At 47.7% G+C, this 72,089-nt stretch overlaps 1 non-coding gene and 4 pseudogenes across 1 annotated transcript; all 5 read left to right on the top strand.

Annotated features, from left to right (window-relative positions):
* The first annotated feature begins 21,021 nt into the window (after positions 1-21,021).
* On the top strand, positions 21,022-21,103 carry LOC143964609 (U2 spliceosomal RNA; annotated as a pseudogene).
* A 611-nt stretch (positions 21,104-21,714) lies between these two features.
* LOC143964589 (U2 spliceosomal RNA) lies at positions 21,715-21,822 on the top strand (annotated as a pseudogene).
* A 1,416-nt stretch (positions 21,823-23,238) lies between these two features.
* Positions 23,239-23,320, top strand: LOC143964613 (U2 spliceosomal RNA; annotated as a pseudogene).
* Positions 23,321-27,234: 3,914 nt separating this feature from the next.
* On the top strand, positions 27,235-27,453 carry LOC143964698 (small nucleolar RNA U3). Its single transcript, XR_013271178.1, has one exon. It is a non-coding gene; the product is annotated as a small nucleolar RNA U3 (small nucleolar RNA).
* Positions 27,454-27,680: 227 nt separating this feature from the next.
* On the top strand, positions 27,681-27,832 carry LOC143964690 (U2 spliceosomal RNA; annotated as a pseudogene).
* The last annotated feature ends 44,257 nt before the right edge of the window (positions 27,833-72,089 follow it).

The raw sequence follows: 72,089 nt of genomic DNA, 5'->3' as shown, positions 1-72,089 counted from the left end.
CAACGTCTCACCTGTCAAATAGGTTCTGGGGATCTTGGGTGGCACAGCGGAAGAGACGCAAGCAGCGGAAAAGGAGGAGTCAGCTGAGGAGGAGAGGGAGGAGGATGGAGTAGGAGGAGGAGAAGAAGAGGCAGGCCTGCAATGCAATCCGTGGCGGTAAAACCAAATCTACATGGGTGCCACGGGTTACATGCTTGATGGCCACCAGAAGGTTCACCCAGTGGGCAGTAAAAGTTATATACCTTCCCTGTCCTTGTTTGCTAAACCACGTGTCTGTGGTCAGATGTATTTTGGCACTGACACTGTGTGCCAGAGATACATTCACTTGCCGCTGAACATGGCCATATAGCTCTGGGATGCCCTTCTGTGAGAAATACTTCCTTCCTGGGACCTTCCATTGTGGTTTTCCAATGGCCACAAATTTTCAAAAGGCCTCTGAGTCCACCAGTTTATATGGCAGTAGTTGGCGGGCTATCAGTTTTGACAAGCCAGCCGTCAACCATTGGGCAAGACGGTTATCCGGCATCATCATTTTTTTACACTCAAACATTTGGCCCACGGAAGCCTGCCTTTTTCCAGAAAAACATGAGGACGGCATGATGGAATGTGGAGTGGAGGACAATTGTGAGGAGAGAGGAGAAGGAGAAGTAGAAGGCGAGGCTGGACAGTGAGAGCCTGGAGTGTGACTTTGTGGGTTGCATTGCTCCCACTGGGCTCGTGATGGCAGCTCACGTGCCTTCTTAAGGCGGTCGTCCCTAGGTGAGTGTTGGGCTTACCGCGACTTATGCGTTGACTGCAAAGATTGCAGATGGCAACACTATTGTCATCAGCGGACAGGCTAAAAAAAAACCCCACACTGCGGAGCCATGTTCCGGCATCCTGGGATCGCCAGATGTGACCTTACATGGTTGATGCCTTGCTCCTGATACATTTGCAGTCTGCTTTGTCCCTCCTGTGCAATCTAAGTTCCACCTGCTTCTCCTCCCTATCTGCTGGTCCGTATCTCCCTCTGAACTCCCCTCCTCTTCCTCTCTTGTGGGCAACAACGTGACATCACTAGACACATCATAGACACGCAACAGCGGGGACCAACCTCCTTGGGCTGATCTGGGTGATCTGGGTACTGTCGTCAGACTGCTGAGTGGCGGTTGTTGCTACCTCCACTTCCTAATCCAATGCCAAGAATGCCAGTTCATCGGAAATGTCTTGTGATGGATCGGAAAATAATTCCTGTGACTCAAGCGGAAGGGTATATGGTGGTGGTGGTGTTGGTGGTAGTGTCTTTGGGGGTGCACACAGCAGAGAGTGAAGAGGGTGCAGATCGAGAGGATGAGGAGGGTGCAGAAGAGTAAGGCTGAGTGAGCCACTCAACCAAGTCTGGTGCGTCCTTTGACGTAATCGCATGCACCTTCTACAATTTGCCACTTTGGCTTAAGTCTGTTGCTCCTGTCCTACCCCTACCATGCCTGTGGAAGGGCCTGCCTCTTCCTTTGCCTGTCATTTTTTAAATGACCCTGTGACAAAAGTCTCTAGAGAAGTGCAGTATGTATGTGGAAGACGGTATATAACAACTCGCTTCAATCTGTCGTTTTTGGGGGCCACTGGTCTATCACACCAGTTACAATACTTTTTTTTAATTGTGTTTGTCACTCTTTGTAGTATCGCTGCAGAACCGCTCAGCAGTCACAATGCTGCACAGTGGAAACGCTCTATACTATGCTTTCTATATTTGTAAGTATTTTATACGTGTATTACACCCCTATATACTGCACACCAAATAGTACACTTATACCAGTCCTTAAAAGGACCTTTGTGGACCTAATAGTAGCTAGCTAGTAACTAGTGAATTGCAGACTGTCCCTGCTCCAAACACCAAACTGTCCCTCCCTACACTGAGAATCGACAGCTGCAGAATCGGTCAGCAGAACAGCAGTCAGCAGTGCACCATAATATACTTTCTATATTTGAAAGAAAGTATATTATACGTGTACAACCCTATATACTGTACACCTATACCAGTCCTTAAAAGGACCTTTGTGGACCTAGTAGCTAGTGATTTGCAGACTGTCCCTGCTCCAAACACCAAACTGTCCCTCAGTCCCTACACTGATAAAAGACAGCTGCAGAATCGGTCAGCAGCACAGCAGTGTAGTGCACTATAATATGCTTTCTATATTTGAAAGAAAGTATATTATACGTGTATTACAACCCTATATACTGTACACCTATAAATGGACCTTTGTGGACCTAGTAGCTAGTGATTTGCAGACTGTCCCTGCTCCATACAACAAACTGTCCCTCAGTCCCTACACTGATAAAAGACAGCTGCAGAATCAGGCAGCAATCAGCTCAGCAGCCCAGAAGTCAAGTATAATGTGCTTTCTATATTTGAAAGAAAGTATATTATACGTGTACAACCATATATACTGTACACCTATACCAGTCCTTAAAAGGACCTTTGTGGACCTAGTAGCTAGTGATTTGCAGACTGTCCCTCAGTCCCTACACTGATAAAAGACAGCTGCAGAATCAGTCAGCACTCAGCTCAGCAGTCAAGTATAATATGCTTTCTATATTTGAAAGAAAGTATATTATATGTGTACAACCCTATATACTGTACACCTATACCAGTTCTTAAAAGGACCTTTGTGGACCTAGTAGCTAGTGATTTGCAGACTGTCCCTGCTCCAAACACTAAACTGTCCCTCCCTACACTGATAAAAGACAGCTGCAGAATCGGTCAGCAAGCACTCAGCAGCACAGCAGTCAGCAGCAATACACCATAATATACTTGAGAGAAAGTATATTCTAAGTGTATTACACAACCCTATATACTATACACCTATACCAATCCTTAAAAAGGACCTTTGTGGACCTAATAGTAATAGCTAGTGATTAAACTGACTGTCCCTGCTCCACACAGCGTCCTGTCCTTACACTGACAAAAGACAGCTGCAGAATCGGTCAGCAGTGCACTCAGCAATCAGCAGCACAGCAGTGCACCAGAATATACTTTGTAGCTTTGAAAGAAAGTATATTCTAAGTGTATTACAACCCTATATACTGTACACCTTTACCAGTCCTTAAAAGGACTTTTGTGTACCTAATAGTAATAGCTAGTGATTAGACTGACTGTCCCTGCTCCACACAGCGTCCTTTCCCTACACTGACAAAAGGCAGAATGTAAAATGGCCGCCAGATCAGGTATATTTATAAGTTAGGGGGAATGTCCAATTGTCCATGTACTGAAATGTCTCAATTGGCTGCCCTGTACCCCATGATGTATGTGTCATCATGGGTCAAAGTTCTTCCACAATGTAAACGCATATGTCCGCCGCGCGAACAGCGGCAGAAGTCCGCTGGTTTGGCAAATCGCGAACGAGCAAAGTTTGCCACGAACCGACCACCAGGCGAACCGCAAGGCCATCCCTACTACCAAATGAATTATGTTTTGCCATAGACGCCATGAAAGACTCTATTCACCAGCCTTGCGCTTGTGCTAGTGCACATGCATAGGATCCTAGGGTTAAAAAATTGGTCAGTTGAAGAACTTTGCAAAAGGCTTCTGACTAGTTTTCCTTTTCATGGGGATCGACTACTTGGGGATGATTTGGACAAATACATCAGAATGATTTCTAGGGGGAAGAGTACATTTTTGCCAGTCAAAAGAAAAGTATAAATGTCTTTCATTTAAGCGGACTCTTTCCCCTGGGCCAGGGGCATCTGCCTCTAGGCAGTGCCGATGGCCTCCACCGTCAGACTCTAGAGAAAAAGCCTCAAGGTCAGGCCCAGGCACAGAAAAAGACCTGGGGCTGGAAATCTGCAAAGCAGAATTCTAAAGCCTCATTATGAAGAGGCGCCCCCCCCCCCCCCTCGCCAGAGTGGGGGGAAGACTTCTGAAATACTCAGAAGTCTGGCAAGAGGAAATTCAGGACAGATGGGTCATCTTCACGGTGTCTCTAGGATACAAACTAGAATTTTGTTAGTTTCCACCGTCTTGTTTTCTGAGATCAAATGTTCCCAAAGATCAAGGGAAAAGGAAATCTCTGTTTCGGGCATTAGACCGATTACTGGCCCAGAGGATGATCATGCAGATCCCCACAGAAGAGCAAGGTTTGAGATTTTATTCAAAGCTCTTTACGGTACCAAAACCGAATGGAGACGTCAGACCCATTTTATATCTAAAGAATCAAAATCAATTCCTGAAGATCTGCTCCTTTCACATGGAGTCAATCAGGTTAGTAGTTTCTATCCTACAAAGTGGAGAACTTCTAGCGTCTATCGACATCAGGGATGCATATCTGCATGTCCTTATATTTCTCGCTCACCAAAGGTTTCTGCGGTTCGAAGCAGAACCCTGGGTGTTCACAAAAGTGATGGCCCCACCTCTAGCCAGGTTAAGGGCACAGGGCATAACAGTCTTGGCATACCTAGATGATCTATTGCTAATAGATCAGTCGGTGGCTCGTTAGGAGCAAAGCCTGCGCATTACAACCAGTTACCTGGAAAATCTGGGTTGGATTCTCAACCTAGAGAAGACTTCCTTAACCACTTAACAACCGCCCTATAGCCGAATGACGGCTACAGGGCGGTTTCTTAACTCTGGGAGGCCTTCATATGACGTCCTCCCAGAATTCCGCTCTCGCGCGCCCCCTGGGGCGCGCACTCGAGAGCATCCGTGACCGCCGGGTCCATAGGACCCGGCGCATCACGGATCACGGTAAACGGCCGCTCATAGCGGGCGTTTACCACATGATCGCTCCTTTAAATGACGGAGTGATCACTTGTAAACAAACCGGCGTCATGTTATGACGCCGGTTCCTCCCTCCCCCTCTCTGTACCGATCGGAACAGCGGAGGGGGAAGAGATCGGTGTCAGCAGCGATGTGGGCTGCATCTGCAGTGCCCACATCGCTGCTCACCGAAAATTAACCCCTCAATTCCTTGCCAATACTCTGCAATACCCTGCCATTACTCTGCATTACTCTGCAATACCCTGCAACACCCTGCATTACTCTGCAATACTCTGCATTACTCTGCAATACTCTGCAATACTCTGCAATACTCTGCATTACTCTGCAACACTCTGCAATACTCTGCAATACCCTGCAATACCCTGCAATACTCTGAAATACTCTGCAATACCCTGCAATACCCTGCAATACTCTGCAATACCCTGCAACACTCTGCAACACTCTGCAATACCCTGCAACGCTCTGCAACACCCGCCAATACCCTGCAACACTCTGCAATGCTCTACAACACTCTGCAATGCTCTGCAACACCCACCAATACCCTGCAACACACTGCAATGCTCTGCAACACCCGCCAATACCGTGCAACACTCTGCAATGCTCTGCAACACCCTCCAATATCCTGCAATGCTCTGCAACGCAATACTCTGCAATGCCATACTCTGAGATACCCAGCCATACTCTGAGATACCCAGCCATACCCAGCCATAGACACCCCCCCTCCCCCCCCCCCTCCGGTGCTTCTACCGACTCGCCAATACAATCAAATCCAGAATCTTTTTTTTTTTTTTTTTCAGGCTTCCCAGCTTAGAGGTGAGATGCGGGGTCTTATTGACTCCACATCTCACTGTACAGAGGACCTCTCATGCCATATTCCTATTACAAGGGATGTTTACATTCCTTGTAATAGGAATAAAAGTGATCAAAAAATTTATTTTTGGGGAAAAAAATGTCAAACTAAAATAAATAAAGTAAAATGAACAATAAACATTTTTTTTTTTTTAAAAGTGCCCCTGTCCCCATGTGCTCGCATGCAGAAGCGAATGCATACGTAAGTCCCGCTCACATATGAAAACGGTGTTCAAACCACACATGTGAGGTATCGCTGCGAACGTTAGAGCGAGAGCAATAATTCTAGCCCTAGACCTCCTCTGTAACTCAAAACATAACCAGTAAAAAAAAATGTAATCGTCGCCTATGGGGATTTTTAAGTAGCGACGTTTGGCGCCATTCCATGAGCCTGTGCAATTTTGAAGAGTGACATGTTAGGTATCTATTTACTCAGCATAACTTCATCTTTCACATTATGCAAAAATTGAGCTAACTTTACTGTGTTTTTTTTTTTTTTAAGCACAAAACTGTTTTTTTTTCCAAAAAAAAGCATTTGAAAAATTGCTGCGCAAATACCGTGCGAGAGCAACAACCACCATTGTATTCTCCAGGGTGTTTGCTAAAAAAACATATATAATGTTTTGGGATTCTATGTAATTTTCTAGCAAATAAATTATGATTTTTACATGTAGGAGAGAAATGTCAGAATTGGCCTGGGTGCTCCAGAACGCCTGATGGCGCTCCCTGAATGTTGGGCCTCTGTATGTGGACACACTTTGTAAAAGTCTCACACATGTGGTATCGCTGTACTCGGGAGTAATAGCAGAATGTGTTTTGGGGTGTAATTTGTGGGATGCATATGCTGTGTGTGAGAAATAACCTGATAATATGACAATTTTGTGGGAAAAAAAAAAGAAAAAAAGTAAAAAAAATCTTGATTTTGCAAAGAATTGTGGGAAAAAATAACAACTTCAAAAAACTCATCATGCCTCTTACTAAATACCTTGGAATGTCTTCTTTCCAAAAAGGGGTCATTTGGGGGGTATTTGTACTTTTCTGGCATGTTAGGGTCTCAAGAATTCAAATAGGCCGTCAGTACTTCATGTGTGATCAATTTTCAGATATTGGCACCATAGCTTGTGGACTCTATAACTTTCACAAAGACCAAATAATATCCACCAATTTGTACTTATTTTTACCAAAGATATATAGTAGTATAAATTTTGGCCAAAATGTATGAAGAAAAAATGACTAATCTGCTAAATTTTATAACAGAAACAAAGAAAAATTCATTTTTTTACAGAATTTTCTGTATTTTTTCTTTTATAGCACAAAAAATAAAAAACCCAGCGGTGATTAAATACCACCAAAAGAAAGCTCCATTTGTGTGAAAAAAAGGACAAAAATTTCATATAGGTCCAGTGTTGCATGACTGAGTAATTGTCATTCAAAATGTGAGAGCACTGAAAGCTGAAAATTGGTCTGGTTATTAAGGGTGTTTAAGTGCCCAGTGGTCAAGTGGTTAAAACCGCAAAAAAACCTGGAATATTTGGGCCTGATCATAGACACAGCCCAGAAAAAGGTGTTCTTGGCAAAAATCAACTCCATAAGAAAGCTGGTGCAGATGGTCAGGTCGAAAAGAGATCCCTCCATTCGCCTTTGTATGAGGTTGTTAGGAAAGATGGTGGCTTCATTCGAAGTGGTTCCCTATGCCCAGTTATATTAGAGAATGTTGCAAAATAGTATCCTGTCTGCTTGGAACAAAACGATTCAAGCTTTAGACTTGCCAATGCGGCTATCCCCAAAGATGTCCCAAAGCCTCAGTTGGTGGTTACTAACCCAGAGTCTGCTGAAAGGAAAATCCTTCAGACCAGTTATCTGGAAAGTGGTAACGAGAGATACCAGCCTTTCAGGCAACAGTGCTCAAGAACCGAAAGAGCCTTGTCCATCAACATCCTAGAGATTTGGGCAGTGCGTCTGGCTCTGAAGGCCTGGACTTTCAAGTTGCGGGGTTGTCCTGTCAGGATCCAATCTGACAATGCCACAGCTGTGGCCTATATCAATCACCAATGGGGCACAAAGAGTTCCGCAGCACAGACAGAGGTGAACTATATTCTAACTTGGACAGAAAGGAATGTTGTCAGTCTTCATTCCGGGAGTAGAGAATTGGCAGGCGGTCTACTTGAGTCGCCAGCAGTTATTCCTGGGGGAATGGTCCGTTTACCTTTACCTCAACATTTTTTGGGTTCTTTGCCAAAGATGGGGGACTCCAGACGTAGATCTTCTGGTGTCCAGATTCAACATGAACTTGGTCAACTTTGTGTCCAGGACAAGGGATCCACTCTCATGCATTGGTAACCCTGTGGGATCAGTTCTCACTGATTTATGCATTCCCCACTATTCAGTTGCTGCCACAACTTCTTTGCAGGATCAAGCTATTAAAGTTTGCTATTAAAGTTTGCTATTAAAACACTGGAGCATGAAGGCCCCCATTTGCACTAAACTGGAAGTGGTGTGGTGGCCTGGCTCCTGCTCATCATCCAGGATAATGTCGTCCTCTTCATTCTCCTCTCCCCATCCACGCACAACAGGGATCCCAGAAAGGTTTAAAGCATGCTCTTCTTGCTCCTCCTCATCCGCCCCGGCACCATCCTCCTCTGACTCCTCTTCAGACTCCTGTTGTTGACTTGTCTCAGATAGAGTAGCCCCCCTGGGAATTCATCCAGCATTGCAACTTCCTCATCTTCCCGCTCCTGCTCCTCCACAGCTTGATCAATGACACGACACAATGCACGTTCCATAAAGAAGGCATAAGGTACCATGTCACTGATGGCGCCATGGCTGCGACTGACCAGTTTGGTGATCTCCTCAAATGGGCGCAGAAGTCTGCATGCGTCGCGCATGAGCAGCCACTGGTGCGATGAAAAAAACCCCAGCTCCCAAGAAACTGTTCTGCCGCAGAGTTCATACAGGTAGACGTTAACTGCACGTTTCTGCTGGAGCAGCCTATCAAGCATATAGAAGGTTGAGTTCCATCGCGTCGGGCAATCGCAAATAAGACATCTGACCGGCAGATTGTGTCGCTGCTGAATGTCAGCAAGGCGAGCCATGGCCGTGTAGGATCTTCTGAAATGGGCCAAGATTTTCCTTGCCTGCCGCAAGCTGCCCTGGACCCCAGGGTATTTGACAACGAATCGCTGCACGACCAAGTTTAAGACGTGTGCCATGCATGGCACGTGCGTGATTTTGCCCTGTTTCAATGCGCTAAGCAGATTGGCACCGTTGTCACACACCACTTTACCAACTGTCAAATTGAGCGGTGTTAGTCACTGATCTGCCTGTGAACGCAAAGCTGAAAGGAGTGCCAGGCCAGTGTGGCTCTTGGCTTCCAGGCACAACAGACGCAGCACGGCACGGCAACGTCTCACCTGGCATGTTGAATAGGTTCTGGGGAGCTTGGGTGGTGCAGCGGAAGAGACGCTAGCAGCGGAAAAGGAGGAGTCAGCCGAGGAGGATGGAGTAGGAGGAGGAGAAGAAGGGCCAGGCCTGCATGCAATCCGTGGTGGTAAAACCAAATCTACACGGGTGCCACGGGTTACATGCTTGACGGCCGTCAGAAGGTTCACCCAGTGGGCAGTAAAAGTGATATACCTTCCCTGCCCGTGTTTGCTAGACCACGTGTCTGTGGTCAGATGTATCTTGGCAACGACACTGTTTGCCAGAGATACATTCACTTGCCGCTGAACATGGCCATATAGCTCTGGGATGCCCTTCTGTGAGAAATACTTCCTTCCTGGGACCTTCCATTGTGCTGTTCCAAAGGCCACAAATTTGCGAAAGGCCTCCAAGTCCACCAGTTTATATGGCAGTAGTTGGCGGGCTATGAGTTCTGACAAGCCAGCCATCAACCGTTGTGCAAGAGAATTATCCGGCGTCATCATTTTTTAACGCTCGAACATTAGCCTCACGGAAGCCTGCCTTTTTGCAGAAAAACGTGAGCTTGGCGTGATGGAAGGTGGAGTGGAGGACAATTGTGAGGAGAGAGGAGAAGGAGAAGTAGAAGACGAGGCTGAACGGTGAGAGCCTGGAGTGTGGCTTTGTGTGTTCCGTTGCTCCCACTGGGCTCGGTGATGGCTGCTCATGTGCCTTCTTAAGGCGGTCGTCCCTAGGTGAGTGTTGGGCTTACCGCGACTAATGCGTTGACTGCAAAGATTGCAGATGGCAACGCAATTGTCAGCAGCGGACACGTTAAAAAAAGCCCACACTGCGGAGCCATGTGCCGGTGTCCTGGGAGCGCCAGATGTGACCGTACATGGTCAATGACTCGCTCCTGATACATTTGCAGTCTGCTTTGTCCCTCCTGTGCAATGTAAGTTATTCCTGCTTCTCCTCCCTATCTGCTGGTCCATATCTCCCTCTGAACTCCCCTCCTCTTCCTCTCTTGTGGGCACCCACGTGACATCACTAGACACGTCATCATCAACGTCACCTTCCCCACCGCTATAAGTAGAGATCTCGGAGTAGGCAGCAACACCGGGGACCAACCTCCTCCTTGGGCTGATCTGGGTACTGTCGTCAGACTGCTGAGTAGCGGTTGTTGCTACCTCCTCTTCCTGATCCAATACCAAGAGGGGCTGCGCATCAGAAATGTCTTGATATGGATCGGAAAATAATTCCTGTGACTCAAGAGGAAGGTATGTGGTGGTGGTGGTGTTGTTGGTGGTAGTGTCTTTGGGGGTGCACATAGCAGAGAGTGAAGAAGAGGGTGCAGATTGAGAGGATGAGGAGGGTGCAGAAGAGTAAGGCTGAGTGAGCCACTCAACTAAGTCTGGTGCGTCCTTTAAATGAATTGAACGCACCTTCTGCAACTTCCCACTTTGGCTCAAGCCTGTTGCTCCTGCCCTACCCCTACCACCCCTGCGGAAGGGCCTGCCTCTTCCTCTGCCTGTCATTTTTTAAATGAACATGTGACAAAACTCTCAGTCCCTATACTGATGAAGGACTGCTGCAGTATAGGGCAGCGGTCAGCAGTAGTGCACCTCAACCCTATGTATTGTGGACCGATACCAGTCCTTACGGAATAGCAGACTGTACCTCACTCAACCCTATGTACTGTAGCACCCTAGACAGACCAAGTTACCAGTCCTTATAAAGACCTTTGTGGAACAAGTAGGTTGTGACTGATTAGCAGACTGCAGCAGAAGGGCAGCAGTCAAGTATAATATTCTTTCTATGTTTGGAAGAAAGAATATTATACGTGTAAAAGCCTATTACCATACCAGTCCTGAAAAGAACCTTTGTGGACCTAATATAGTAACAGCTACTGATTAAACTGACCCTCACTGCCTGTCCCTATATAAACTGACAAAACAGAGGCTGCTGGAACAATAACTTGAATAGCACTTTTGTGGACCTGATAGTAACAGCTAATGATTAAACTGACTGTCCCTGCAGCACACACCGTCCTGTCCCTTTCTCTAAACTCACAAAAGACACTCAGGCTGCTGCAGCAATCACTAGCACAGCACTGCCTCAAACCTATATCCTGAACTACACCTAACACCTATACCAGTCCTGAAAAGAACTTTTGTGTACCAAATAGCTGGCGATTTGGGTCACTGCAATCTCTCCCTGCTCCACACAGCAACCTCTCCCTATAGTGACAGAAGAAAGAATGTAAAATGTCCGCCGGATCGGGTCTATTTATAAGTTAGGGGGAATGTCCAAGTGTCCATGTGCTGTAATGTCTCAATTGGCTGTCCTGTACCCCATGATGGATGTGTCATCATATGTCAAAGTTCTTTTACACAGTAAACACGGAAGTCCGCCGGGAGAACGGCGGCAATAGTCCGCCGATTGGGCGGACCACGAACAGCCGAAATTCGCCGCGAAACGACCGCCGGGCGAACCGTTCGGCCATCACTACTTCTGACAAGGAAATTGGTGTTCTTGGTTGCTATATTCTTAGCAAGGAGGGTTTCGGAATTGGCTGCTCTTTCTTGTAAAGAACCATACTTGATTATTCATGAGGACAGAGTGGTGTTGCGCCTTTGTCCAGATTTTGTGCCAAAAGTGGTCTCAGGTTTTCACCTGAGCCAAGATATTGTCCTGCCATCGTTTTTTTCCAAAACCATGTTCCAGGGAAGAGAAGTCACTACATTGTCTTGATGTGGTGAGAGCGGTCAAAGTCTATTTAAAGACGACTGCTCAGATTCAGAAGACTGATGTCTTATTTGTACTGCCAGAGGGTCCTAAGAAAGGACAGGCAGCGTCAAAATCCACTGTCCCTAACTGGATTTGGCAAGTTATAATTCAGACTTATAATTTAAGGGGTAAGATTCCACCTTTTCAAAGCCAAAGCGCACTCTACCAGGATGGTTAGTGCTTCTTGGGCAGTGCATCACCAAGCCTCCATGGCTCAGGTCTGCTCAGGACCACAACTTGGTCTTCAGTACATACATTCACCAAGTTTTATCAGGTGGATGTAAGAAGGCATGAGGATATCACCTTTGGGCGCAGTGTGCTGCAGGTAGCAGTATAGATCCTCAAGTCTGAGGGTGCCCTATGGGTTGTCTCTCCCTCCCCTCAAATAACATTGCTATGGGACCTCCCAGATAGTAATTACTATGGTGCTCTGTGTCCCATGATGTACAATAAAGGAAATAGTATTTTTATAACAGCTTACCTGTAAAATCCTTTTCTTGGAGTACATCATGGGACACAGAGGTCCTTCCCCTCTTTCTGGGGTTTAAGTATATTGCTTTGCTACAAAAACTGAGGTACTCCTGTTAGTAGAAGGAGTTATATAGGGAGAACTTCCTGTATTGGGTATACCAGTGTCCATCACCTGAAGGTGCCTATATACCCACACTACATAGTAATTACTATGGTGCTCTGTGTCCCGTGATGTACTCCAAGAAAAGGATTTTAAGCTGTGTAATTTTTACTTTTTGTTATAAAACATTTCCAATAAAAAGATTTTAAAAATCAAATTTCTTCATCAATTTAGGCTAATATGTATTCTGCTACATGATTTTGGTAAAAAAAAAAAAAAAATCTCAATAAGTGCGAATTGATTAGTTTGCAGAAATGTTAAAGTGTCTACAAACTATGGGGTATATCGGGGTAGGCAACCCCCAGCAAATGTATCCTACGCATACATAGTACGTCACTTCAGCTGATATCCCGATCAGCTGGCGTGATGTATCGACTGGGCATGCTCAGTTTGTCGGATGCATTTTCCGATGAGAGGCAAGCCACGGAGAGAGAGAGAATCTAAATGTAAGATTCTGCCTCGCTCTCCACGCATATATTTAAATCCTCTATAGGTCCCATTTAATACAAACCTAAAGTGAATGTTGTGTGTGACTGAGCCGGCTGTGTAACTGTATGTTGTGTGATATGTTTGTGATGTAAATGAGAAATAGAAATGGAGAATTGCGATTTTTTACCTTTGTATGGGACCAAGACACACGTCCCCCATAAGTGTAAAAATATGTTTAAAGGGTTTGGTTTTAAGTTGAAATGCCTGTCGCATATCCAAGCGGCCACCATGCATTGTTGTCCCATTACAATAGGAGCTGTTTACACTCTGCGGGGGGTCTTGGTGGTTCTAGGAAGCCAGCATGGGGGGAGCTCTGTTGACTTTCTAACTCTCAGAGCCAAATATTGTGTTGTACTTGGGACAAAATTGTATGGTTAAGAAGTTTTATTTCATGTTTTATGTAACTTTGGCATTTATGGATATATTACATAGTTACAGTTGCAATAAAAAGTATGTGAACCCTTTTGGAATGATATGGATTTCTGCACAAATTGGTCACAAAATGTGATCTGAGTCACAACAATAGACAATCAGAGTCTGCTTAAACTAATAACACACAAAGAATTAAATGTTACCATGTTTTTATTGATCACACCATGTAAACATTCACAGTGCAGGTGGAAAAAGTATGTGAACCCTTGGATTCAATAACTGGTTGAACCTCCTTTGGCAGCAATAACTTCAACCAAACATTTCCTGTAGTTGCAGATCAGACGTGCACAACGGTCAGGAGTAATTCTCTTCTCTTTACAGAACTGTTTCAGCTCAGCAATATTCTTGGGATGTCTGGTGTGAATCGCTTTCTTGAGGCCATGCCACAGCATGGTCAGGACTCTGGCTGGGCCACTCCAGAAGGCGTATTTTCTTCTGTTTAAGCCATTCTGTTGTTGATTTACTTCTATGCTTTGGGTCGTTGTCCTGTTGCAACACCCATCTTCTGTTGAGCTTCAGCTGGTGGACAGATGGCCTTAAGTTCTCCTGCAAAATGTCTTGATAAACTTGGGAATTCATTTTTCCTTCGATGATAGCAATCCATCCAGGCCCTGACGCAGCAAAGCAGCCCCAAACCATGATGCCCCCACCACCATACTTCACAGTTGGGATGAGGTTTTGATGTTGGTGTGCTGTGCCTCTTTTTCTCCACACATAGTGTTGTGTGTTTCTTCCAAACAACTCAACTTTGGTTTCATCTGTCCACAGAATATTTTGCCAGTACTGCTGTAGAACATCCAGGTGCTCTTGTGCAAACTGTAAACGTGCAGCAATGTTTTTTTTTGGACAGCAGTGTCTTCCTCTGTGGTATCCTCCCATGAAATCCATTCTTGTTTAGTGTTTTACATATCGTAGATTTGCTAACAGGGATGTTAGCATATACCAGATACTTTGGTAAGTCTTTAGCTGACACTCTAGGATTCTTCTTCACCTCATTGAGCAGTCTGCGCTGTGCTCTTGCAGTCATCTTTACAGGACGCCCACTCCTAGGGAGAGGAGCAGCAGAGCTGAACTTTCTCCATTTATAGACAATTTGTCTTACCGTGGACTGATGAACAGCAAGGCTTTTGGAGATACTTTTATAACAGTTTCCAGCTTTATGCACGTCAACAGTTCTTAATTGTAGGTCTTCTGAGATCTCTTTTGTGCATGGCATCACTCATATCAGGCAATGCTTCTTGTGAAAAGCAAACCTAGAACTGGTGTGTGTTTGTTATAGGGCAGGGCAGCTGTAACCAACACCTCCAATCTCATTGATTGGACTCCAGTTGGCTGACACCTCACTCCAATTAGCTCTTGGAGATGTCATTAGTCTAGGGCATTGATTCTCAACCAGGATTCCTCCAGAGGTTGCTAGGGGTTCCTTCAGCATTGGGCCATTTCTGCCTCTTAGATAAGTTCCCACTGACACCATTGGTCTTTTTAGCTCTCTGTAAGGAGGTAATTATTCCCAATGACCACAAGTGTGAGGACCATTCTTCCCACCGACTGTCACACTAATGTATCATGAGTTGTAGATTTCTCATTTTTAGCAGGGGTTCCCTGAGACCGGAGAACTATTTCAAGGGTTCCTCTGTGTTGAAAAGGTTGAGAAAGGCTGGTCTATGGGTTCACATACTTTTTCCACCTGCACTGTGAATGTTTACATGGTGTGTTCAATAAAAACATGGTAACATTTAATTCTTTGTGTGTTATTAGTTTAAGCAGACTGTGATTGTCTATTATTGTGACTTAAATGAAGATCAGATCACATTTTATGACCAATTAGTACAGAAATCCATATCATGCCAAAGGGGTTCACATATTTTTATTGCAACTGTACATGGTTGGTGGGGTTAAGTGGAGACACCAGTTCACCTAGTTCGATCGGAGTGAGTGTGGGATGTTTGTCTGCGTTTGTCCCTATCCCTGTGCATTGTGTCTCATTAAGATGCTCATATTTGTTTAACCACTTGCCGCCCGCCCTATAGGCAATTGACGGCGGCAAAGTGGTTTCATAATCCTGATCGGATGTCATATGATGTGATCAGGACTATGAGCCGCTGCGCGCCCCCGGGGGCGCGCATCGCGGCGATCGTTGTTGCGGGGTGTCAGTCTGACACCCGGCAACTACGATCTCGGTAAAGAGTCTCCGACGGAGACTCTTTACCACGTGATCAGCCGTGTCCAATCACGGCTGATCACAGTGTAAATGGAAAGAGCCGGTGATCGGCTTTTCCTCACTCGCGTCTGTCAGACGCGAGTAGAGGAGAGCCTATCGGCTGCTCCTCTGACAGGGAGGGTCTGTGCTGATCGATTATCAGCACAGCCCCCCGAGGATGCCCACACTGGACCACCAGGGACGCCACCAGACCACCAGGGATGCCAGTCAGCACAATGGATGCCAATCAGTGCCCATAATGGATGCCAATCAGTGCCCACAATGAGCATCACTGATTGGCATGCATTATTGTTTGGCACTGATTGGCATCCATTAGTACAGTATAACACCAATGCCGCCTATGAGTGCCCACCTGTGCCGCCTATGAGTGCCCACCTGTGCCGCCTATCATTGCCCACCTGTGCCGCCTATCAGTGCCCACCTGTACCGCCTATCATTGCCCACCCATGTCTATCTGTGCCGCTTATCCATGCCCATCTGTGCCACCCATCCATGCCAATCCGTGCCAGCTATCAGTGCCAATTTGTGCCATCTATCAGTGTCCATCCGTGTCGCCCATCTGTGTCGCCCATCCGTGCCGCCTATCAGTGCCACATATCAGTGTCCATCAATGCCACCTCATCAGTGCCACTTCATTGGTGCCACATCATTGGTGCCCATCAGTGTAGCCCCATCAGTGCCCATCAGTGAAGGAGAAAACGTACTTATTTACAAAAGTTTTGAAACTGAAACAAAAAAAAAACATTTTTTTTTCAAAATTTTCGGTATTTTTTTATTTGTAGCGCAAAAAATAAAAACCGTAGAGGTGATCAAATACCACCAAAAGAAAGCTCTATTTGTGGGAAAAAAATAATAAAAATTTCATTTGGGTACAGTGTAGCATGACCGCGCAATTGTCATTCAAAGTGCGACAGCGCTGAAAGCTCAAAATTGGTCTGGGCAGGAAGGTGTTTAAGTGCCCTGTATTGAAGTGGTTAAGTTGCTCATATAGCGCCATTGGTTTGCGCAGGGCTCCACACATGCATCGCACGCTCACGTTTGGTCCCTGCCCTCAGGGAGCCCGCAGTCTGGGGTCCCCGGCTTGCATTCATATACTAGGGCCAATTTTGGATGGAGGCCAGTTGGCCTACCAGCATGTCTTTGGAGTGTGGGAGGAAACCGGAGTTGCCGGGGGAGACCCACGCAGGCAAAGTGAGAGCATGCAGGTGGTGTCGTGCTTGGGATTCGAACCAACCACCCTTTCTTACTGCTAGACGAGAGTTTTGGCGGGAAAATGCGCCAATTTGTAGACATTTGCGCCGTCAAAAATTCATTTAGTTTCGTTCCGTATTAAAAAAAACTGTATTTCGTAATTCGTGTCCGAAATTGAATTCGGATTCGTACGAAAGCTGAATTTTCGTTAGATTTGTAAAATTTTCGTAAAAATAACGAATGTTTGTTATGATGAATTTATCATTATGAGGGGTTTCCACCATCCCTGAGCTGAGTTCCCAGGTCAGTACACCCGCTGTGCCTATTATGAGGGGTTTCCACCATCCCTGTGCTGAGTTCCCAGGTCAGTACACCCGCTGTGCCCATTATGAGGGGTTTCCACCATCCCTGTGCTGAGTTCCCGGGTCTATACACCCGCTGTGCCCATTATGAGGGGTCCCACCATCCCTGTGCTGAGTTCCCAGGTCAGTACACCCGCTGTGCCCATTATGAGGGGTTTCCACCATCCCTGTGCTGAGTGCTGAGTTCCCGGGTCTATACACCTGCTGTGCTCATTATGAGGGGTTCCCACCATCCCTGTGCTGAGTTCCTGGGTCTGAGTGTACACCCGCTGTGCCCATTATGAGGGGTTCCCACCATCCCTGTGCTGAGTTCCCGGGTCTGTACACCCGCTGTGCCCATTTTGAGGGGTTCCACCATTCCTGTGCTGAGTTCCCGGGTCTGTACACCCGCTGTGCCCATTATGAGGGGTTCCCACCATCCCTGTGCTGAGTTCCCGGGTCTTTGCACCCACTGTGCCCATTATGAGGGGTTCCCACCATCCCCCGTGCTGAGTTCCCGGGTCTGTGCACCCACTGTGCCCATTATGAGGGGTTCCCACCATCCCTGTGCTGAGTTCCCGGGTCTGAGTGTACACCCGCTGTGCCTATTATGAGGGGTTTCCACCATCCCTGTGCTGAGTTCCCAGGTCTGTACACCCGCTGTACCCATTTTGAGGGGTTCCCACCATCCCTGTGCTGAGTTCCCGGGTCTGTACACCCGCTGTGCCCATTATGAGGGGTTCCCACCATCCCTGTGCTGAGTTCCCGGGTCTGTATACCCGCTGTGCCCATTTTGAAGGGTTCCCACCATCCCTGTGCTGAGTTCCCGGGTCTGAGTGTACACCCGCTGTGCCCATTATGAGGGGTTCCCACCATCCTTGTGCTGAGTTCCCAGGCCTGTACACCTGCTGTGCCCATTATGAGGGGTTCCCACCATCCCTGTGCTGAGTTCCCATGTCTGTACACCCGCTGTGCCCATTATGAGGGGTTCCCACCATCCCTGTGCTGAGTTCCCAGGTCTGTACACCCGCTGTGCCCATTATGAGGGGTTCCCACCATCCCTGTGCTGAGTTCCCATGTCTGTACACCCGCTGTGCCCATTATGAGGGGTTCCCACCATCCCTGTGCTGAGTTCCCAGGTCTGTACACCCGCTGTGCCCATTATGAGGGGCTCCACCATCCCTGTGCTGTGCTGACTTCCTGGGGTTTTTAGCTTCATCATAACGAATAATCGTAGTTAACAAACATTCTGTCCGATTCTGTTGTAACGGAATTTGGATCCAAAGCTCGTATACGAAATTCCATATTTCGTCCAAAATTTGTATGCATAACAATTCATATGTCGGATTCGTACGAATGTACAAATTTCCGGAAATTGATACGAATTTTCGATTTTTATGAAACGAATCGCACAAAATCGCACATTTTCCGGCTGCCATTTTGTATCTGCTGTGTTTGGGTGGAATTGCTATTTTGGTTTATAGAGACGCAGTTTAACCACTTACCGACCAGCGCACGACGATGTACGTCCTATTTTTGAAGAGGGATATCTCGGTAACGGCAGCAGCTGCTGCCACAACCGAGATGACCATCTCTTCAGGCGCCGGTCGTCTGTACGATAACGGTGGTGTCCGCGGCGGATTCGCCGCGAGATCACCGCTATTGGCGGTGGGAGAGGTGCCACCCCCCCTCGCACCGCCCTCCCGCACCTTCCGCTGCTTACCGGAGCCGTCGGTAGCGGCGGAGGTGATCGGGTCCTTTTCCTAGCTGGGTATGGAGACGAGTGAGGCTAAGATGGCCCCCCCACACATCTCTATACCATAGGAGGGCGGAAGCGACGTCAAAACGTCACTTCCGCCCATACCTCTTAAAGGTATATTTTTTTTAAATGTCATTTTTTTATTAATTAATTTATTTATTTATTTTTTGCATTTTAGTCCAAATATGAGATCTGAGGACTTTTTGACCCCCCAGATCTCATAAGAGGATCTGTCATGCTTTTTTCTATTACAATGGATGTTTACATTCCTTCTAATAGGAATAAAAGTGATCTATTTTTTTTTTTAAAACAGTGTAAAAATAAATAAAATCAATTAAAATAAATAAGAAAAATAAAATAAAAGTTTTTTAAAAACATCCCGTCACGATGAGCTTGCGCACAGAAGCGAGCGCATACGTGAGTAGCACCCGCATATGAAACCAGTGGTCAAACCACACATAGGAGGTATCGCTGCGATCGGTAGAGCGAGAGCAATAATTCTAGCCATAGTCCTCCTTTGTTACGCCAAAAATGCAACCTGTACAATTTTTTAAATGTCGCTTATGGAGATTTTTGATGCTAAAAGTTTGACGCCATTCCACGAGCGGGCGCAATTTTGAAGCGTGACATGTTGGGTATCAATTTACTCGGCATACCATTATCTTTCACAATATAAAAAAAATTGGGCTAATTTTACTGTTGTCTTATTTTTTTATTCAAAAAAAGTGAATTTTTTCCAAGAAAAGTGTGCTTGTAAGACCGCTGCGCAAATACGGTGTGAAAAAAAGTATTTCAATGACCGCCATTTTATTCTCTAGGGTGTTAGAAAAAAAAACAATATAAAATGTTTGGGGGTTCTAAAGTAATTTTCTAGCAAAAAAAAACTGTTTTAAACATGTAAACACCAAGTCTGAAAAAGAGGCCTGGTCCTTAAGTGGTTAAGGCGCCATTTCCTTTTGAGTGAATTCTATTTTTGTACTTTTTACATACTTTTCAGTAGAGCTATGGCGTTTTCCGTATAGAATTTTGGTCTTGAGTGAAATTTCTACTTTGCACTGAATTTCACCGGATGACAAGACTAGCTTTAACTGTGAGGTTTTTTGTACTTCTAGCGCTGTGTGTTTTGAAATATTTTGGAGTTCCTCAGAGGGCAATTCATTGTTGTGAGACTTGTATTGGTAGAGCTGAGGTTTGGATTGAATAGCTTGCAGTACAAACAATGCTTCCCCTCCCTCCACCCCTCCATTTTCTGTCTAGGTGTGCAACAGGAAGTTGGTGGGAGGAGCTTGGGGGTCTTTAGAAACAAGCATGTTGACACAAAGGGACTCGTGTTTGGAGGATGACGAAATAATTTTAATGAAGGTTTATACTGTAATACAGTTTTGGGTAGAGAGCAAACAGGAGGCATCCATGTTATTGTTGTAATATTGAGGTACAGATAGAAGCCATAAGATTGTTTTGAATAGCGGCGGATTTTCATGGTGTTTTTGTAGTTTTTCTGACAACACATTTATAGGGTGGCCGATAATCGGTTGTAGAGCATGTAAATGTGAGGATTAGTAGGATTAGCCAGACTTTTTCTTTCCAAAAGTCCGACGGACTTAGAAAGAAGTTTTGACTCAAAATTGTACGCCGGACTCAGCAGCCGGAACTTTGAAATGAACGGAATTGCCCACACACGGAGTAAAGTCTGTTCATTTTGAACTTGACTCCAGGTAGACGGGACTAGCGAAGAAAGTCAATGTCGCCGCCTCCATTAGCGAGATTGACACCTCGCCAATGGAGGTATGGACTTAAAGGGGAAGACCTACGCCGAAAAAACGGCGTGGGGTCCCCCCCAAAGTCAATATCAGACCCTTAAAAAAAAGAAAGTAAAAAATTTTTGGTTAAGGGTTTTTGAGATATACTAAAAAGTGACTGGAAAAAAACTGGCTCCAGATGTGAAGATGGCATTATTCTCCCTTACGTTAGATACAGTGGACAGGATGAAAAAGGGGATAATACAACATATGACAACAGCAGCTAGAACAATAATAGCACGTAAATGGAAAGAAACAGCGAGCCCAACAATAGGGGAATGGATATGTGAAATGAACGAAATATGCTTTATGGAAAAACAAATAAGAGAAGAAGGATATATAAATAATCGACTACCAATTGTATGGAAACATCGCTTCTCTGCCTTTTGGCTAAGATCAAGTGTAGTATCTGTTCTTATCAGTTGCCAATAGGTGGCGCTAGTTTACCGTCCCTGCTCTACGGCGAGGTGGAGTAGGGGTGGCGGTTGCTATGCAAAGCCTGTTGGTGTAAAGGTGACCCGGACTGGTTTGTAGCCGGTTCGGGAAGCCTTCTGATGAGGGTGGAGAACCACTGGTCGGCGCCAGGGGAGGGGACTTTTCCTCACTTTTTTTTTGATTGTATGTCTTTGTTTTTGTCACTGTCACTGCACGTTTGATGAGTAGGGTGTCGGTCCTCGGACCAATCCTGAAAGTCTCTGGGAGAGCGGACATAGGCCTTATGGCTTGGTCCAATCTCCATGAGGGGGGGCCTACCTTCGGGGAAGCCCCCACAGTACCAAGTACCTAGGAGGTTCTGTTTCGGCAGTCCTCCCGGGGAAAGGAGGGATTCCGGTTTCGTCCGGGTCCCACTTGTTGAGTCTGGTACCTCAGTCCCTGTCTGGAGCCTAACGCCCCGGGGGATCAGGGTATGGTCCTTCTTTTGGAGGACATCAGGCACCCGTCTGCACTTTTTAGTGTTTCACTCTTTATGTGTGTGCACTTTTTTTATGCACCGGGTGGAAGTTTTTTGGGTGTGTTTGCACGCCATGGGCTTTTTCAATAGAAAAAATCAGACCCTTAAAAAATCGCTTCTCGGCCTTTTGGCTAAGATCAAGTGTAGTATCTGTTCTTATCAGTTGCCAAAGGAGGCGCTGGTCCATCCCTATTTGAGAGGGTTTGGGCGGCGCTCTCCGATGGTGTAATTTGCATCCCGAAGGATGGTTTCGGTAGGGGCCACGTCGTGCCGCCCGACAGTAAACTGGGGGCCGATGCATGGTCGAGTCTGAGCCATCTGGAAGGATGCACCTGGTGAGGGCGGAGAACCACTGGTCGGCGCCAGGGGAGGGGACCCTGGCAGACCGGCTTGGATTGTGGCAGCTTTAGCCCCAGTCAGTTTTTCGGGAGGGAACGCTTAGCTCTTCTGTTCCAGCAGAGGGGCGGCCGGTACCTTTCGAATATAATTAGGTAGGAGTGACGGGAGTGAGGGTGGGACCTGATGGCAAAGGGTCTCACTAAGCTCGCTGATCTCCATGCCTTTCTGGCTGTGGTGGGGGCTGTCGTGGTCTGGGCTGGGCTGTCGGGGATGCTTTTGTTGGAAAGCCCATGGTGATGTGCCCCTGGAGTGGCAGTCCAGGGGTGCCTTCTTTCACTGTGCGTCAGCACTTTGATTTAGGCACCTAGGTCACGTCACGTCACCATTACACGCTTTTTTTTACACCTGCCTCTAGGGCCCGGCCTTTTGGCTAGGACCAGAGGAATTTTTGATTCCTGGCCGGAGGGCCGGCCATTGTACTCCACAATGGTCACTTTTCACTCTCCTCTTCACTATCCCTTCCCCACTTTTTATTTATTTTATCTGTGTGTGTTTGTCACCGTGTGTCACTTCACGTTTGATTAGTAGGGTGTCGGTCCTCGGACCAATCCTGAACGTCTTGTGGGAGAGCGGACATAGGCCTTCTGGCTTGGTCCAATCTCCATGAGGGGGGGCCTACCTTCGGGGAAGCCCCCACAGTACCAAGTACCTAGGAGGTTCTGTTTCGGCAGTCCTCCCGGGGAAAGGAGGTATTCCGGTTTCGTCCGGGTCCCACTTGTTGAGTCTGGTACCTCAGTCCCTGTCTGGAGCCTAACGCCCTGGGGGATCAGGGTATGGTCCTTCTTTTGGAGGACATCAGGCACCCGTCTGCACTTTTTAGTGTGTCACTCTTTATGTGTGTGCACTTTTTTTATGCACCGGGTGGAAGTTTTTTGGGTGTGTTTGCACGCCATGGGCTTTTTCAATAGAAAAAAAATCAGACCCTTAAAAAAAAGAAAGTAAAAAATTTTTGGTTAAGGGTTTTTGAGATATACTAAAAAGTGACTGGAAAAAAACTGGCTCCAGATGTGAAGATGGCATTATTCTCCCTTACGTTAGATACAGTGGACAGGATGAAAAAGGGGATAATACAACATATGACAACAGCAGCTAGAACAATAATAGCACGTAAATGGAAAGAAACAGCGAGCCCAACAATAGGGGAATGGATATGTGAAATGAACGAAATATGCTTTATGGAAAAACAAATAAGAGAAGAAGGATATATAAATAATCGACTACCAATTGTATGGAAACATCGCTTCTCTGCCTTTTGGCTAAGATCAAGTGTAGTATCTGTTCTTATCAGTTGCCAATAGGTGGCGCTTGTTTACCGTCCCTGCTCTACGGCGAGGTGGAGTAGGGGTGGCGGTTGCTATGCAAAGCCTGTTGGTGTAAAGGTGACCCGGACTGGTTTGTAGCCGGTTCGGGAAGCCTCCTGATGAGGGCGGAGAACCACTGGTCGGCGCCAGGGGAGGGGACCCTGGCAGACCGGCTTGGATTGTGGCAGCTTTTGCCCCAGTCAGTTTTTCGGGAGGGAACGCTTAGCTCTTCTGTTCCAGCAGAGGAGCGGCCGGTACCTTTCGAATATAATTAGGTAGGAGTGACGGGAGTGAGGGTTTGACCTGATGGCAAAGGGTCTCACTAAGCTCGCTGATCTCCATGCCTTTCTGGCTGTGGTGGGGGCTGTCGTGGTCTGGGCTGGGCTGTCGGGGATGCTTTTGTTGGAAAGCCCATGGTGATGTGCCCCTGGAGTGGCAGTCCAGGGGTGCCTTCTTTCACTGTGCGTCAGCACTTTGATTTAGGCACCTAGGTCACGTCACCATTACACGCTTTTTTTACACCTGCCTCTAGGGCCCGGCCTTTTGGCTAGGACCAGAGGAATTTTTGATTCCTGGCCGGAGGGCCAGCCATTGTATTGCACAATGGCCACTTTTCACTCTCCTCTTCACTATCCCTTCCTCACTTTTTATTTATTTTATTTGTGTGTGTTTGTCACTGTTTGTCACTTCACGTTTGATTAGTAGGGTGTCGGTCCTCGAACCAATCCTGAACGTCTTGTGGGAGAGCGGACATAGGCCTTCTGGCTTGGTCCAATCTCCATGAGGGGGGGGGCCTACCTTTGGGGAAGCCCCCACAGTACCAAGTACCTAGGAGGTTCTGTTTCGGCAGTCCTCCCGGGGAAAGGAGGGATTCCGGTTTCATCCGGGGACCACTTGTTGAGTCTGGTACCTCAGTCCCTGTCTGGAGCCTAACGCCCCGGGGGATCAGGGTATGGTCCTTCTTTTGGAAGACATCAGACACCCGTCTGCACTTTTTAGTGTTTCACTCTTTATGTGTGTGCACTTTTTTTATGCACCGGGTGGAAGTTTTTTGGGTGTGTTTGCACGCCATGGGCTTTTTAAAAAAAAAAAAAAACATCAAGAACAAAATTATAAAGTAACAATGAGGTGGTATCGGAGTCCAGTGGCATTAAAAAAGATTAATAAAGATAACACAGATAAATGTTGGAGGTGTGGGATAGAAAAAGGGACAATGGAGCACATTTGGTTCAGTTGTAAGAAAGTAAAAAAATTTTGGTTAAGGGTTTTTGAGATATACCAAAAAGTGACTGGAAAAAAACTGGCTCCAGATGTGAAGGTAGCATTATTCTCCCTTACGTTAGATACAGTGGACAGGATGAAAAAGGGGATAATACAACATATGACAACAGCAGCTAGAACAATAATAGCACGTAAATGGAAAGAAACAGCGAGCCCAACAATAGGGGAATGGATATGTGAAATGAACGAAATATGCTTCATGGAAAAACAAATAAGAGAAGAAGGATATACAAATAATCAACTACCAATTGTATGGAAACAATGGGAAGAGTTTAGGTTCTCTAATGGAATGAAGGAATATTTATAATGTAAGGGAGGGGGAGAGGGAGGGAGAGAGAGAGGATTAGAAAAGGGCAATAGGGATATTAGAGGGGAGGGGACATAGGTAAGGAAGGGGGTAAGGTAAAGCCCCATACACACGATCGGACTTTGTACAAACTTTCCCGTGGACTTTTGTACAAAGGGCGTGGTCCACAAGTTTGTATTGCATACACACGGTCGGACTTTTTGACAACAAACACGAACGTAGTGACATCACAACGTACTGACGCCACTTCAAAAGAGGGACGTTCAATGACTCCAGCGCCACCTTTGGTCAACTTCTGTATTGTAGTTCGATCGTTTGCATTGGTTCTGAGCATGCGTGTTTGTACCTTGTACAAAAGTCCGATGCTTTTGCGTACACACGGTCGGACTTTGCTCCATCGGACTTTTGTTGCCAGAAAGTTTGTCCATTCGCACAGCCAACAAAAGTCCGATGAAAACAGAAAAAGTTTGTCCGATGGAGCGTACACGCGGTCGGATGTTGCTCCAAAACAGCTAATTTGCATGTTTGTTGTCAAAAAGTCTGACCGTGTGTACGGGCCTTTAGAAAGATAATAAGTGAGGGCTTTTTTTTTTTTTTTCCTCTCTTCTCTGTGTGTATGGTGGTATGTTAGTAAATGTGTGGAGTATGTGCCCCTGGAGTGGCAGTCCAGGGGTGCCTAACAATCACTGTGAGTGAGGGTCACTTTGATTTTGGGCACCACGGTCACTGCACCATGACACGCTTTTTTTTTTAAGCACCTGCCTCTTGGGCTGGGCCTTTTGGCTGGGACCAGAGGAATTTTTTATTCCCGGCCGGAGGGCCTGGTCGTTGTTTCACACAACGACCACCTTTTCACTCTCCTCTCCACTATCCCTTCCCCACTTTTTATTTATTTTCAGTGTGTCTTGTTTTGTCACTTTGCACGTTTGCTGTGATGAGTAGGGTCACAGGTTCTAGGGCCTGTCCTGAAAGTCTGGTGTGGGGGTGGACATGGCCTTCTGGCTTAGTTCACCCTCTGCCTTAGGGTTTGGGGTCTTCCTTCGGGGGAGCCCTACCTAGTATTTGGGTGGGTCTGTTTCGGCAGACCTTCCGAAGAACGGGGTCTGACTGGTTTTGGCCAGGAAGACCAAGTTTTAAGTGTCCTTGTCCCTGTCAGGAGCCTAACGCCCCGGGGGATTCAGGACAAGGTCCTCTGATTTTAGAGGACTTGTGCACCCGTCTGCACTTTTTTGTGTCACTCTTTATGTGTGTGCACAATTTTTATGCACCGGGTGAAGTTTTTTGGAGTGTGTTTTGCACGCCACTGGCTTTCAAAAAAGGTATGTTAGTAAATGTGTTATATATTGAGAGGGTTTTATGTATGTTGTTGTAAATGAACCAGTATGTATTATGGTTAACTTTGAAAAAGAATAATAAAAAGGAAATTTGAAACAACACTAGGAGTACAGAGAGAACTGTTGATCTGTTAAGGTTGATCAGGAGTTAAAATGGAAGTAAACCCTTCCAAACAACTTTGACCTACAGGTAAGCCTAGATTAAGGCTTACCTGTAGGTCCAAGTAATATCTCCTAAACCTATATGGTTTAGGAGATATTTGCCCGAAAATGGGCACCGCTGTCTACGGCGCATGCGCCGTAGACAGCGGCGCGCAGGCGCACTAAATGCGGCAAGTCCAAGAATGGATTTGCCTAATTTGTCGACTCCCGTGCGCATGCGCGGGAGTGACGTCATCGCGGCTCCGCCGAATGGCAGCGTCGGAGCTCCGAGACGCGACTCCCGTGCGCATGCGCGGGAGTGACGTCATCGCGGCTTCTCCGCTGTCATTTGTCGGAGCTGCGAGAGACGCCACAACCAAGATGGATGCGGCGGACTACAGGTGACAGCGGCGACTTCGCTGGCTCCTGTGTCAGGTAAGTGACACATAATGAGCTACTATGCGATGCATAGTAGTCCATTATGCTTTACCTTTGCAGGGAAAAAAAGAGGAAGTAAACCCATCAGGGTTTACTTCCTCTTTAAGTTTCTCCTGACTTCATTAGTAAGAGCTACAGGGGGCGGGATAAACTTTAATTGGTTAAGAGATGCCGGATATGCAAATGTTGTGACTGAAGGACTTGTAAGCTAGATACTTGAATTCAGAGTATAAGGTAATACATAGAAAGACACAGGCTATGTAATTAGAAACACACATAACACAATTTAGAAAACAGTTTAGTGTTTGGGAATGATATTGGTAACTTTGTTGAGTAATTTGTATGTTTTTTTATTGCGCATAATAAAGGTGACTACAACTTGTAATGGGTGTTCGTAACATGTGCCCGTTAAACAACACATTATCTAGTTAAGACTATACTTTCAGGGATCATTTCTATAGTTTTTGACTGTCGAAATGTGCTCTAAAGTGTACAAACTCACCAATCACGATGAAGAGCGTTAGTGTTTCTTTCTGAGCGCGAAGTGGGCTTACAGTGCTGCTTCTAATGGTAGCTGCTGTTAGTTGTTGATGACCGTTCTCTGCTTTTATTTTAAAGGCAAAGAGGAAAGAAACACAAGCTGAGTGATTGTTTTATTTGGTCTAAAGAATAGAGCAAGTTGTACACAAATAAATGGCCTCAGTAGATGTCTTGAAGCATATAAATATGAAGTCTGTGCCTTTGGTTGTCTCTTCCCTGGTTGCTGCCTACAGTATTTTATTAAAAGCAGAAAAGATTGTTTCTAAATAAAAAAAAAAATAGTTTTTTTGACTGGAGCTACACTTTAAAAATGTACCAGTTGAAAATTACAAACAGATCGCTTCTCGGCCTTTTGGCTAAGATCAAGTGTAGTATCGACTATAGCCCTTAGGGGTGTCTCTGCTTCACAGCTAGGACGTTGAGAACCACTTGTATCTATCCAAGCCATTAGGTCCTTGTGGGGTACCCTCTGCTCGGCCTTGTAGGATCGTTGATTAAATTCAGCTTCACCTACTTGCTGCTATTGGGCCAGAGGCTTAGCCCCCACAAGGAACGAGATTGCGGTCTTCCCTCCCCCCCCCCTCCTCCGCATTACTACCTTCGGGCAGTAGATGCAAGAGCCTTTATAAAGGCTTCAGAGCGAAGACGTCGAGGAATCCAGAAGGAAGCCGCCGAAAGAACACCTGAAGCGATTTCTCTCTCTCCAAGACGATGGGGAAGAGCGAGAGAAAGACCAGCAGAAGCAAGAAGAATCCCGCTCCAGCCACTTCCACCGAGGTCCCCGAGGATGTTGCTGCCTCAACCCCCACCTCTACCCCGGCCAGCACCAGCCAGCTGGGACCAGCCAAGCCTTCCCTCCCTGCAGACGGGCTCCCTACCTTGGAGTCCTGGATGAAGCAGACGGTCGTGCTGCAGCTGAAGGAGGTGGACGGAAGAGTCCCCGATATGACCCCGGAGATCTTCGGCAAGAAGATGATCCTGGAGCAGGGGTTCAGCAAAGCGGAAACGCTTTCGGTGCAGGCCTTCACAAGAGGTATATTTTTTATAACTTTTGTGTCTTTCCAGGCCTGCAGAAGATACTGGGATATGGTCAAGGCGAGTGGTCCTGAATCCCCCTTCCGTAAGTTCGCTGCGAACTGCCCCATAACACGGGACGAGAAGTGGGTGACGGTGGGCATGAGGAACCCCCATACCTCAGGTAAGGATATAGCCACTTACCTCCAGAGGTTCTGCACCGTGGTGAAGGACCCCGTCCGAATCCTCGATGCCAACGGCTTCTGGATAGGTAAGTGGTCAGTACTCTGCAAGTTCAGGAAGGACCCTTCGGGGGACATCCTGCACCTGCAGCCGTGCTTCTCCCTGGGCAACTCCGCAGGCATCCTTTTCTACCCCGGTATACCCTTCACCTGCAACAGGTGTAGCAACACCGGACACATGGGAAAGGACTGCAAAGAACCTACTTGCAGGTTCTGTAGGGTTGCAGGCCACGAGACCAAGGATTGTCCGAGGTCCAAAGCCTGCAACCTCTGCGGAGCAGCTGAGCACGTGTTTAAACACAGCCCCCAGCGGTCCCGGTCCTATGCTGGCGTCCTGATCCAGGGCAAACCATCCTCCAGCACCGGGAAGAAGCAGCCGGAAAAAGAACCACGGACAAAGACTGGTAAGTCCACCCCCACCCCTACCCCCACCCCTGTCCAGGCCCCAGCCCAGACCCCTGCCCCAGCCCCTGCCTCCAGCACACCCCCACCCACCTCCTCTGTGCTGAAGGTGACCCCACCCACCCCGGACCTGTCCTCCCTGGAGGACTTCCCCACCCTCCCTTCCACCCCCACCAGTGGACTCTCAGGAAGCCGGAAACGGAAGCCTAGGAGTCCAACAGCAGAGGAACCCGCTTCCTCCACTAAAAGGCCCACTGGCAACCAGCGCGAAAGCGAGGTACCAGAGCCATTACTGGAGGACCTCGAGTCAGCGGGGGAGGAAGATGAGGACGTGGGGGGGAGGTGGAGGTCAAGGCCATCCCTGAGCCTGACCTCCCCTCCGACCTCCACGTCGTCATCACCAAGACAATGATGGATGCTGTCCTGGAGGAGCTCGGCCTGTCCGAGAACACAGGACAAGCAGAAGAGGCAGCGGAAGACCCCCCTCCGGGGAGGTAAGTTCGGTCCCTTGCCGACTAGACCTCATACCCCTTTTTCATTATGGCAGAGATCTCAATCTTTTCCATTAATGTGAGGAGTATCAAGGATACATCTAGAAGGCAAGCGGCACTGACATTCCTCGCCACTCAGCAGAGTGATGTCTACATGCTCCAGGAGTGCGCACTCCCTCCTCTGAGGAGGTACACCCATCTGACCTCCCAGTGGACCCTCGGTCCCTCCTACTGGTCCGGGGGTGGCGATTGTAAGTCTGCAGGTGTAGCCATTCTTGTCAGGGGTGGGCGCTTCGCGGTTGACTCCATCCATGAGCTAGTCTGTGGCCGTCTTCTGGTCATAGACGGCTCGTGGGTGGGAGAGCCAATTAGGCTCATCAACGTGTACGCCCCCCCCCAGATAAGAATGAGCGGCTGGAACTTTTCCAGACCCTGCGGACCCAACTCGTCACCACCAGGGCAGTAGTAATCGGCGGTGATTTTAACTGTCCGATAGAGGAGGATGGGCGCAGCTCCAGCATGTACGCAAAACTTGATGCTACATCCAGGCTGCTCAAGGAGATGATCTCGGAGGCTTCCCTGCAGGACGCCGTGGGATCCATAGGGAAAGGTACCGTGAACTACTCATGGTGCCGCCCCGATGGATCAGTGTGTTCCAGGATCGACTTCGTGCTCACTTCAAGAGCAGTCAAGCATCGCGATTTCTCCATGATCCCCTGCTTTTTCTCTGACCACAGGGCTATTCACTTTCGGGGTGACCTGGGCGAGGGCTTTGCCCGCGGACCAGGCTCCTGGAAGCTGAATAGTACCCTGCTGGAAAATGAGGAACTGATGGGGGAACTCCGGGAGGCCTATGCCACCTGGACGGAGGAAAAGCGATTCTTCGGAAGGGTAAGTGACTGGTGGGAGTTTGTGAAGGTCAAGCTGCGCAGCTTCTTTCAGGCAAGGGGACGACAGCAAGTGTGTGCCAGGAAGAGGGAACTCAGGAGACTGCAACATCAGTTGCAGTCCCTGCAGGACCTTCACCACTGTGGCTGGGACGTTAGGCAGGACCTGGAGGACACCAAGAAGAGCCTGAAAGGGCACTTTGAGGAAGAATCCAGGCACATCGTCTTCCGTGGAAACTCCACTCAGGACACACACCCTTGTCTGAGCTGCGTGACGAGACCGGAACACTCCAGAAGGGAAAGGAGGCTGTGATGCAAGTGGTCAGCGACTACTACACCAACCTCTACTCCCCGAAAACAACAGATGCACAGGCAGCCGACAGGTTCCTGTCAGGTATCTCTAACCAAATTGATCCTGCAGGTTCGTCGGACATCAACGCCCCCTTGGTGTTGGAGGAGCTGCACTCTGCCGCTAAATCCTTTAGGCGGGGCAGGACCCCGGGCTGCGATGGTCTCCCAGTTGAACTTTATGTAACGCTGTGGGATCTCGTAGGCCCGGACCTGCTCGAGCTGTACGAGGAGATGGTGGTGGAGGGCAGAATGCCTCCGACCCTAAGGGAGGGCATGATCATGATTTTGTATAAGCGCAAGGGGGAGAGATCGGACCTGAAAAACTGGCGTCCGATCTCTCTTCTGAACGTGGACTACAAAATCCTCGCCAAGGTTTTGGCCAACAGGCTAAGATCTGTCATCGGACAGATCATCCACCCGGATCAGACTTGTGGCATTCCTGGTCGCAGGATTGCGCTTGTCCGGGACACGGTCCAGTACATTCATGGCCGCCGTGTGCACGCGGCCCTGGTCAGCCTTGACCAGGAAAGGCCTTTGACCGTGTCTCCCACGAGTTTATGTGCAGCGCTCTGCGCAGGTTTGGTCTTGGGGAAATGTTCTGTTCATATGTAAATGTAATGTACAATGAAATTTGTAGTGTGGTGTTGGTGAACGGTTGGAAAACTGACCCCTTTCCAGTGTTGTCTGGGGTCAGACAAGGCTGCCCTCTCTCACCTCTGCTTTTTGTCTGTTGTATAGAGCTCTTCGCCCGAAGCATCAGACGGAACCCAGAGATCAGAGGGATCACCGCACCAGGACCGGACAGACGGGAGGTCAAGTGCTCGCTCTACATGGATGATGTGACGGTGTTCTGTGCCGACCGGCGCTCCATCGACACACTCACCCAGACGTGTGAGGACTTCGGCCAAGCTTCAGGGGCAAAGGTCAACTGCGGGAAGTCGGAAGTCATGCTCTTCGGAAAGTGGTTCCTGCCTTCTTCTGCACCCATGCCCTTCAGCGTCAAAGCAGACTTCATCAAAATCCTTGGGGTCTGGTTTGGAGCAGAGGGCGCAGCCCTGAAGTCCTGGGAAGAACGACTGGCAAAGATGCGACAGAAGTTTGGACTTTGGAGCCTCCGAGAACTCACCATCGAAGGTAAAACACTGGTACTCCGCAGCGAGATTCTCCCTGTTTTGCAGTACCTCGCCCGGGCCTGGCCCCCTCGGGTTAACACCTGCAAGGCCATCACCAGGGCAGTGTTTCACTTCATCTGGAGCTCCAAAATGGACAGAGTAAAGCGAGCGGTTATGTTCAAGGAACCCCTCAAGGGCGGTAAGGGCGTGCCCGACATCGTCACCCTACTGAGGGTCTTCTTTGCCTGTAACTGCATCCGCAGAACTTTGGTGGACAGAACTGTAGACTCGGGCGGTAACTCCATGTCCCGTTTTTTCCTCCTGCCTCTCTGGAGGTCCCTTGGATGGGACAAATGGGACAGCTCCATCCCTTACAACTGGGACACTCCTTGGTATTACTTGGACACTTTCAAGTTTATTAAGGAGCAGGGGCTACATGGAGTGAAGCCCGACTTGTGGAAGCCAAAAACTATCCACAAGTTGATCAGAGCATCGGACATTGTTGAGACTGTTCCAGGCCTCCCTTCAGCCACTTGCAAAGTGGTCTGGAGGAACGTTTCTTCAAAGAGACTTACCAACAGGCACAAAGATCTGGCATGGATGGCAGTCCAAGGGGGATTGCCACTCAGGACATTCATGCATGCCAGAAACCTGTGCAGATACAGACACTGCCCCTTTTGCATCATCCAGGAGGAAACTGCTCTGCATGTTTTCTGGGAGTGTCCCTTTGCACAGGGCCTGTTGAGGGCTCTGGAACCTGACCTCAAAGACTTTGTTCCACAGACTGCCATTACACACTTTGGTGTGCTGAACGGACTCTTTTGTGGAACTCACTCACAGGAGGACATTGATAGTGCCTGGCGGGTGCTGTGTTGCTTTAAGGACGCTGTTTGGTGTGCCAGAAAGCGCCTCATCCACCAGAGGGAGAGGATGTCCATCCAGGACTGCCGCAGACTGATTCACAGTCTGCTCAGAGACTATCACCTGATGGACAACATGGAGGAAGAGGAGGTCTGAAGATTTCCCCTGCCCCCCCCTCCCCCACCACTATGTACCCTTTTTGGCAGTTCAATAAAGCTTCGGGCCTGTGAACTCTTTCTCCCTCCCCTCCCCACCTTCTCCAACCCCCCCCATCACACCTGTTGCTCATTGAAATGCCATTTAGATTTTGACTTTAACTAAGACTGTATGACGTGATATGTATTTAGTAATGGTTTTTGGTAATGCTTTCAGGGTAATGCGGCGTCATGCATGATGTGATGTTTCGGGGTATTATTACTCTGCACAACACATCAGGCATCATACCGCAGGATGAATGTAATTTATTTGTATGTTTGGAACTGTATTGTTATGTAGTGTATTTTATGCGCTGCGTCGCAGTACAGTGTGGAATGTACCCTGTTAAAAGTATTTTGTTTTTTGTATATTTTCTTGCAAAATAAAGTATACATTTTCAATCAAAAATCAGACCCTTATCCAAGCACACAGCCCGGCCAGTCAGGAAAGGGAGTGGGGACGAACGAGCGCCCCCCCCCCCCCCCTCCTGAGCCGTACCAGGCCGAGTGCCCTCAACATGAAGGGGGTGCTTTGAGGAAGGGGCCCCCCCCACCCCAAAGCACCTTGTCCCCATGTTGATGAGGACAAGGGCCTCTTCCCGACAGCCCTGGCCGTTGGTTGTCGGGGTCTGCGGGCGGGGGGCTTATCGGAAACCGAGAACCCCCTTTAATAAGGAAGAAGAGAAGACGGCGACAGAAGACCGGGCCACCGCTAGTAAAAGCTGGAAGAAGAAAGCGAAGGCCCGGCAAGAAGTACCGAAGAGGGGGACAAGACCCCAGAAGTCGGAAGAGGACCCCCGGACAGAGGTGACGACGAAGAAGAAAGCCAGGCTCCTCCGCTAGTAAAAGATAGCAGAAGATAGCGGAGGAGTCCGGCGAGAAGACCCCCCAAGACGGAAGACCACCGGAGCTGTGCAATAAATTATTTAAAAAACATGTGTTGTGTTTTTTCTTTACACTTTTTTTCACCAGGTGAATGGGTAGGGGTACATGGTACCCCAATACTCATTCACATAGAGATTCCCAGATTCCGATAAGCCCCCCGCCCGCAGACCCCGACAACCAACGGCCAGGGTTGTCGGGAAGAGGCCCTTGTCCTCATCAACATGGGGACAAGGTGCTTTGGGGTGGGGGCCGCAGGGCCCTCCCTTCCCAGAACATCCCCCCATGTTGAGGGCACGCGGCATGGTATGGCTCAGGAGGGGTGCGGCGCTTGCTCGTCCTCACCCTGTTTTCTGACCTGCCGGGCTGCGTGCTCGGATAAGGGTCTGATATGGACTCTGGGGGGAGCCCCACACCATTTTTTCGGCATAGGGCTTCCCCTTTAAGTCCATACCAGGTGACGGGGCCAGCGAGATGTCAATCTCGCCGATGGAGGCGGCGACATTGACTTCCTTTGGTAGTCCCGTCTACCTGGAGCCGCGTTTAAAATGAACGGACTTTTCTCCGTGTGTGGGCAAGTCTGTTCATTTTAAAAGGCCGAAGGACTCCCGCCATAGTCCGGCGGTTTCTCTGCTGGAAAAGTCCGGTCGTGTGTGGGCAGGTCCGCTTGTTCGGAAAGTCCGGAGGAACTCCACTTCAAAGTCCGGCGGTTTGTCTGCCGGACTAAGTGCGCCGTATAATCCAATCGGGTGTACGCGGCATTAGTGTCAAAATCAATATTAACCACTTGGGATCCGCGCTATTGCAAAATGACGGCAATAGCGCGGACCCACATTTCCGGGACTACGTCTATTGACATAGTCCCGGTTACGAGCGGCCTGCGCGCCCCCTGAGGGGCGCGCGCGGCGCGCTCTGTGATCGGCGAGTCCGTGAGACTCGCCTGATCACCGATCCGTGTAAGGGGTCGATCCCGACCCCTTATCACGTGATCAGCTGTCAGCCAATGACAGCTGATCATGTGATAAAACGGAGCCGGTAATCGGCTAGTATTCCTCCTCGCGCTGACAGCGCGAGGAGAAAAAAAAAAAGCCGATCGCCGGCGGCCGTGTTCGGGACATCAGTCCCGATCACGGCCAGCAATTTAAACGGACACCTGCCCCCTGCCAGTGCCCACCTGCCACCCGCAGTGCCATCCTGAAATAAAGTAAGTGCCCCCCTGTCAGTGCCACCCAGCAGTGCCCATAGTGCCCACAGTGCCACCCAACAGTGCCCACAGTGCCACCCAGCAGTGCCCACAGTGCCACCCACAGTGCCACCCAGCAGTGCCACCCACAGTGCCACCCAAAATCTGCCTCAAAGGTGCTGCACCCCAGTGCCGCCCATCAGTGCCCAGCAGTGCCGCCCATCAGTGCCCAGCAGTGCCACCTATCAGAGCCACCTATCAGTGCCACCTATCAGTGCCCATCAGTCCCATCTATCTGTGGTACCTATCAGTGCCCATCCGTGCCACCCATCCGTGCCACTTATCCGTGCCACCCATCCGTGCCATCTTATCTGTGCCCATCTTTGCCCATCAGTGCCGCCTTATCTGTGCCCATCGGTGCCGCCTTATCTGTGCTTATTAGTGCCGCCTTAACTATGCCTATCAGTGCCCACCAGTGCAGCCTATCAGTGCCCACCAATGCAGCCCATCAGTGCCCACCAATGCAGCCCATCAGTGCCCACCAATGCAGCCTATCAGTGCCGCCTAATCAGCGCACTTCAATGAAGGAGAAAAATGACCCGTTTGCAAAATTTTATAACAAACTATTAAAACATGATTTTTTTTTTTTTTTTTTTTTTGCATCTTTTTTTGTTTGTTTAGCAAAAAATAAAACTCCGAGCTGTAACTAAATACCACCAAAAGAAAGCTCTATTTGTGGGAAAAAAATGATAAAAATTTCATTTGGGTACAGTGTTGTATGACCGCGTAATTGTCACTCAAAGTGCATCAGCGCTGAAAGCTGAAAATTGGTCTGGGACTGAGGGGGGTTTAAGTGCCCAGTAAGCAAGTGGTTAAAGAACTTGCTTACTTTGACTGCATACAGAGAATAGCCATTCACAACTGGATGTTCACTCAAGTTGGACAGTCCCTCTCTCACAAGGTCTAGCAGCCAACAAGGTGCTTAAATCAGGAACAAGTCTCTGCCACAGACGTTGTTGTAGAAATGTACAAGATAATGTCTCTGCCACAGACATTGTTGTAAAACCCATAGGGGAAACTAAGCTTTAGAACACTTGTAGGATACCTGGATCTTTCAGCCTGCTTGGCGATATCCACAAGACCGGATTCTCTCGGGTTACTTCAGCCCTTCCAGGCTCTTGCTAAGAAAACCAACCCGTATGTGGTGTTCTTCGGAAGAGTCCTTCCTTGGAATGCTTGAAGTACACTGGGTCTCTCCCAAACCAGAGACGGCACCCATCCACCTCAGAATCCTCCTTTAGTTTCCTTGCCTTGGGCTAGCCAGCCCCAAAACATTAAAGTCGGTTGGATCCACACCCCAGGCCATAGCCTTCCTGGGGGCTGGTCAGGAGGACCAGGACCATGTAGTCAGCACATCATACTGGACCGGAACCCCAAACCACGTGACATCCGCATCTTAATTACCCTCTCCCAGAAAGCACAGCAAGAGCTCCCACTTGGTGGGTTCCGAGAGAGAGTAACTTAAGCACCTGACCAGACCACAGTTCCATGCCTGCCAGAAGAGACAGTGCCCCCCGTGGCCAGGCCGAACATCTCACAGTCCAGTCAGACTGATGCAGAGACCCAATTGATATAATAACCACCTCAGAATCCTCCTTTAGTTTCCTTGCCTCGGGCTAGCCAGCCCTGAGACAACAAGATCGGGTGGATCCGCATCCCAGGCCATAGCCTTCCTGGGGGCTTGTCAGGAGGACCAGGACCATGAAGTCAGTACATCTTTCTGGACCAGAAACCCCGAACCACGTGACGTCCGCATCTTAAATACCCTCCCCCAGAAAGCACAGCAAGAGCGCCACTCCCACTGGGCGGGTTCAGAGAGAGAGTAACTTAAGCACCCAACCAGACCATAGTTCCATACCTGCCAGAAGAGATAGTGCCCCCTGTGGTCAGGCTGAACATCTCATAGTCCAGTCAGACTGATGCTGAAGTCCAAATTTAGACAATTGTACCCAAACCAAACTGTAGTTCAGGTGTAACCTTAAATTTGAAAAACACTTGAGGAGCCGGCGCTACAAATGATTCATATAGGTGGTGCAACACAAAAACACAAAAACAGACATAGAACATCACTCATAGCAAAAAACACGCTATGTACAAGCATGGTTTGCCAGTTGTATTTATAACATATGTATCCACGTGAAAAACTCCAATGCATTTCGACCCTTGCGATTTCCGATCTCTTCAGGGGGATTTATATTCTAGGAAAATGGCAAAATATCTAATTACAGACTTTGGACAGTATAAAAAATGTATCGGTATAGCATTTCAAATTGAGCAAAGTTCTATCTCCATACACATAGAGGTATAGTTACCAATGGGTGGATGAACACATGAGGATGTATCGCACAAACCATCATTGCAGGATTGTAGTTGTCCAGAGATCCCACCGCCACCACATGTCCCCCCCCCCTCTGTGTCCTCCAGGTGGGCGCATACCACGAGCTTACAGGGGGCCACATTGTTGGACTCAGAGAGGAGGATGGGGGGTAAAACGCCTGAAGATGGATATGCAAAAACTTTTTGTGATTAGATAATGTTGGGGGAGTGTAAAGAAGTGCTTGGCGGTTGTAGGCTGGTTGTTACTTGGTCATTGATGGATTCATATTATAGAAAAATTAAGTTATACATAACATGGCATAGTTTATTCGTTGGTTGGATTGGTTATAAGAGGGATTAACTAGTAGGGAAAAAATGTTGGGTGGGGGATGGGGTGTAGTGATGTGATTAGTGAAGTGAAAGGGCATGATGTGGAGTAAGGATGAGCTAGGGCGAGTTTGCATGCTCCACGTGCAGAGCCCGCTAGGAAGTCGGCGCAGCGTCTGCGCTAATCACAGGAAGTAAGACATTGTCCAAATGCCGGCTGCAGAGATCGGGAAATGTCTCACCGCTTGTGATTAGTGCAGCGCTGCGCCGACTTCCCGGCGGGCTCTGCACGTGGCGTATGCGAACACGCCTGAGCTCATCCCTAATGAGGGGTGACTGATGATGGGACAATAAAGGTGTAAAAGTGACTTCCGGTTCCGGCGCCGCATGAGCTAGCTGCGTCTCAGCCTAGCTCCCGCCACGGAGCCTCACAAATCGGCCTGTAAAGCCAATACCAGCGGACACAGTGCCCTATCTTGGATCCGAGCGCCCCCCCGCAATCCCCGCTACCATGGATCGTTTTGTGGAAAAAACGGGGGCCCGGTCGTACGCGGCCGCGGCGGCGCCACCCGAACGGCCGCAAATCGAGCCCCCGGCTTCGGCCTACTCCGTTCCAGCATCACAGGCCTCGGCTCCGGATCTTACAGATGCGGCCATGGAGGTAAGCGGGGTCACCTCTCACACATCCCCTGCCTTCACTGGCCCCCCCACTCATGTGGGCAAGCCACAGGGACCCCTCACAATCTGCCTGGGGATGCTAATTCGCCGTCCCCCGGTGAGGATGGCCATACCAACCGCATAGCACAGGCGGTGGCGGCCCTGCTGTCTCCTATGATCACTGCCTCGGTGGAAAAAGCCATTCAGGCTGGTATGAAACAAATCAAGGCCCAGCTCACAGAACATAGTACCAGGCTCAATGACCTTGAGCACCGAGTTTCTGAGGTGGAAGATGATCTCTATCAGTCCCAAGCCACAGAGCAGTCCCAGGAAAAAACAGTCCAATATATCATCCAAAAATTAGATGATTTGGAGAACAGATCCAGACGATCCAATTTGCGATTCGTCGGTGTCCCTGAATCGCTCTCCCTACAGCCGAACTGAACGACTTCTGCTCCAAACACGTGCCAGAGGCCATGGGACTTTCAGGTTCCTTTACAGTGGAAAGGTCGCACCGCATGGGCTCCTTCAACGCTGACCGCAAGAATCCTCGCCCCATCATTGCCAAGTATCTCAATTATGCAGATAAAGCCGCTATTCTTCAAGCATTCCGGCAATCCCCATCCTTACATGTTGATGGTGTCAAGATTCTCATTTTTGCGGACTATTCTATTGAAGTGTTTAAGAAACGCAAAGCCTTTCAACCGATCTGCTCGGAACTGTTTAAAATGCAGATTAAATTCTCCCTGGCATTCCCCGCAGTGCTCCGTCTCAAATCCCCTAAGGGGGAACAACTCTCCTTCCAGGACCCCTCTGAAGCAGAAACGTTCCTACGTTCTCTTCGCTCGGACACACTGCCAGTCACACCCTCCAAACCGGCCTCATCAATCCGAGCGCTGGATCAGAGGAGCCCCAGGAAGGATTTACCAAAGCGCTTTAGAGCATCGGCTCACCGACACCGTAATATTCCACGCTGAAGCTTCACCTGTCTCCTAATGACGATTTATCCTATTTCCTTCCTCCGTCCAGGTCACAGGGCAAGTTGTGTTGAGTAGCGGCTGTCCGCTACTTGTGTTACCCTAACGTTTATCTCTCCCTCCCTCCATTATTCCTGATTCCAGGTTCGTTACTCTCCAATTCCGGGAGCTGCTTCTCTGCCGACCATGGAGGAATTGGACGCTGGGCACTGCAGGCCTCCTGCCTCTGCCTCACCTCCGTTGTTTTCCCCCGAGTTCACGTAGGACTGCTCAGGTTACTTTTATTATTTCTTTTTGTCTTCTTTTACACTATGCTCTTTGATGTTGTATATGTATTGTATTGCCATGCCATGCATTACTGTGGTTACTACAGCGTGACAGATTCTGGCATGACTCCACTGTATATCCTCTTCCACCGTTACAGCCCTGCCGCCACGCTGCGACATTCGTCCCAGAATCACGTGCTTACTGAGCATCGTCAAGACGGCCCACTGGCACTCCATTTTATCCCTGGGGCTCTGTTTGAGGAGCTTCCCTTCCTACACAGTGAACTCATGCGGAAAAAAGAGAAGTATGTGCTTTTGTTTATTTGTTTGGTTATTCTTCCTTCACCACCGTTTTCCCCTTTTACTCCCCCCAAACCTCCCCCCCGTTCTCCCCTCTTGCTCACTTGGGTTCACCCCTTCATCCGTTTAGGATCCATGAACAAGGCCCATCGTCTCCGATCTATATTAACTCCAACCTAGGCCACCTAATCTTCCATACACTTTTCAGTCAGAATGCCAGCCTTCCAAGCCCCCAAACACTGCCCCTCTTAGAGTAGTCTCTTGGAACATCAAAGGCCTTCGCTCTCCTCAAAAGAGGGTAAAGATCCTTCGGCATCTTTAACGCCTCAAGGCAGATATTGCCCTTCTACAGGAAACCCATTTACCTGCATCCGATTTCCCGCGCATGCAAAAAATGTGGGTGGGCTCAGTTCATGGAGCTGAATCATTGGGACGGAAGGCTGGTGTCCTGCTTTTAATACACAAAAATCTCCCAAGCACAATCCTATCCACCGTCTTGGATGATAAAGGTCGTTTTTTCACTGCAACGGTACGGATAGGCACTAAAGAGCTGTTCATCACCAATGTATATGCTCCTAACAACCCCACTAAACAATTTTATAAAGAACTCTCTACATGGCTACTTGACTTCACCCGCCTGCCTCACTTGGTAGGTGGTGACTTTAACGACGTCATGCACCCCTCGATAGACAGATCCTCTCCAAGAATTCTGACATCAGGCACGGCCGTATCAAACCCTACCCTATTTTCATCCACCATGGACTCCCTACACATGACAGATCTCTGGCGTCTTTCACACCCTGTCGACAAGGAGTTCACGTTTTACTCCAACCCTCATAGATCTCTAGCGAGACTTGATCATTTTTTTGGGTCAGACGATATCATAACCTTAACCTCTGATTCCGAAATACACGACATTGCGATCTCAGACCATGCCCCAGTAGCAATCTCCCTAGATAGGCTGGATCTCCCTCCTCACCCTAATCTTTGGCACTTCCCAGCTTTCCTAGCCAACAACTCAGATTTCATCACATATTTAGACAAGGCCTGGGCAGAATACACGTCCACAAATGCCACCCATTCTGCTAATCCTAACCTATTCTGGGATGCGGGGAAAGCGTATCTTAGGGGGCGCATTATTATATGCCACATCGTTATAACGCAACGCTCTCCAACACTACAAATTGGCCAGTGCCAGACTGCATGCTGCACAACAGCAGCTATCCTCCACCAGTACCCCTAAGTACCACGATGAATGGGTATCAGCCAAGTCAAATTTTGACAATTGGGCAGACACCCTTGAACTCACGAAGAAGGCTCACTTAGATGCCACCCTTCACAGGTACGGTAATAAAGCTGGGAAACTTCTCTCCAGACTATGTAAAGGTAGCCATCGCCCTACATACATCACCTCCCTCTGTGACCACACGGGCCGCACGCTCTCTTCCCCTCAAGCCATTAATGAAGCAATGTTGCGGTATTACACAAATCTATACGCCCCAGACCCCATCATACAACAAAAGGCTCGATATTTTTTAGACACCCTATCACTCCCCTCCATCTCGACGGAGCAACTGGAGACCCTCAATGCCCCCATCACTCTCCCTGAAATAGAAAACACCATCCGCCATCTCAACTCACACAAGGCGCCCGGCCCCGACGGCTTCACTAGTGACTTTTATAAAAACCATACACGCATCGCGGCACCCACACTTCTCTCCGTTTATTCCGCTATCTGGACAGGAGGTCCATATCTCCCCTCAGGGAATCAAGCTGTCATCAAACTCCTCTCAAAAAAAGGAAAGGATCCACTACAGCCTGGTTCTTACAGGCCCATCTCCCTCCTTAATTTAGACGTGAAAATCCTCTCAAAGATCGTTGCCACGAGATTGGCTGATATCCTACCCCACCTAATCCACTCGGCCCAATCGGGTTTTATCAAGGGTCGAACGGCCACTTTAAATATCCGCAAAGTTCTACTTGCTCTCGAAGCAGCCAAACAAAACCCCAAGGGTACTTATGCCATTATCACTTTAGATGCTGAGAAAGCCTTTGACAATGTCAGCTTCGATTGGCTCTCCTTAACCCTCTCCAAATTAGGTTTCTCAGGCCCCTTCTCTCACCTCATTAACTCTATGTACTCCTCCCCTTCCGCCAATCTGGTAGCGGCTGGCCTCCTCTCACCTAGCTTTCCCCTGCACAAAGGCACCAGACAGGGCTGCCCTCTATCCCCTCTACTCTTTAACATCGCCCTCAAACCTCTATCTAGATACCTAACTCATACGGCACCCCTCCATGGCATAGACATAGGAGGCAAGGAACTCCGCACATCTCTGTTTGCCGACGATGTACTTATCTTCACATCCAATCCGGCAGCTGACATTCACACTATTAAAGGCGTTTTCGACGAATTTAGGCTTTGCTCAGGGCTCCGTATTAATTATTCCAAAAGCGAGATTCTACCCATTGGCTCCCATTCCACCCCGTCCTGGGCTGCTGGCTCTTTATTTTCGATTGCCCCTTCCTTCATCACATACCTGGGAATTAAAATTGGGAAATTACCTTCCTCATTATACCAGCTGAATTATCCTCCCCTGCTCTCTAAGATATCCCAAGAACTGACCAACTGGATGGATCTGCCTCTTTTGCTCCTGGGAAGGTGCCACCTTGTGAAAATGGTCAGCTTTGCCAAACTCTTATACCCTATGCAAACTCTCCCACTATTGCTCAAACACAAAGATGTTACTTCATTGGATTCTGCTATCTCAAAATTTTTATGGCACGGCAAAAGACCACGTATTGCCTACAAAAAATTACACCTTCCCAGGGGCAAAGGGGGTATTAGTTTACCTAATGTTAGATTGTATAATTTAGCTTGTCTACTTAGAACCAGCCTAGATTGGATCACCCACTCGTCCAGGTACTCTAATTTTGAACTCGAAACCGCTATGGCTCACCCTTTCTCCTTAACTGCCCTGCTGCATTGCCGTTGGAAGTCGGTACCCCCCCCACCAACATAACCTTGTCCTCAGAGACACAGCGATAGCATGGAGGGAGTCTAGGAAACTGGCTAAACTCCCACCCCTCATTTCCATTCACCTGCCTATTCAAGGAAATCCTTGCTTCATTCCAGGCCTTCAATGCAAAGCTTTTTTTGTCCTGGTCAGCACGGGGCCTGTCCCTTTTCTCCTCCCTTTGTGACCCGTCTACTGGCAGACCTCTTCCTTTTCAGTCAGTGATGGACTTGTTCTCAATACCCGCCTCGCACTTTCTGCACTACCAACAGTGTGTCAGCTTTATTACCCAGAGTTGCAAGGAAGTGCCTCTTCGTTTCCAATCCAGCTTCATGGATCAGCTGATACGGGACGAGTGTTTTAAGATCTCTGATGTCTACAAACCCCTTCTGGAACGCTCAACGCCACCGGCCTCCACCACCTCCATCGCAAACTGGTCCTCGGCCTTCCCAGACCCCGACATTGTCCACAAGATTATGCTGGGTCTCAACAAAGTACTGAGACTCACTCCCAACGAAATCTGGAGGGAAACCCAGCTCAAGATTGCCCACAGGGCCTACGTCCCGTTTTTGTCTCCCAAATCCAAACAAGACGGGGCATCCTGCCCCCACTGTCAATGTTTGAAGTCACCTCTCTCTCATCGCTTTTGGTCTTGCCAGACAATATCTACATTCTGGGACCAGGTCATAGCATTCATCTTTGATATCACTGTACTGAAACTACCCAAGGAACCTCTGCTCCTAATCTTCGGATATTGGGACCCCCTGCTGCTGCCATGGTCTACATTGCCAGGTACCGGACCCATTCTAGGGCCCCACTCCCAGCATGCTACAGTCGACTGGATCTTACTGTGTCTACTTCTGGCCCGCCGCCTCATACTCCGTTTTTGGCTTTCGCCTCCTGGCCCTCCGGCCTCCCAACTTCTCAAGGACCTTTTATCTCTCCTGTACAAGGAGAGGCTTCTGGCTGACTTCTCCCATGTCTCCCAAAAAGCTGCCTTTTTCGCCAAGTGGCGTTTGTTCATAACCACAACCATGTCACTACCTGATCAATGTGCATTGGATCAACTTTCTTTTACCTACAATGACTCGCTTCACTCCTAATATTTCTCCATGATTTACTTCACTGCCTAGATTGCCTTGGTCCTTATTTCTTCCCCAGGTTTCTCCTATGTGGTCATTGCTTATGAATCCCTCCTTACGATATTATCCTTGTTCCTAATCCGCCTTCTCTCCCCCCCAGTCTCCTACCCCCCCCCTTGTCCTTCCCTACCTCCCCCTCCCCTCCTTCTTAATTACTTGGATTTATAAAGTGTAACTAGGCACTTGCTCCTCTAGGGAGCCGGTATTAGCACCTGCTCTACTTAGGGTTCAAAACAGTCCCCGATTCATCCAGTTGGTCCCTGTTGCCTTATGCTATTATAGTATTACTGTTCGCTGAACTCTTCTGTGTATCACGGTTTCCTCTGCCCCAGGGCTTGTCCTGGATATTTATATTTTCTCTTTTTATCACTGATTGTGCCTTCATGTATGCCTCTGTATGTTCTTATTTCTTTTTTTTTCTGAATAAAAATTATTTCAAAAAAAAAAAAAAAAAGGTGTAAAAGTGAAAACAAATAAAGCTGCTGAAAACTGAAAGACAAATATTAAAAGTGAAGCGCACTACTCCCTTGGTAGCTGCTGGGTGGCTCATTACAGTACTGCTGGTTTAGCCCCCGCTTCTTCGACTCCGCTATAGTAATCACAGACACAGTTCAACAGTGGAAACGATAAACTTTTATTCCTGAGGCTGCGGTCCATGTTGTGTGAATAGTGCAGGAAAAGTATAAGTTGCTTGTTGATTGAGCTGCACGAGTAGATAGACCCTTTCCCTTAACGAACTGGCCCATGCCCCTCTGAAAGACATGCTGGAAGTCCCAGGCCTCACCTGCCTTCTCACCTCCTGCGATTTCTTCCCAGGCCAGCTCAGGAAAGTCCAAGTGACCCCGGTCTACTCAGGTCAGTTTGCAGCTACTTCCTGCTTCTTGAATGGTGAAACCTTCCAGCTCTGGGGTTTCTGAACCTCCCAGGCTTTCCGGGGGAGTTCCGTGGCTTTCCAGCTCTAGGGTCTCTGAACCCCCAGGCTTTCCAGCTCTGGGGTCTCTGAACCCCCAGGCTTTCCGGTGGAGTTCCGTGGCTTTCCAGCTCTGGGGTCTGTGAACCCCCAGGCATTCCAGCTCTGGAGTCTCTGAACCCCCAGGCTTTCCAGTGGAGTTCTGTGGCTTTCCAGCTCTGGGGTCTCTGAACCCCCCAGGCTTTCTGGTGGAGTTCCATGGCTTTCCAGCTCTGGGGTCTCTGAACCCCCAGGGTTTCCATCTCTGGGGTCTCTGAACCCACAGGCTTTCCATCTCTGGGGTCTCTGAACCCCCAGGCTTTCCGGGTGAGTTCCGTGGCTTTCTAGCTCTGGGGTCTCTGAACCCCCAGGCTTTCCATCTCTGGGGTCTCTGAACCCCCAGGCTTTCCGGTGGAGTTCCGTGGTTTTTCCAGCTCTGGGGTCTCTGAACCCCCAGGCTTTCCATCTCTGGGGTCTCTGAACCCCCAGGCTTTCCGGTGGAGTTCCGTGGCTTTTCCAGCTCTGGGGTCTCTGAACCCCCCAGGCTTTCCGGCGGAGTTCCGTGGCTTTCCAGCTCTGGGGTCTCTGAACCCTCAGGCTTTCCATCTCTGGGGTCTCTGAACCCCCAGGCTTTCCGGTGGAGTTCCGTGGCTTTTCCAGCTCTGGGGTCTCTGAACCCCCAGGCTTTCCATCTCTGGGGTCTCTGAACCCCCAGGCTTTCCGGCGGAGTTCCGTGGCTTTTCCAGCTCTGGGGTCTCTGAACCCCCCAGGCTTTCCAGTGGAGTTCCGTGGCTTTCCAGCCCTGGGGTCTCTGAACCCTCAGGCTTTCCATCTCTGGGGTCTCTGAACCCCCAGGCTTTCCGGTGGAGTTCCATGGCTTTTCCAGCTCTGGGGTCTCTGAACCCCCAGGCTTTCCATCTCTGGGGTCTCTGAACCCCCAGGCTTTCCGGTGGAGTTCCGTGGCTTTTCCAGCTCTGGGGTCTCTGAACCCCCCAGGCTTTCCGGCGGAGTTCAGTGGCTTTCCAGCTCTGGGGTCTCTGAACCCTCAGGCTTTCCATCTCTGGGGTCTCTGAACCCCTAGGCTTTCCGGCGGAGTTCCGTGGCTTTTCCAGCTCTGGGATCTCTGAACCCCCCAGGCTTTCTGGCGGAGTTCCGTGGCTTTTTCAGCTCTGGGATCTCTGAACCCCCCAGGCTTTCCAGCCATGCTCATGAAGGTTACATCTTGCAGCCTTTGTGGATTAATTCTCATCCTATCTCCCCCAGGGAAAAGGCGACCCCAGTGTATATGTATGAACCAGCCCCTACCCAAACAAATTAGTGATTGGACAAGGGCTATATACACTGCCTGTCCCTCAGCCCCCTTTCCCGCCTCCTTTCCAGAACTTGCTCTGGAGAAGCAAGGAAGGGTTTTCCTGGGTGATGAACAGGTGGTCACCCCCCCAACCTACAACTCCACCCTAACCCAAACCAAACCTCAAGGCCTATACAGAAAGAACAGTAAGGCACTGGTAATTTAACCTGTCTTAACCTACTAGCACCCACCTAAAAGTGGGGGACGCTACAAAAGTGTAAAAGTGAAAGGTGTGGGGAACTAAGGAATGGATGTGAGTGTGGAGTGCCTAAATTGATGGGGGGGGGGGGGTGGAGTGGGAAAGGGGTGATTAAATGAAATGGTGAAAGTGAGATGAATTAGGGTGCCAAACAGCAAGTGATATGACACTGAATACTATATACGTAAAGTAAGAGGATAAGACTAAGGTTATATTACAAAAGGATAATAATGTATAGGTTAAATAGCGATGTTAGAAAATGAAAATAGATGGGTGGAACATAATGCACTTACCAAGCACTCCGCCAGTCTTGTATTAGTGTATGACAGCATTACCAGGGAACACCTCGGGATCTCCTGGGAGCTGGCAGAGGCAGAGCGCCAGCAATCTTCCTTCTATGCGTCCACCCCTGAGTGTGTTGAGTGTGCTGGCCCTTCCTACCTGCATCACCTCCTCCCTCCATCTTGTCCATACTCATCACAATCATTCACACTGAATGCAGGCCTCCGCCCCTGACAGCAGGAAAGTGACGTGGCAAGTGACAATCGGCAACAAATGACAGGTGACATGGAAAGTGGCAATCTGTATCTGGTGGCAGGTGACATGGCAAGTGACAATCCGCAACGTGTAGCAGGTGACGTGGCAAGTGGCAATCTGCAACACGTGGCAGGTAACGTGGCAAGTGACAGTCCGCAACGTGTGGCAGGTGATGTGGAAATCCGTATCTGGTGGCAGATGACGTGGCAAGTGACAATCTGCAACGTGTGGCAGGTGACATGGCAAGTGACAATCCGCATCTGGTGGCAGGTGGTGTGGCAAGTGACAGTCCGCAACGTTTGGCATGGCAAGTGACAATGTGCAACTGGTGGCAGGTGACACACTCGGGGCTCTCACTGATTCTGCATTATGGTGAGTTGAACCATTTCATTTTATATAACATTCTATATAACAATGTAATAATAGAAATAATGCGCTTCCAACATCCTGACACCATTTTAACCATGGTGCCGGGATGATTGAAACGCTAACACCAGCCATGTCCCCGATAAATTGCCCGCAAAAAAAACTTATTTTCTGGTAGTGCCCCTCCCGAGACTAGACTCTGGATCCACCCCTGGATGAGCTCAGGCGTGTTTGCATGGTCCACTCTGGTAACATATGGTATGGTGATGGCTTCAGAAGGAGGAAGAGATATTAGATGTTACATTCTCCAAAGTTCCTTCCTCTCTTCCCACCTCTCTTCTTCCTTCCTACCATTCAACCCTCCAGGAAGTCGGTGCAGCTCTGTGCTACTCACAGGCAGTGAGACATTGCCCGATCTCTGCAGCCGCGCATCAGGGCAATATCTCACTGCCTGTGATTAGCGCAGCGCTGTGCCGAATTCCTGGCGGGCTCTGCACGTGGAGCATGTGAACACACCTGAGCTCATCCCTAATATGAACCCATCAATGACCAAGTAACAACCAGCCTACAGCCGCCAAGTACTTCTAGACACTCCCCCAACATTATCTAATGACGACTCACAAAAAGTCTTTGCATGTCCATCTGCAGGTGTTTTAACCCCCCCATCCTCCTCTCTGGGTCCCAAAACGTGGCCCCCTGCAAGCTCGTTGGACTGTTGCCCGTAGGACACGGGGGGGACATGCGGCGGCGATGGGATCACTGGACAACTACAATCCTGCAATGCTGGTTTGTGCGATACATCCTCATGTGTTTTCATCCACCCATTGGTAATTATACCTCTATGTGTATGAAGATAGAATTTTGCTCAATTTGAAATGCTATACCGTTACATTTTTTTATACTGTCCAAAGTCTTTAATTAGATATTTTGATATTTTCCTAGAATATAAATCCCCCTGAAGAGACCGGAAATTGCAAGGGTCAAAATGCATGTGGGTTTTTCATGTGGATACATATGTTATAAATACAATTGGCAAACCATGCTTGTACATAGCGTGTTTTTTGCTATGAGTGATGTTCTTTGTCTGTTTTTGTGTTTTTGTGTTGCACCACCTATATGGGTGATTCATTATTGTTCATTTGTAATTATTATTGTCTTTTAAATATTTTTTTTTTTTTACATCAACCATTTTTATACAAATTCTCTGCTGCTAACCCCCCACGGGGAAATGTCCTGGTTTTGGTATACTTTTGGGTTATGCAGCTTTGGGGGCTCTCTTATTGTGTTTTCCTTTCTATAAGTTTATACAGTGCTTATTCACGACTGGACTACGCAAATTCGCTTTACATAGGATTACCACAATATCAACTTGCGCGATTACAACTGATCCAAAACACGGCGGCAAGGCTGATAACAGGAAAAAAACCCTGGGAATCCATCTCTCCTTCGCTGAGGAGCTTACATTGGCTAACCGTAAAAAATCGGATCATGTTCAAGACCCTTTGCCTCACCCACAAATGCGTGCATAGAGAAGCTCCGCAATACCTAATGGAGAAAATAAATCATTACACACCAAACCGCAGTCTTCGATCAGCCAACAAAAACCTCCTCCTCGTGCCCAAAGCCCGGTATAAATCCAAGGGGGATCGGAGATTCGCTGTCCAAGGGCCTCGGCTATGGAATGCTCTACCAATCAACATCCGCCTGGAAGAAAATCACCTGGCTTTTAGGAAAAAACTCAAGACCTTCCTCTTTTAGCAGATGATCAAAGCTCGCCACAGCGCCTAGAGGCGATTCAGTTCACATTGTGCGCTGTACAAGTATTTCATTCATTCATTCATTCACAGTAAAACCTTGGATTGAGAGTAAGTTGGTTTGAGAGCGTTTTGCAAGACAAGCAACATTTTCTAAATACATTTTGACTTGATATATGTTAGAAGATTTTGAGTTAATTAATATTTTAAGGGATAAAAGTTTCTGAAAAATATATGAAACACATGAATGTTATAATGTAATTATAATTATGTAATTATAACAAGGTTACAGGCAGGGGCGGATCCAGAGTCTAATCTCGGGAGGGGCACTGCTATAAAATATGTTTTTTTGGGGGCAATTTATATGGGAAATGGCTGGTATTTGCGCTTCAATCATTACGGCACCATGGTTGTTATGGTGTCAGGATGATTGAAGCGCATTATTTCTATTATTACATTGTAATATAAAATTAAATGGTTCAACTCACCATAATGCAGAATCAGTGGGAGCCCTGAGGATGTCACTTGCCATGTCGCCTGCCACCAAATGTGGATTGTCACTTGCCACGTCACTTGTCACCAAATGCGGATTGTCACTTGCCACGTCACCTGCCACACATTGCGGATTGTCACTTGCCACGTAGCCTGCCACACATTGCGGATTGCCACTTGCAACGTAGCCTGCCACACATTGCGGATTGCCACTTGCCACGTCACCTGCCACACATTGGGGATTGTCACTTGCCACGTAGGTGACGTGGCAAGTGACAATCCCCAATGTGTGGCAGGTGACGTGGCACACACACATTGCGTATTGTCACTTGCCACGTAGTCTGCCACACATTGTGGATTGCCACTTGCCACGTCACCTGCCACACATTGCGGATTGTCACTTGCCACGTCACCTGCCACACATTGCGGATTGTCACTTGCCACGTCACCTGCCACACATTGCGGATTGTCACTTGCCACGTTGCCTGCCACACATTGCGGATTGCCACTTGCCACATAGCCTGCCACACATTGCGGATTGTCACTTGCCACGTCACCTGCCACACATTGCGGATTGTCACTTGCCACGTCACCTGCCACACATTGCGGATTGTCACTTGCCACATAGCCTGCCACACATTGCGGATTGTCACTTGCCACGTCACCTGCCACACATTGCGGATTGTCACTTTCCACGTCACCTGCCACACATTGCGGATTGTCACTTGCCACGTAGCCTGCCACACATTGCGGATTGCCACTTGCAACGTAGCCTGCCACACATTGCGGATTGCCACTTGCCACGTCACCTGCCACACATTGCGGATTGTCACTTGCCACGTCGCCTGCCACCAGATGCGGATTGCCACGTAGCCTGCCACACATTGCGGATTGCCACGTCACCTGCCACACATTGCGGATTGTCACTTGCCACGTTGCCTGACACACATTGCGGATTGCCACTTGCCACGTCACCTGACACACATTGGGGATTGTCACTTGCCACGTAGGTGACGTAGGTGACGTAGGTGACGTGGCAAGTGACAATCCCCAATGTGTGGCAGGTGACGTGGCACACACACATTGCGGATTGTCACTTGCCACGTTGCCTGCCACACATTGTGGATTGCCACTTGCCACGTCACCTGCCACACATTGCGGATTGTCACTTGCCACGTCACCTGCCACACATTGCGGATTGCCACTTGCCACGTAGACTGCCACACATTGTGGATTGCCACTTGCCACGTCACCTGCCACACATTGCGGATTGTCACTTGCCACGTCACCTGCCACACATTGCGGATTGTCACTTGCCACGTCACCTGCCACACATTGCGGATTGTCACTTGCCACGTCACCTGCCACACATTGCGGATTGCCACTTGCCACATAGTCTGCCACACATTGTGGATTGCCACTTGCCACGTAGTCTGCCACACATTGCGGATTGCCACTTGCCACGTAGCCTGCCACACATTGCGGATTGTCACCTACTGTGTCACTTTTCTGCTAAGGTGTTCTTTTGTTGGGTCCCAGAGTGAAGATAGGCAGCAGAGAGATGATGCAATCTCTATGCTGCACACAGCTTCCTACACAGTGAGGGCTGAACTGGAGGGATGCAGGGCAGTGAGAGATAATGTCATCTCCCTGCTCCCCTGCCTGCTGGCTTCCTGATTGGCCAGCAGCCCTCCTAAGCCGCCCAGCTGCCCCCCCCACCCGTCCACTCAGCGCGGGTACCCGCGGAACCGGCTGCGCTTGGACCCGCGGAACCGGCCAGCTGGTACCCGCGGAACCGGCCGCGATTGGACCCGCGGAACCGGCCGCGATTGGACCCGCGGAACCGGCCCGCTGGTACCCGCGGAACCGGCCGCGATTGGACTCGCGGAACCGGCTTTGTTGTCATCAGCTGCAGGTATTCTCGGAGGGGGCAATTGACCCGTTGCCCCCCCCCTGGATCCGCCCCTGGTTACAGGACAGAGAGAAGTGGTTTTTCGGTGTAGGTACTTCTATTTACTATGTCAGGACAATGGGTGGAGTTATGCTACTTATCTACAGACTGAAGACATATAAAAATGGGTGTTATTTTAGGAAATGCTGACATAACATTATGAAACAGTATGAGAATCGAAGAGGGTTGAATGGTAGGGAGGAAGAAGAGAGGTGGGAAGAGAGGGAAGGAACCCTACACTTTGGAGAATGTAACATCTGATATCTCTTCCTCCTTCTGAAGCCATCACCATACCATATGTTAGCAGATGTCATTATTGTAAGTCTTTACTTATCTTTCTGAACAATAAACAACCTTTCTAGAAGTATTGTACGAATGAAGAATTCTTCAATTTCTACTAAAGAAACTAAGGGGGCGACACGACGCGGCACGACTTGCCGCGCCGCGACCTGACAAGTCGCCCCCATTCTGTACTACGGAACCGTTCTAAGAGGAGCGACTCGAGTCGCTCCGACTTAGAAAAAAGGTTCCTGTACTACTTTTGGGCGACCTCGGGCGACTTGCATTGACTTCTATACAGAAGTCATTTGCAAGTCGCCGCTGAGGTCGCGGCAGGTCACGGTGCGGCAAGTCGTGTCGCCCCCTTTTGGAGGCAACTTGGACGTGACTTGGACGTGACTTGGACGTGACTTGGACGTGACTTGGACGTGACTTGGACGCGACTTGGACGCGACTTGGACACGACTTACAACACTACTTTAAGTCACCCCAGGCCAGACGACTTGCTGTGGCCAATCAGAGAATGAGCTCTCAGAGGGGAACTCCTTTTGAGAGCTGATAATTCTCTGAGAGTCTCCTCCGTATAGACGGAGATCCGACTTGGAGGCGACCTCCATTGAAATCAATGGGTACCAGTCGCCTACAAGTCGGATTGAAGTAGTACAGGAACCTTTTCTGAAGTCGGAGCGACTGCAGTAGTGTGCATTAAGACGGCTCTCATTCACTTACATTGATTTCTACATGTTGTGCGACCTGAGGTGACTTGGGGCGACTTGAAGTCGCATCTGAGTCGCCCCTATGTTAACCGGCACTAAAAGTAAGTTGGAAATGCGGCCTTGGATAAAGACAGATAAAGACGTCTCTTTTACACACCCTCTAGGAGAGAGGGCACTGACATATTACACACAAAGACTTTAACAAGTTGGAATGCTACACATCCAGAGACGCCTCTGAGATACAAGAATATTAGATATCAATAATATTCTTCAATATACAAGCGATGTCTTCATATACGGGTAGCGTCATGTCACCGACGAAGAATGAACTCTGGACTGCCGCACTCTTCATAAAAAACACCTTTCTTTATTGAAGGATCACATCAAATCACATCATGGCTATGAGTAAGCACTACTGCTAGTGCGAAACGTCACCTCTGTTTGCTGTGTTTGTTTGGGCTTTGATGTGATCCTTCAATAAAGAAAGGTGGCTTTTATGAAGAGTGCGGCAGTCCAGAGTTCATTCTTCGTCTGTTGCTATTGGTAATCGCCAGCACCTGTGGCTCCCGGGCCGAGAGAACAGTTCGCAGTCTGCATGTGTGCTCCTGGAGCGGCGAGACCCTCTTTCCTCCATACTACAATTTCTGTAGCGTCATGTCATAACGGAGTATAGAAGAGAAGAGAGGAGCCTCTAAGTGTAGCAATATGGTTACATTTAACCACTTAAGCCCCGGACCATTTGGCTGGCCAAAGACCAGAGCGGGTTATATTTAATGAAGGTACAACATTTAGCAACTCACATGGTTGATGAATAAAACAGACACATCTAAATATGCAGGCATCCGGGGTAAAGCTGTCCACATAGACCATCCCCCGCGCCACCATTGCCGTCATCCCTGCCACGTTGTGCTCCACGAGCACTTCAAGCCACGCTTTCAGATCGCTCTACTGAAGGGTAGTCTTCCCGGTCACAATTGCAGACTGATAGCGGTGAGAGGCAGCGGTGCGGGGGATGGTCTATGTGGACTGCTTTCCCCCCTGGACGGGTGTATGTATACTTAGATGTGTCGGTTTTAATCATCATGAAGAGTGTGAAATGCAAATAAGTATTGCGCCTATCCTATAAAACAAAACAAAATCGAATGAAAAAGCAGCTACACACAGTGGCGTAACTAGAACCTTCAGGGCCCTAATGCAAGAAACCATGAAGGGCCCCCCTGAACCCCAGCCAGGGCCCTTCCCTCCGAGTCCGGCGGTGGAACTCCAGGGCGTGGTCACAGGTATGACCTTTGTGAGCCCTGTAGTTCCACCACTGGTATCAGTAGTTTTTTTTTATTTTATTTTTTTTTTATTTTTAGGTGCCTCATTGGGGGACTGTCCCTAGGCAGGATGGGGTCCCTGTCCCCAGAAGAGATGAGGTCCTTTTCTCCAGGGCAGAGGAAGTTACTGCCCCCAGGTGAGAAGGGGTCCCTGTCCCCAGGGGAGATGGGGGTCCCTGTCCCCAGGGGGAGATGGAGGGGGTATGTAATGGTGTGTGGGGGATGGGGTCCTCTCACTCACCATGACCAAGCTGTAGGCCTCGCACTCATCCATGTTGGCCTGGGCTCCATCCAGTGGGCTGGACGGGCGATCAGCATATCTCCCAGAAAGACCTTTCATCATCTGTGTATGACTGGGAGGAGGGGGGGCTGGCAGACAAGCCTGCAGTGTCCTCTGGGGAGTCGGCTCTCATAGGGCTGCTCTGCATCTGTGTGATTAAAGTTTGTTTACCCGGGAGAAGTATGCAGTGCAGTGTGGGCCGGACTCAGCGGGACGGGACTCTGGCTGGGGAGAACAGACATCGGACTGAGCGGCAATGCATGGAGCAGGAGAGGGGCACTCTGAGGAGCCGGCCGAGGACACAGGTCATGCGGGGAATGCACCACTAAAGAGCAGCCAGTGCGATAGTCGAGCATGAAGCTCTGCTAGTCACCCTCCACCTCCAGCCACCCGTGTGCATGGTGCACTAGTACCCCTAGCTGCCTATGCTGCTGTCAGCCATATGTAGAGTCCACATAGAAATGAGTGAAACATAAAATGTCCATCTAAACACGTGAATGGATAAACGGGATGTCACACAGCCATAAGGATCATCAAACTGTAGACGTCTTCAGAGTAAATACCAAGGTTCATGTACGCTTACCAGAGACGTTGGACTCAACTATCGTGAGATAAGGAGTCAGCAGTGACTGTATAGCCAATGTCAGGAGATTCCAAGATCCCCCTCACTCCCGCTTCACACGGTATCGACCATAGATAGAATGGATACTGCAGGCCGTACCAAAACAGGAACTCCGGTGATGGCAAATGAAGGGTGACCCAAACCAACCCTTATGGGGGTACTGGAACCAAGTGGTAGAGCTCAACAGCAGTCATATTATTCCTGGCACCGATCTCAGTTTGCCAACACTTGTAAAGATCAATCGGTCTGTTCAGAGAACGTGCTTTTAGGCTCCTTGATAGACTCGGAGTCTATGGTCGATGCCGTGTGAAGCGGGAGTGAGGTGCATCTGGGAATCTCCTGACATTGGATATACAGTCACTGCTGACTCCTTGTCTCACGATAGTTGAGTCCAACGTCTCTGGTAAGCGTGCATGAACCCCATAAAAGACCTGAGATAGAACATGGAAGGATCGAGTCTTTTTCGAATCTGACACAGGAGATTTTAGGATTGTGGATGTGGCATCGGACCATTTGTGACCATCTGGAAGCGAAATAATATAACCAGAAATCTGGGAGGCCTAGACCTCCGCTCTTCTCTGAATTGGATAACACTATTCTAGATAGACGAGGGTCAGAATCTAACCAAATCAATCCGACTGGAATTTGGTCATCATTATTTTATTTATTCTAATTGGGAGTGCCCTAAATAAGTATAAAAACTTTGGTAGAATTGTCATTTTAATTGCTTTTTTTCTGCCTAAAAATTGTATATTAAAAGATTTACACATTTTAACCCCTTCCCGACCAGCTGCCACAGTTGTACTGCGGCAGGTTGGCTTCCCCCGTTACCTTACGTCACTTCGCCTTTTGAGCACTAGAGGGGGCACAAGCCCATGGCCTGGTGGGCGCGATGACCGTCTGGTACCTGCGATCGCTCGTGACTGAGCGAGAACCGGGATCTGTGTATGTAAACACACAAATCCCAGTTCTCTCCGGGCAGAAGAGACAGATCTTGTGTTCATACTTAGTATGAACAGCGATCTCTCTCTCTCTCTCTCTCTCTCTCTCTCCTCCTAGTTATTCACCTTCACCCTACAGTTAGAACACATCCAGGGAACACAGCGATCTCTCTCTCTTCCTAGTCATTCACCTCCACCCTACAGTTAGAACACATCCAGGGAACACAGCGATCTCTCTCTCTTCCTAGTCATTCACCCCCACCCTACAGTTAGAACACATCCAGGGAACACAGCGATCTCCCTCTCCTCCTAGTCATTCCCCTCCACCCTACAGTTAGAACACACAATAGGGAACACAGCAATCTCTCTCTCCTCCTAGTCATTCCCCTCCACCCTACAGTTAGAACACACAATAGGGAACACAGTGATCTCTCTCTCTTCCTAGTCATTCACCTCCACCCTACAGTTAGAACACATCCAGGGAACACAGCGATCTCTCTGTCCTCCTAGCCATTCCCCTCCACCCTAGAGTTAGAACACACAATAGGGAATGCAGCGATCTCCCTCTCCTCCTAGTCATTCCCCTCCACCCTACAGTTAGAACACATCCAGGGAACACAGCGATCTCTCTCTCCTCCTAGTAATTCCCCTCCACCCTACAGTTAGAACACACAATAGGGAACACAGCGATCTCTCTCTCTTCCTAGTCATTCACCTCCACCCTACAGTTAGAACACATCCAGGGAACACAGCGATCTCTCTCTCTCCCCCTAGTCATTCCCCTCCACTCTACAGTTAGAACACATCCAGTGAACACAGCTATCTCTCTCTCCTCCTAGTCATTCCCCTCCACCCTACAGTTAGAACACACAATAGGGAACACAGCGATCTCTCTCTCCCCCTAGTCATTCCCCTAAACCCTACAGTTAGAACACATCCAGGGAACACAGCGATCTCTCTCTCCTCCTCGTCATTCCCCTCCACCCTACAGTTAGAACACATCCAGGGAACACAGCGATCTCTCTCTCCTCCTAGTCATTCCCCTCCACCCTACAGTTAGAACACATAATAGGGAACACAGCGATCTCTCTCTCCTCCTAGTCATTCCCCTCCACCATACAGTTAGAACACACAGTAGGGAACACAGCTATCTCCCTCTCCTCCTAGTCATTCCCCTCCACCCTACAGTTAGAACACATCCAGGGAACACAATAAACCCCTTTATTGCCCCCTAATGTTGAACCCCTTCCCTGCCAGTAACAGTTACACAGTAATCAGTGCATTTTTATAACACTGATTGCTGTATAATTGTCAATGGTCCCAAAAATGTGTCAAATGTGCCCACCCACAATGTCGCAGTCACGATACAAAATCGCAGATTGCTGCCATTAGTAATATAAAAAATACAAATAAAAATGCCATAAATCTGTTAACTATTTTGTAGACACAATAACATCTGTGCAATCCAATCAATATACGCTTATTGCGATTTTTTTTTTTTTTTACCAAAAATATGTAGAAGAATACATATTGGCCTAAACTGAGAAAGAAATTTGTTTTTTATATATATTCTTTTGGGGGATATTTATTATAGCAAAAAGTAAAACATATCGTATTTTCTTTCATAATTGTCGCTCTCTTTTTTGTTCATAACGCAAAAAATAAAAACCGCGGAGGGGATCAAATACCACCAAAAGAACGCTCTATTTGTGTGGGAAAAAAAGGACGTCAATCTTGTTTGGTTGCCGCGTCGCACGACCACGGAATTGTCAGTTAAAGCGACGCAGCGCCCTATCGCAAAAAAGGGCCTGGTCAGGAAGAGGGGTAAATCCCTCCGGGGGGCTGTTTTGGGGTAATGTATGGTCTTTTATTTGGTTTTGGGGTGAAGGGCATGTTAGCAGCTCTGGGAATCGCTCTCCTTTTAGAATGTTGTCAGGTTCGGGATCAGAAGTTGGTGAAATTGTTTATAATAAAAGGAGAAGAACCCGTCTGGGCCGCCGGCTGAACCTCTCTTAATAGGTTTCATTATTTGGAGGATTTCGTCATGAGCTCATGGGGCATTTAATTTATTGATTTGTGTAGAGGTAAGTGTAGGTATAGAAAATTTTGTCTAAGGCCCCTTTCACACTCATGCGACTTGTCCCACGATTTCGGACTGAAAAATCGCATGGCAAGTCATTCTCCATGATTTTCAATGACTACCATTCATATTGGCACGACTTTAACCACTGCAATACCGGGGGACACTTAAACACCTTCCTGCCCAGACCAATTTTGAGCTTTCAGCGCTGTCGCACTTTGAATGACAATTGCGCGGTCATGCTACACTGTACCCAAATTAAATTTTTTTTAAAAAATTCCCCACCAATAGAGTTTTTTTTGGTGGTATTTGATCACCTCTGCGGTTTTTATTTTTTGCTAAACAAATAAAAAAAGACCAAAAATTTGGAAAACAAATATGTTTTTTTTTGTTTCAGTTTCAACACTTTGTAAATAAGTAAGTTTTCTCCTTCACTGATGGGCACTGATGGGGCTGCATTGACGGGCACTAATAAGGTGGCACTGATGGGCACCAACGAGGTGGCATCAATGAAGTGGCACTGATGAGGTGGCATTGATGGGCACTGATAGGCGGCACTGATGGGCACTGATAGGTGGCACTGATGGGCGACACGGATGGGCACTGATAGGTGGCACAAATTGGCACTAATAGCTGGCATGGATTGGCATGGATAGGCGGCATGGATGGGCATGGATAGGCGCACAGGTGGGCATGGATAGGTGGCACGGATGAGCATGGATGGGCACTGATAGGCAGCACAGATGGGCACTGATAGGCGGCACAGATGGGCACTGATAGGTAGCACAGATGGGCACTGATAGGTGGCACGGATGGGCACTGAAAGGCGGCACAGATGGGCACTGATAGGCAGCACAGATGGGCACTGATAGGTGGCACTGATGGGTGGCACAGATGGGTACTGATAGGTGGCATTGTATTGTATTATATTGTACTGATGGATGCTAATCAATGGCAAACAATAATGCATTCCAATCAGTGATGCCCATTGTGGACACTGATTGGCATCCATTGTGGGCACTGACTGGCATCCCTGGTTGTCAATGTGGCATACCTGGTGCTGGGTATCCCTGGTGGTCTGGTGGCGAAGCTGGTGGTCCAGTGTGGTCATCTTCGGGGGGGGGGGGGGACTGCGCTGATAATCGACCAACACAGACCCCCCTGTCAGAGGAGCAGCCGATTGGCTCTCCTCTACTCACATCTGACAGACGTGAGTGAGGAAAAGCCAATCACCGGCTCTTCCTATTTACACTGTGATCACGGCTGATCACGTGGTAAAGAGTCTCCGTCTGAGACTCTTTACCGAGATCGTAGTTGTGGGGTGTCAGACTGATACCCCACAACAACGATCGCCGCGATGCGCGCCCCCCGGAGGCGCGCAGTGGCTTAATATCCCGATCACGTCATATAACGTCCGGTCAGGATATTAAAACCACTTTGCCGCCATCATTTTGCTATATGGCGGGCGGCAAGAGGTTAAGTTGTGCCGACTTCAAAGTAGTTCCTGCGCTACTTTTTTTCTGAAGTCGGATCAAAGTCGCATCCCATATTAACGGATCTGACTTTGGTATGCCACTTGTGCATGAAGGGGAACTCCACGCCAATAAAAAAAAAAAAAGGGGGGGCATGGGTTCTAGGGCTGAAACAACTAATCGATTAATCAACAACTAATCAATTATGAAATGAATCGATTGCTACTTTCATAATCGATTAATCGGCCAGCAACAAAATGGAGTTAACGTTAATGAGTCTGATGATATTTACCAGATTGACCCTTTAAAAGTATATATCTCCTCTAATAGTATATACACTATATACACTCTAATAGTATAAACATTATATCTCTACTCTAATATTATATACAGTATATTTCTCCTCTTAAGGTAAACACAGTATATCTCTTATAATGGTATATACAGTATATCTCTCCTAATAGTTTATACAGTATATCTCCTTTAATAGTTTATACAGTATATCTCCTCTAATAGTATATGCGGTATATCTCTCCTCTAATAGTATATGCAGTATATCTCTCCTCTAATAGTATATACAGTATATAGCCTATAATAGTATATACAGTATATCTCTTCTAATAGTATATACAGTATCTCTCTCATCTAATATTATATACAGTATATCTCTCCTCTAATGGTATATACAGTATATCTCTTATAATGGTATATACAGTATATCTCCTCTAATAGTATATTCAGTATATCTCTCCTCTAATAGTATATACACTATATAGCCTATAATAGTATATACAGTATATCTCTTCTAATAGTATATACAGTATATCTCCTCTAATAGTTTATACAGTATATCTCCTCTAATAGTATATGCAGTATATCTCTCCTCTAATAGTATATACAGTATATAGCCTATAATAGTATATACAGTATATCTCTTCTAATAGTATATACAGTATCTCTCTCATCTAATAGTATATACAGTATATCTCTCCTCTAATGGTATATACGGTATATCTGTTATAATGGTATATAGAATATATCTCTCCTAATAGTTTATACAGTATATCTCCTCTAATAGTTTATACAGTATATCTCCTCTAATAGTTTATACAGTATATCTCCTCTAATAGTATATGCAGTATATCTCTCCTCTAATAGTATATACAGCATCTCTCCTCTAATAGTATATACAGTATATAGCCTATAATAGTATATACAGTATCTCTCTAATCTAATAATATATACAGTATATCTCTCCTAATAGTTTATACAGTATATCTCCTCTAATTGTATATAGCCTATAATAGTATATACAGTATATCTCTTCTAATATTATATACATTATCTCTCTCATCTAATAGTATATACAGTATATCTCTTCTAATAGTATATACAGTATCTCTCTCCTCTAATAATATATACAGTATATATCCTCTAATAGTATATACAGTATATATCCCCTCTAATAGTATATACAGTATATCTCTTCTGTCTGTTATTCTCAGAGTGGATTAGATATTTTGCTCCCTAACCATATAGTTATTTATATTTACCAATGCATATAGAGATATTTAAGAATAAATTGCCTTTTTTTTTTAACTTTACATATTAACTAAATTATACACCACACTTTTTTTTAAGGCTATTAATCGATTAATCGAAACAATAATCGGTCAACTAATCGATTATGAAAATAATCGTTAGTTGCAGCCCTAATGGGTTCCCCCTCCATGAGCATACCAGGACTTTCCATGTATTAATAGTAACAATTAAACGCTGAAGACGCCAAGCAGTCATTTTTCTTTTGAGCTGTTATTGTTTTTATCAGATGTGAGAGTTTCATTGTTACTATTAATAAATGGAAGGTTTGTGCTTTGATAATACTACACTATTGGAGCCTTTGTTCCCCCTCCCTCTGTTTTCTGTTGAGTGACATATCTTTGCGGCGGTAGCTGCCTGGAGCAGAATACATCTGCTGCAGGGATGGATGGCCCCCTGGTGGTCTGACCCATGTGCACACATTATCAACAGTGGAAGACCCCCCCTGGTGGTGGATAATAGGACGAGCGGAAGATTTACTTTTACTTGATGTGGTTATAACTGAGGAGTGGAGGTGAGAGCTCTCAGAGCCCAGACTTTGATTCACTTCAGTGTTTTTCTCTGCTTATGGGAATAAGTTTTAGTACCCTCCGTGTGATTTATGCTATTGAGAGACTCACGTATATGGATTTATGAAATGGTGCATACTTTCCTCAATATTTTGGACTATCATTAATGTTTACAACCCATACATTTATTAGCACTTGTCACTTTATGATTGCTTTTTTGTTTGCGCGGGATCACTATAGATTTGGACCTCTCAGGTCCGCTTTGTGTGCTAGCCCTAGTGTTGTGGGAGACATACCGTATCTGGGGTGGAATTAAACCCCTTCCAGACCACCCACCGTCGTTTTACGTCGGTACTTTGAAGAGGAATACTGTTGTTATGGCAGCAGCTAGCTACCATAACCCAGATATCTTCTTCTTCCGCGGGGGGTCCATTTCAAAATAAAAGTGGCCTCTGCGGCGGATTCGCCACAAGATCACTTTTATGGACTGCGGGAGTGGGCCTCGCCTCCCCCCGCTGCTCTCTGGTGCCCTCCGCCGCCTTACCGGAGCCGATTGCGTCCTCTCCCTGGCTTGGTATGGAGATGAGTGAGGGGGGGAAGGTGGTCACCGCACCGTCTCCATTACATTGCAGGGCAGAAGCAACGTCAAAACGTCACTTCCGCCCATATCTCTTAAAGGGGCAAGGGGCATTTTATATATTTTTTGCAAATGACATTAAAATGTATAAATTTTTTATTGCATTTTAGCGTAAATATGAGATGTGAGGTCTTTTTGACCCCCCCCCCCCCCCGATCTCATATTTAGGAGGACCCATCATGCTTGTTTTCTATTACAAGTGTAGCGGCCACAACCTTTGCTGCGCCACCTTGACTTAATGGGCTTACCGGTTACCTTCTCTTGGCCTGCTCTTCCACGTCTAGGGGCAGGAGTGGACTCACAACTCATGGGGCCCCCAGGCAATAGGAGATTATGGGGTCCCCAGGCAATCCGAGATTATGGGGCCACACAGTATACACACACACACACAGTATACAATCACACAGTATAGACAGCCATGTTTCTATTGGCTGAGAAGGTACTGGAGGGGTGGGGCAGTTATAATCTCAGGATTTTTAGACCAAAAGGATGTTGGTAAGGGACAGTTCAGATGTAAAAAAAAAACAAACAGATTTTTACATACTGTCCCTGGTTTTACTGAGGCTGGCAACCCTGATGGGGCCCCCTAGTGGCTCAGGGCCCTCGGGCAGTGCCCGAGTGGCCCAATGGTCAGTCCGCCCCTGTCTAGGGGTTCCTGGGGTTGATACCCAACGACTTGAACACTGGCACAGATAAAGTCATCTTTAAAAGGTTTTATTTTGCAGTAAGAACCTTCAAACAACACAGTCTCTTAGGGAACAGAGGGCACAGGTGAAGAACTCAGGCACCTTGAACTGCAGGTCTAGCAAAGTCTCTATTTCCACTCAGAGAGTAGCCACTCACAGCTGGGCACTTCAAGGCTGAACAGATCTCTAGCCAGAGATCATGGCAGTCAGCACGTTGACTCAAAACTTGAACAAACAACTAAGGGTGACCAGGAACCCTTTTCCTCCATACCTGGAACGTTTCCCGTCTCCTCAATGGTACTGGAAAAAGTGTGAATTCGTCAATGTCCTTCCCAACTCAGTAACCAGGCACTTCCCAGGATGCCACCTGCCCTCCTCCGAAGAGTCCTCCCCCGGTCACTTCCATGAGCTGTGGTGTCCCTCCAAGCCCGAGAGCACACCCGGACACCTTCAATCCTCCCCCAGTCACTGCGCCTCGGACTAGCCGGCTCCGAGACTCAGGAACGGACGGGTCCCTACCCCAGACCAGGCGGGTCTATCAGGGGCCTTCAACAGGAACATGTTGCGGGGTGTCGAGCACCCCATGACCGGGACCCTAAGGGTCTCACAAACTCCTCTCTCAGCAACACGTGACCCATACCCCTTAAGTACCCCTTCCCAGACTCCTCAGCGGGCCCCGACACTGCCACTGATTGGCTCCGAGAAGGCCAATACCTAAACATCCAACCAGACCTGGTTCTGGCCTGTCATGTGCACCTCACTGCTCACATGACCAGGCAGAACTTCCAAACACAGCCTGGCCAGACTGGTGTTAAAGCGGAGGTCCACCCTAATTACCAGTCCTACGTCTATGTGATCCCCCCTTCCCTAATCGCTAGATATCCCCCTTAGCTTTCTGATGTCTTCTTCTGTTTTCTTCTTCTTTCAAATTTCCTGCCTCTGGAGATTCCAGAAAGGGGCGGTGCCGCTGCGGAAATGGGCGGGGCTTCAGCGGCAGGTCAATTCTTCCTGTCGGCCGCAGGGGCTCCTGGGATCGTTGTTTTAATTTCCCAGGAGTCTGTGCGGCGCCCAGGCTCGAGTTCTTGCGCTCGAGCGGTATAATCTGCGCATGCGCGAGATCGCAGATTATACGGGCGGTGCATGCTGGGACATCAGCTGCACTGTGTCCCGGAAGACAATGCCTGTGGGCTTCACATGCCCACAGGCAAAATGGAAAACGTCTGGAGACGTTTTCCTAATGAGTTTAGAAGAAAGAAAAATGGCAGCAAGAGACTCGGACATCATTTAAAAGTAAGTAAATTATTTAGAATAGTTAATTTTAAAGATTAATGTGAAAAAAAAAACGGTGGTGGAACCCCGCTTTAAGGCCTACCTATGTAATTACCCCTCAGAACCCCACTACTGTTCTGAGGCAAAAACTAAATTTACATGCGGGTGACATTTTGTCCAAAATGTCATCCGCTACACAAGGGGTGTTTACATTTCTTGTAATAGGAATAAAAGTGACACAATTGAAAAAAAAAATTTGAAAAAAAAATAAAAAATAATAAAAGATAAAAGAAATAATAAAAAAAAATTGAAACACGCCCCGTCCCGCCGAGCTCGTGCGCAGAAGCGAGCGCATACGTGAGTAGCGCCCCGCATATGAAAATGGTAGTCAAACCACACATGTGAGGTATCGCTGCGATCGGTAGAGAGAGAGCGATAATTATAGCCCCGGACCTCCTCTATAACTTAAAACATGCAGCCTGTAGACATTTTTAAACGTCGCCTATGGAGATTTTTAAGGGTAAAAGTTTGTCGCCAATCCACGAGCGGGCGCAACTTTGAAGAGCGACATGTTGGGTATCAATTTACTCGGCGTAACATTATCTTTCACTATATATAAAAAAAAAAAAGTAAACATCCCTTGTAATAGAAGAAAAGTATGACAGGACCTCTTAAATATGAGATTTGGAGGTCAAAAAGACCTCACATCTCATATTTACGCTAAAATGCAATAAAAAAAAATGAATGTCATTTAAAAAAATAAAAATAAATTATTTTTAAGAGCTATGGGCAGAAGTGACATTTTGACGTCGCTTCCGCCCTGCAGTGGTATTGGAGAAGGGTGGAGAAGGCCATCTTTCCCCCTCACTCATCTCCATGCCACAGACGTGAGAGGATCCAATCATGGTAGAAAAAGGGGACCCCTCCCTCTCCCGCCGCTCTCCGGTGCCCCTCCGCCGCATACCAGAGCCGTCGGCAGCGGCGGAGGGCACCGAAGTGCGGTGGGAGAGGGGGGTCCCCCTTTCCTACCACAGATAAAAGTGATCTTGCGGCGAATCCGCCACAGAGACCACTTTTATCTGAAACCGGACCGCCCACTCTTGAAGAGGGTACCGGGGGGTTATGGTAGCTAGCTGCTACGATAACAATGATAATCCTCTTCAAAGTGGTGACGTCGGTGGGCGGTGGTCCGAAAGTGGTTGGCGTATATCTTATTAGCTGTGCTATGATGAACTTGGTGAACAATATTGGAGAGAGTCAGACATCAAGAGAGGTTGATAGATCCATATCAATTGTAGTTGGGTTTAAACTCATGTTTTAATACTATAGTGCATGTTATGCATAACTTCTTTGGAAGAATGATGCCCACAGGGTTGTGTTAGACTCTACTTGTAGATATAAACTTCCCTTGATGTCTAATCCCTCAATAATAATATTCTTATATTTTAGATATAACCAAAAATAAATAAATATTAAAGTGCATATAAAGTAGTTAACTCTGGTGTTGTTTCTCGAGAAGGTTTGATGATGAAGAGATTATATCTCCAGTTATTAATGGCTCTACTATAACTGATTGTTTTTAGAGAGGTGCCAAAAAAGAAAAGAAGATTGTGGATAGTTACAGGATTGTTACAAAAAAAAAAAACTGCAGTTCCCTTTTAGGACAGAAGATGGCAGTAGTAAGGCAATAATGAACTGCGATAATTCTTTTTGGTTGAATTATAGAACTGTTCAAATAAAAGACAGGTGATACTATCAGTTCCAGTTCAGGGCTGTAGATGTCAGTGTTGAATCATTAATACTCTGGTTTCAGCATTGTTACATAGTTGTTACATGGTAGGTTGAAAAAAAGATAAAAGTCCATCAACTCCAACCTATGTGTGTGATTACATGTCAGTATTACATTGTATATCCCTGTATGTTGCAATCGTTCAAGGGGATTATCTAATAGTTTTTGAAATTATCGATGTCCCCCCGCTGAGACCACCGCCTGTGGAAGGGAATTCAACATACTTGCCGCTCTTACAGTAAAGAATCCTCTACGTAGTTTAAGGTTAAACCACTTTTCTTCTAATTTTAACCACTTTCAGACCGGACCATTTTGCTGGTAAATGACCAGAGGTCTTTTTACACTTTGGCACTGCGCTGCTTTAACTGGTAATTGCGCGGTCATGCAATGTTGTACCCAAACGAAATTTGCGTCCTTTTCTTCCCACAAATAGAGCTTTCTTTTGATGGTATTTGATTGCCTCTGCGATTTTTATTTTTTGCGATATAAACGTAAAAAGAACGCAAATTTTGAAAAAAAATGATATTTTCTACTTTTTGTTATTAGAAAAATCCAATAAACTCAATTTTAGTCATACATTTAGGCCAAAATGTATTCAGCCACATGTCTTTGGTAAAAAAAAAGTCAATAACTGTATATTTATTGGTTTGCGCAAAAGTTGTCACATCTACAAACTAAGGTACGTTTTCTGGAATTTACGCAGCTTTTAGTTTACGACTGCCTATCTCATTTCTTGAGGTGCTAAAATGGCAGGGCAGTACAAAACCCCCCCAAATGACCCCATTTTGGAAAGTAGACACCCCAAGGAAATTGATAAGAGGCATGTTGAGCCCATTGAATATTTTATTTTTTTGCCTCAAGCGATTGAATAATGACAAAAAATAATTTTTTTTTTTTTTTACACAAAGTTGTAACTAAATGATATATTGCTCACACATGCTATGGGCATATGTGAAATGACACCCCAAAATAAATTCTGCTGCTTCTCCTGAGTACGGGGATACCACATATGTGGGACTTTTTGGGAGCCTAGCCGCGTACGGGGCCCCGAAAACCAAGCACCGCCTTCAGGCTTTCTAAGGGCATAAATGTTTGATTTCACTTCTCACTACCTATTACAGTTTTGAAGGCCATAAAATGCCAAGATGGCACAAAACCCCCACAAATGACCCCATTTTAGAAAGTAGACACCCCAAGCTATTTGCTGAGAGGCATGTTGAGTCCATGGAATATTTTATATTTTGCCACAAGTTGCGGGAAAATTACAAACTTTTTTTTTATTTTTTTTTCACAAAGTTGTCACTAAATGATATATTGCTCACGCATGCCATGGGCATATGTGAAATGACACCCCAAAATAAATTCTGCTGCTTCTCCTGAGTACGGGGATACCACATATGTGGGACTTTTTGGGAGCCTAGCCGCGTACGGGGCCCCGAAAACCAAGCACTGCATTCAGGATTTCTAAGGGCGTTACAGTTTTGAAAGCCATAAAATGCCAAGATGGCACAAACCCCCCCAAATGACCCCATTTTGGAAAGTAGACCCCCTAAGGAAATTGATAAGAGGCATGTTGAGCCCATTGAATATTTTATTTTTTTGCCTCAAGCGATTGAATAATGACAAAAAATAATTTTTTTTTTTTTTTTACACAAAGTTGTAACTAAATGATATATTGCTCACACATGCTATGGGCATATGTGAAATGACACCCCAAAATAAATTCTGCTGCTTCTCCTGAGTACGGGGATACCACATATGTGGGACTTTTTGGGAGCCTAGCCGCGTACGGGGCCCCGAAAACCAAGCACCGCCTTCAGGCTTTCTAAGGGCATAAATGTTTGATTTCACTCCTCACTACCTATTACAGTTTTGAAGGCCATAAAATGCCAAGATGGCACAAAACCCCCACAAATGACCCCATTTTAGAAAGTAGACACCCCAAGCTATTTGCTGAGAGGCATGTTGAGTCCATGGAATATTTTATATTTTGCCACAAGTTGCGGGAAAATTACAAACTTTTTTTTTATTTTTTTTTCACAAAGTTGTCACTAAATGATATATTGCTCACGCATGCCATGGGCATATGTGAAATGACACCCCAAAATAAATTCTGCTGCTTCTCCTGAGTACGGGGATACCACATATGTGGGACTTTTTGGGAGCCTAGCCGCGTACGGGGCCCCGAAAACCAAGCACTGCATTCAGGATTTCTAAGGGCGTTACAGTTTTGAAAGCCATAAAATGCCAAGATGGCACAAACCCCCCCAAATGACCCCATTTTGGAAAGTAGACACCCCTAAATTTAGGGGTACACTAGTGAGACTAGGTAATAAATGGCGGGTGCCCTGAAACTATAAAAAAATAACTAACCAACCAGCGTCACCTGTAACAGTTATATGGTGATCACTGGTGAAAGGGTTAACTAGGGGGCAATCAGGGGGCTTTATGCGGTAGTATATGGGGGTCCCTGGCGCTATAAAAAGCTGCGGCGAACCTAAATACCTACCTGCCTAACTAGCGTCACCTGTGACACTAATACAGCGATCAGAAAAACGATCGCTTATTAGGCTGGGTTCACACTGGAGCGATGCGGGAACGCCACGAATCCGCGGCGGGTTCCCGCATCGCATGCCTCCCGGCGGCAGTTCACACTGCCCTATGCGAACTGCTGGGAGTGTCAGTGAAATGTTAATGACACCCCCAGATCAGTTCGCATATCGCAGTGCGATCTGCAAACTCGGATCGCATGGTGTGAACACCCATGCGATCCGATTCTGCTGCGGACCAAAAAAAGGGTCCCGTGCGAGTTTGCGGCGGGTGCGGCGGGTGCGACACGAATTCAGCCATACTATCTGTATAGCTGAACTCGAATCGCACAGAGATCGGATGTGATTTGCACTGCAGTGCGGTGCGAATCACATCCGTTCTCATAAACCGCTGCAATGTGAACCCAGCCTTAGTGACACTGGCGACGGGGGGTGATCACGGGGTTAAACCTTTATTGGGGGGGTTAGGGGGGTACCTTAGAACTAAAGGGGGCTAACCCTAACTGCCCTAACAGTTATTACAGTCACAAATGACACCCGCCGGGTGATCAGGGGGTTAAACCTTTATTAGGTAATAAATGGCGGGTGCCCTGAAACTATAAAAAAAATAACTAACCAACCAGCGTCACCTGTAACAGTTATATGGTGATCACTGGTGAAAGGGTTAACTAGGGGGCAATCAGGGGGCTTTATGCGGTAGTATATGGGGGTCCCTGGCGCTATAAAAAGCTGCGGCGAACCTAAATACCTACCTGCCTAACTAGCGTCACCTGTGACACTAATACAGCGATCAGAAAAATGATCGCTTATTAGGCTGGGTTCACACTGGAGCGATGCGGGAACGCCACGAATCCGTGGCGGGTTCCCGCATCGCATGCCTCCCGGCGGCAGTTCACACTGCCCTATGCGAACTGCTGGGAGTGTCAGTGAAATGTTAATGACACCCCCAGATCAGTTCGCATATCGCAGTGCGATCTGCAAACTCGGATCGCATGGTGTGAACACCCATGCGATCCGATTCTGCTGCGGGCCAAAAAAAGGGTCCCGTGCGAATTTGCGGCGGGTGCGGCGGGTGCGGCGGGTGCGGCGGGTGCGACACGAATTCAGCCATACTATCTGTATGGCTGAACTCGAATCGCACAGAGATCGGATGTGATTTGCACTGCAGTGCGGTGCGAATCACATTCGTTCTCATAAACTGCTGCAATGTGAACCCAGCCTTAGTGACACTGGCGGCGGGGGGTGATCACGGGGTTAAACCTTTATTGGGGGGGTTAGGGGGGCACATTAGAACTAAAGGGGGCTAACCCTAACTGCCCTAACAGTTATTACAGTCACAAATGACACCAATGCAAAAAAAAAAAAAAAAGCAATTGGTGTCACTGTGACTGGGGGGGCAGGGGTAATTGGGGGGTGATCGGGGGGTAAAGGGGGGGTGTGAGTGTGCCTGGCATGTTCTACTGTGTAGTGTAGTGCTTGTGCAACTCACCGATGCTCTCTCCTCGGTGCCGGAACGAAAAATACCGACACGGAGGAGAGAATACATCACTTCCTCTCCTGTGTTTACATTACAGGAGAGGAAGTGATGTCACCGGACATTTTCATTCGTCGGGAGCGATCGCGAGGGGGTGGCCATGAATGAATGGCCGTCCCCTCGTCCGGGATCGCTCCCGAACGAATACCGACCTCCGCAGGCACCGGGCGGGGGCCCGATCGGGCCCCCGACCCGCGGGCAGGCAAGGACGTACATGTAAGCCCTTATGCCTGCCCGTGCCATTCTGTCGACGTACATCGTCGTGCGGCGGTCGGCAAGTGGTTAATGAGTGGCCATGAGTCTTATTAAACTCCCTTCTGCGAAAAAGTTTTCTCCCTATTGTGGGGTCACCAGTCCGGTATTTATATATCGTGGGGTCACCAGTACGGTATTTGTATATTGTGGGGTCAATAGTACGGTATTTGTATATTGTGGGGTCACCGGTCCGGTATTTATATAATATTGTGAGGTCACCAGTCCGGTATTTGTATACTGTATTGTGGGGTCACCAGTACAGTATTTATATAATATTGTGAGGTCACCAGTCCGGTATTTGTATATTGTGGGGTCACCAGTACGGTATTTATATATTGTGGGGTCACCAGTCCGGTATTTATATATTGTGGGATAACCAGTACGGTATTTGTATATCGTGGGGTAACCAGTCCGGTATTTGTATATTGTGGGGTCACCAGTACGGTATTTGTATATTGTGGGTCACCAGTATGGTATTTGTATATTGTGGGATCACTAGTATGGTATTTATATATTGTGGGGTCACCAGTACGGTATTTGTATATCGTGGGGTCACCAGTCCGGTATTTGTATACTGTGGGGTCACCAGTACAGTATTTTTATATCGTGGGGTCACCAGTATGGTATTTGTATATCGTGGGGTCACCAGTACAGTATTTTTATATCGTCGGGTCACCAGTACGGTATTTATATATTGTGGGGTCACCAGTACGGTATTTGTATATCGTGGGGTCACCAGTACGGTATTTGTATACTGTGGGGTCACTAGTACAGTATTTTTATATCGTGGGGTCACCAGTATGGTATTTGTATATTGTGGGGTCACCAGTCCGGTATTTATATATTGTGGGGTCACCAGTACGGTATTTGTATATCTTGGGGTCACCAGTACGGTATTTGTATACTGTGGGGTCACCAGTACAGTATTTTTATATCGTGGGGTCACCAGTACGGTATTTGTATATTGTGGGGTCACCAGTACGGTATTTGTATATCGTGGGGTCACCAGTACAGTATTTATATATTGTGGGGTCACCAGTACGGTATTTGTATATTGTGGGGTCACCAGTCCGGTATTTGTATATCGTGGGGTAACCAGTCCGGTATTTATATATTGTGGGGTCGCCAGTCCGGTATTTGTATATTGTGGGGTCACCAGTCCGGTATTTGTATATTGTGGGGTCACCAATCCGGTATTTGTATATTGTGGGGTCACCAGTCCGGTATTTATATATTGTGGGGTCGCCAGTCCGGTATTTGTATATTGTGGGGTCACCAGTACTGTATTTGTATATTGTGGGGTCACCAGTCCGGTATTTATATAATGAAATCATATCCCCTCTCAAGCGTCTCTACTCCAGAGAGAATAAGTTCAGAGCTCACAACCTTTCCTCATAACTAATATCCTCCAGACCAGTGGCGGCTGGTGAAGTTTTAAGATGGGGGGGGGCGCCAGACCCCGCCCTTCCTTTTTGACCTCTCCCACTTGGTGAAATGGGCGCAGTTTCAGTGAAATAGTGGGCGTGGCTCTGAGGTGGTGTGGTTAGCATCTGAGATAAACGAGGGATGGAGGGAGAGGGAGGGATGGAGGGACAGCAGGCCCAGATACTACACAACAATAGAAATACTGTATGTGTATTCTGGAAAATGTAACAATCAGCAGATAAAGATACTCCAAATACCTGGTGTTGGCACTTCAATCATCCCGGCTCCATGATTGTTATGGTATCAGGATGATTGAAGCGCATTATTTCTATTATTACATTGTAATATAAAATTAACTCACCATAATGAAGAATCAGTGGGAGCCCTGAGCGTGTCACTAGCCACGCCGCCTGCCACCAGATGCCATCAGGTGTCCCCAGCGGAGTCCAACCTTACATCAGGTGCCCCCCAGAAGAGTCCCTCCTTACATGCAGCCTGTGTCCTATG

This window comes from Lithobates pipiens, unplaced genomic scaffold (assembly GCF_037356315.1).
Source record: "Lithobates pipiens isolate NorthernLeopardFrog02 unplaced genomic scaffold, aLitPip1_a1.2 Scaffold_8, whole genome shotgun sequence".
NCBI lineage: Eukaryota > Metazoa > Chordata > Amphibia > Anura > Ranidae > Lithobates > Lithobates pipiens.
The sequence above is the reverse complement of the archived record's forward strand: the minus strand, read 5'-3'. Positions and strand labels throughout refer to the sequence as shown.